At 29.6% G+C, this 66,018-nt stretch overlaps 8 protein-coding genes across 11 annotated transcripts; 3 read left to right on the top strand and 5 right to left on the bottom strand.

Annotated features, from left to right (window-relative positions):
* Positions 1–5,889: 5,889 nt before the first annotated feature.
* Positions 5,890–7,397, bottom strand: LOC8286009 (adenylate kinase isoenzyme 6 homolog). The gene is made up of 3 exons (XM_015723663.3): positions 7,032–7,397; positions 6,565–6,710; positions 5,890–6,437 (listed from the first exon to the last, which is right to left on the bottom strand). Exons 1-3 carry the CDS (start codon positions 7,230–7,232, stop codon positions 6,251–6,253), a joined length of 534 nt encoding a protein of 177 aa, XP_015579149.1. The 5' UTR covers positions 7,233–7,397; the 3' UTR covers positions 5,890–6,250.
* Positions 7,398–10,213: 2,816 nt separating this feature from the next.
* On the bottom strand, positions 10,214–13,768 carry LOC8286010 (exonuclease V, chloroplastic). The gene is made up of 7 exons (XM_002526306.4): positions 13,067–13,768; positions 12,715–12,819; positions 12,227–12,348; positions 11,695–11,841; positions 11,404–11,557; positions 10,953–11,029; positions 10,214–10,767 (listed from the first exon to the last, which is right to left on the bottom strand). The coding sequence occupies exons 1-7, from the start codon at positions 13,451–13,453 to the stop codon at positions 10,521–10,523; spliced, it is 1,239 nt and encodes a 412-aa protein (XP_002526352.1). The 5' UTR covers positions 13,454–13,768; the 3' UTR covers positions 10,214–10,520.
* Positions 13,769–21,495: 7,727 nt separating this feature from the next.
* LOC8286011 (vicilin-like seed storage protein At2g28490) lies at positions 21,496–24,057 on the top strand. The gene is made up of 5 exons (XM_015723670.2): positions 21,496–21,909; positions 22,387–22,568; positions 22,771–22,851; positions 22,940–23,341; positions 23,449–24,057. Exons 1-5 carry the CDS (start codon positions 21,588–21,590, stop codon positions 23,908–23,910), a joined length of 1,449 nt encoding a protein of 482 aa, XP_015579156.2. The 5' UTR covers positions 21,496–21,587; the 3' UTR covers positions 23,911–24,057.
* Positions 24,058–28,103: 4,046 nt separating this feature from the next.
* On the top strand, positions 28,104–31,211 carry LOC8286012 (protein disulfide-isomerase 5-1). Of its 2 annotated transcripts, XM_015723673.3 has the most exons (5): positions 28,113–28,441; positions 28,913–28,971; positions 29,101–29,276; positions 30,613–30,716; positions 30,951–31,211. In XM_015723673.3, the coding sequence occupies exons 1-4, from the start codon at positions 28,328–28,330 to the stop codon at positions 30,705–30,707; spliced, it is 444 nt and encodes a 147-aa protein (XP_015579159.1). In that variant the 5' UTR covers positions 28,113–28,327; the 3' UTR covers positions 30,708–30,716; positions 30,951–31,211. The 2 variants fall into 2 exon arrangements, with proteins under 2 accessions (XP_048233793.1, XP_015579159.1); XM_048377836.1 differs by lacking the exon at positions 30,951–31,211 and having other exon boundaries at positions 28,104–28,441; positions 30,260–30,691.
* A 138-nt stretch (positions 31,212–31,349) lies between these two features.
* On the top strand, positions 31,350–33,077 carry LOC8286013 (vestitone reductase). Its single transcript, XM_002526309.4, has 4 exons — positions 31,350–31,737; positions 31,817–32,344; positions 32,535–32,730; positions 32,811–33,077. Exons 1-4 carry the CDS (start codon positions 31,623–31,625, stop codon positions 32,950–32,952), a joined length of 981 nt encoding a protein of 326 aa, XP_002526355.1. The 5' UTR covers positions 31,350–31,622; the 3' UTR covers positions 32,953–33,077.
* A 404-nt stretch (positions 33,078–33,481) lies between these two features.
* On the bottom strand, positions 33,482–37,535 carry LOC8286014 (pentatricopeptide repeat-containing protein At2g27800, mitochondrial). 3 transcript variants are annotated; one of them, XR_007216953.1, is made up of 3 exons: positions 35,479–37,535; positions 35,063–35,177; positions 33,482–33,943 (listed from the first exon to the last, which is right to left on the bottom strand). XR_007216953.1 is itself a non-coding variant. In XM_048377835.1 (2 exons), exons 1-2 carry the CDS (start codon positions 36,781–36,783, stop codon positions 35,154–35,156), a joined length of 1,329 nt encoding a protein of 442 aa, XP_048233792.1. In that variant the 5' UTR covers positions 36,784–37,535; the 3' UTR covers positions 33,482–35,153. The 3 variants fall into 3 exon arrangements, 1 of the variants encoding a protein (XP_048233792.1); XR_007216952.1 differs by having other exon boundaries at positions 33,482–33,997; positions 35,479–37,534; XM_048377835.1 differs by having other exon boundaries at positions 33,482–35,177.
* A 2,109-nt stretch (positions 37,536–39,644) lies between these two features.
* On the bottom strand, positions 39,645–40,459 carry LOC8286015. Its single transcript, XM_002526311.4, has 2 exons — positions 40,137–40,459; positions 39,645–40,042 (listed from the first exon to the last, which is right to left on the bottom strand). The coding sequence occupies exons 1-2, from the start codon at positions 40,220–40,222 to the stop codon at positions 39,841–39,843; spliced, it is 288 nt and encodes a 95-aa protein (XP_002526357.1). The 5' UTR covers positions 40,223–40,459; the 3' UTR covers positions 39,645–39,840.
* Positions 40,460–48,014: 7,555 nt separating this feature from the next.
* LOC8286016 (proteasome subunit beta type-4) lies at positions 48,015–51,941 on the bottom strand. The gene is made up of 6 exons (XM_015723672.3): positions 51,657–51,941; positions 51,391–51,467; positions 50,256–50,385; positions 49,914–50,073; positions 49,624–49,809; positions 48,015–48,320 (listed from the first exon to the last, which is right to left on the bottom strand). The coding sequence occupies exons 1-6, from the start codon at positions 51,725–51,727 to the stop codon at positions 48,207–48,209; spliced, it is 738 nt and encodes a 245-aa protein (XP_015579158.2). The 5' UTR covers positions 51,728–51,941; the 3' UTR covers positions 48,015–48,206.
* Positions 51,942–66,018: the final 14,077 nt, after the last annotated feature.

The raw sequence follows: 66,018 nt of genomic DNA, 5'->3' as shown, positions 1-66,018 counted from the left end.
AAAAGGACAAGTAAGTTATTACATTGTTAATTGCTTTTCTAAGAAACTTCTACATTAACGAGATGAGTGTGATATGTGTGGGGTAGGGCATCAATCAATTTTTTATTACTGCACTTTCGGGTTTCTCAAAATGTATTTAAGTTTACTGTGATTTTCGTATTTATTTATTTGAGTTTGTCATGGTCTGTAGGGTCTTATTCATGTAAGTATTGTGTTTGTCTTGTTGAAATATTAACTCATGCACTCTTTCAACAGAATGTCTGACAACTTTTCTGTATGTATAAACTATGGTGGGCGTTTTGCATCTGTTTGTGAGAATGTGGTTTATGTAGGTGGAGATATTTTGCCTAACATGGATTAGACCCAGACAGGATAGGATATTTGGACATACTTGATAAAGTAGAAAAAGTAGGGTATTATGGAGCAAAGATTTCTTATAAGATTCCAGAAATGAGTTTGAATGATGGGTTAAGGGAAATGGTGGATGATAGAGGGTTAATGGATATGATTAAGTATATAGATGAAAGCAATGGAGTATTACAAGTCAAAATTGAAGGAGAGAAAGGTGTACATGGAAAAGATGGTGGTGTTAGCTGTATTAGTGAAAATCCAAAAGGTGTACATGAAACTGAGGAACATAGTGAGCAATTGCAGTAGGAAGTAGAATCAGAAGAGGATCCTGGCTACTTACCAGTTGATGAGAGTGAGAGTGAGACTAATGATTTAGATGAAACTGAGGATGAGAGTGACAATTTAGATGATTTAGATAAAACTATGTTTGATGTCGGTGTTCAACATAGTGAGCAATTGCAACAGCAAGTAGAATCAGAAGAGAATCCTGAGTACTTACTAGTTGATGAGAGTGACACAGATGATGGACTAAATGATAATGAACTGTCAGATGATGATGAGTATGTGGAAGCAAGGAAAAGGACAGCAAAGTATAAGAATTATGTGCCTGTTGATGAGCTTGCTGACAGATTACATGGCAACACTGGTTTGCAGTTCAAAAGAGCATCTACTGATGGCACTACTGGGGCAGAAAATGTTGGACATGAAGCATTTGGCTTTGTAAGTGAATACAAAGACTCTGATGGGATGTGAATTCAGACAGTACTGATGAGGATGGCATCGAAGAAGCTTCAAGAAAGAGGAGAAGGAGGATTGTATATGATCTCATATGTGATTACAAATATTTACAACTGGTTCTTGGAATACGATTTGAAGATGCACATCAGTGCAAAGCTACAGTTTGTAAATGAGCAATTATTAATGATATACAATGTACAGATGATGAGAAGCAGCAAGTACCAACTTCAAATGAGATATGACAAGGAATGCCCATGGAGACTGTGTGGAAGCATGATTAAAAGAGAGCATACTTTTACTATTAAGACATATGTTGGTGAGCATAGGTGCTCTAGGGAGATGAAAAATAGGCAAGCTGCATCTGAATGGATAACTAAGGAATATATACATAGATTCAGAAGAAATGGCAATTGGAGTGTGAAGGACTTGGAGGATGACTTACTTGATAAGTTTTGTGTTCAAGTGTCAAGAACAAAGTGCTATAGGACAAAATGGAAAGCACTTAATATGCTAAGAAGGTATTACAAGAATATTATGCTAAGTTAAGAGGCTACAAAGCTGAATTGCTTAGGGTGGATAAGAAAGGCAGATTTGATTTCCTCTTTAATGAAGACTGCACTTTTAAAGGGTTCTTCATAGGCTTTAGTTTCTTGAGGAAAGGGTTTTTGAAGGGTTGCAGGCCCATTATTAGATTGGATGGGTGTTTTTTGAAAACTTTTTTAGGAATGGCACTATTATATGCAGTAGGTAAAGATGGGAACAATCAAATGTTCTCCATCTTTTGGGCTGTAGTTGAATGTGAAAATGAATACTTTTGGACTTGGTTTTTAACCATTATTTTAAAGGAGCTGCAAATTACAGATGGTTTAGGGTGGACCTTTATATCATACCAACAAAATGTGATTTTTCTTGACTATTTTAATTATTGTTTACTTTATATTTGTATTTGCTTAATAATTATATTTGCTTTATTGCACAGGATCTTACTAATGCTATAAAGAACCTAGCACCTTTTGCTGAACATAGGAATTGTGCTAGGCATGTTTATTGTAATTAGAAGAAGGAGTTTAAGGGGCAAGTTTTAAAAAATATGTTTTGGAGTGCAGCTAGAAGTACTTATGAAGCTGCTTATAAGGAAGCCATTGATCAAATTAAAGTAGAGAATGAACCTGCCTATAACAATTTTTTACAGAGGGATCCATCCAAATTTTGTAAGTCATTTATTTCTGAGCTTCCTAAGTGTGATATGATTGCTAACAATGTCAGTGAAACCTTCAATGGTTACATTGTGAAATTTAGGAGTATGACCATTATAGACATGCTAGAAGAGATTAAATGTGCATTAATAGAGAGAATGCACAATAAGTTGATGCATGCTGGTGGTTTAACTGACTCCATCACACCTAGAATTAGAACTAAGCTTGAAGAAATCAAGTACAATAGCAGATTATATTCTTGCAAACCTGCTGTTGGTGGCAAGTTCCAAGTGAACATAGGAGAGGATCAGTTTGTGGTTGATATCAATATACACACTTGTACTTGTAGAGCATGGCAGATAACAGGCATTCCTTGTATCCATGCATGTTCTAGCATTCATTGGATGAACCAGGATAGTGCAACCTTTGTGGATAAGTACTTTAGTGTAGAAACTTATATTGAAACCTACAAAAATGCTCTTGAGTCACTGAATGGCAGAAAAATTCGGCCACAAGCTTATGGACTTCCAATCAAGGCACCCAAATTTAAGAAAATGTTTGGCAGACCTAAGAAGAACAGGAAGAGAGATATCACTGAAGATCCAAAGAATCCTAATAAGCTGTCTAGACAAGGAATTCAAATGACTTGTGCAGTTTGTGGAGAAGTTGGCCACAACAAGAGGAGTTGTAAGATGAAAAATGATCCATCTTTTAAGAGGCCTCCTAAACTGCCAATCAAGCGTGGCATGCCACGAAAAGCAACTTCTACACTTGGATCTACTGCAACTTCCCCAACAACTTAGTCGGATGTCCCTAGTTCAAGTGGACCAAGTCAATTTGCTGGCACACCTTCAAGTGGACCTCAATCTGGACCAACTCAATTTGCTGGCATACCTTCAAGTGGACCTCAAAGGAGGAAAAAAGAAACTACATTAGTAAGTTTTTTGAACACTTGTATTTGGTTTACATTTGAACAGTGGGAAGCAATTTGTATTCATTATGGTTGTACAAACAAGTTAACCAAGGTTATGGAGTTAGAATCTTTAAAGATTCTGGCAATATGTATTTGAGGGTAATTGCAATACAACAATTTATTTCTTATTATTTTATACCTAGTCTAATAGAACAATTGTGTTTGGTTTTTAGATGCTTGAATCAAGGAGAGTGAAATTCATTTCTAGTACAAAGGCAGCAGCAAAGGCAATATCAGCAAAGGCAGCAGCAAGTAAGGGCAAATCAGTTCCCTTTTATGCCAGACCAACAATTGCAAGTTCAACAAACAATAGACCTGGCAGAGGTCGTGGCAGATGAGCTAAAAATGGTGGGAGAGGTGTTGCACCTGTTGGAACCCAAGTCAAGCAAATTGAGTAGTACAATGCAATTGTGATTAAATGTAGAGCATGACATTTACTTTTTTAGGCAAATATTGTGTTTGTTATCTTGTTTGCAGACTTGTGCCTTTCTTTGTAGCAGCCTTTACACTAATTTTTTGTAGGCAAATACTGCATTTGTACCTACACATATTAACAGAATGTTTTGAAGGCAGATAATGCCTTTTATTTTCATCAATTCATACTCTTCTTAAACACTTGTATTCTCCATTTATGATTTATACTAGTACCATATATGCAAAAGGCATCCAACTTCAAGTTATATGACCTATGTCAAAATGCTCAATAATCATAAATTAACATTGTCATTTATTCAATATTTCTGTTCAAATTACAAAACAAACATTTATCCAATAGTTAAGCTAAACTCATAGGCATTACGATACCAATACCAATGAGTAGTACCATATAAAACTTTCTCAAACCACATCAGGACACTCTCTTTGTAGTGTTTTCTTCTTAGAATTAAGTTTTCTGCAGCCATCAAGCTTTCTGCAGTCATCAAGTTTTCTGCAATAGTTGACTCCATTACCATCTTCACTTTCATTACCTCTTCCAGTGCGTCCTTTCAGCCTTCAAATGAGTCATCACCTCTTTCGTATAATGAAGGTATTCATATGTCAGGGTGAAGCCATCGAACTACTGATCCAGCTCACAATTGAAGCATTACAGGATCAAAAGTTCCAAATTAATCTTTCAATCAACCTAATACAACACCATTACCTCTTCATGCGCGACCTTAAAACTAGCAGACAAATGTCAATTTGGGGGCATATGAACCACGAGAATAAGAAAAACTAGGGTTCTAGATTGCAAATGAATTTAGGAATTAGGGATTTGGGACATATGAAGCACGATGCATTTAGAGCATATTAAGACTATAAAAACGCACCGTTTCTATAGGGCAAAACGCAGCATTTCTACTTTTGCTTTAAAACGTACTGTTTCTACGTGTTTGAGTTACAAGAGCGCCGGCAGCCACGTGGAATAAACTTCACCGAAAATTTCATTTATGTATCAATTTGACAAAATTTATAATATCGCGCATGACATTATTACAATTAAAAACACGTGATTAAATGGAGAAAAACGTCAAAGGTCGAGGATTTTTTGTAATTAAGCCTTAAAAGAAAGTTGAAAAGAAAGAAATTGCTAAATCCTTGACAAATAACTAACTTTTAATTTCTTTTATGGTTATTGGTTAGTTCTTAGTTATGAATGTTGAAGGTCATTTCAATTGGTGCGAGATTCTTAACCAATGACAATTTGAGCCGTTAAGATCATGGATATTAAGTAGTTAGTTAATTCAATCAGTTACTTAGCTCAAGTAGTTAGTTAAGCAAGCTAAGAAAGAAGTAGTTTAGTAGTTAATTAAGTTTCAAAAAGAAGTTATCTTTCTGTTACAAGTCTCTTTTATATGTCAACAGCAGTGAATGTAATCATTTGAAACAACAGACAAGAAGCTCATCTATTCTTATCTTTTTCTTCTCTACTTTCCTTTTCTAATTCCTTAATTCCTAAATACAAATAGGATCTGTATAGCTCAGGTAACAACAATTGGTACCAATGCAGTGAGAATCCTAGCGGTTTCTTGTCTCTATATCTTTCCCCATCCTCTCTCTCAACAAACACCTTTGCATGGAATTCATGGCCGTGGAGAACCGTCTTCAAAGATTAAAGCAACAATTTCAAAGAACAATAGGTGAAGATTCAAGGAAATAACAATAAAAAAATCAATTGATTTGTAACAAAAATTACAATATCTGAAAAATGGGAGTAACATGCTAGAGCTAGCAGATCAAGAAATTACTAATCAATCTTCGTAGATAGAATCCCGCCCGCCCCACGGCTAAGAGAACTAGAAGGGATTTTTGATCCTTGGGAAGACAGATCAAGGCATTCGAGAGGAATTAAGAGGCCCAATTCACATGGTAACTATTTGCCTGAAAACGCACCTATTATAAACATAGTTCTGATGTTGAGGAGAAATTTCAAATGTTTCTTATCTGTACAAAGACTTAATCTGGGGTGGCAGCTGTAAAGATATGAAATGCATTTACTTTGAACTGCTTTTATGGAGGCTTCAACAGTAACTAAAACCTCAGGCAATACCAAAATGTCCTTGGCCTTGCAGACCACATTAAGGCACAAGAAATAGCAACAATTCTGCGCAGTTCTAAATTTCTCATAATATTACTGTCTTGGACAAACCATTTAACTCTAAAGAACAAGAAAATGAACTGTGAGATAAATTCATCTTCAACGTCAAAACCAACATCACAGGAAAAGCTGCTTTAATCATACAGCATGGGGGTTTTGCAATAGCAAAACCAATGGTGAAAGCATATTCTAATTTGGCTATACGAGTGAGCAGATATTCAAGAAAATCAGTAATCAAATTGCACATTGTGATTTTCATATCCAATCCAGAACTTGATTCACTTCCCAACAGCAAAAGAAATCATGAAGTGACAAATAAAAAAACCTTCTCAAGGCGAACTAACAATATCAGCAGCTACTTTCACCTGGCAGGGGAACAGGGATAAGCAGAATCTGTTTTTGGTACTGGTCAGATTATGATACAGGTTGCCAACTCCTCACCCAATCTGTTAAAGTAGCAACATTTCTAGTAATGTCCTCAACAGAATCACTCCTTAACGCCATTACAATATCTTCGGCGTAATTTTCTTTTGCCTCCTCTAACAAAACTTGGAAGATTTCACATTCAATATTGTTCGTTATCTTGTTCTGGGAGTATCCTCTACAACACACAAACAATATCTTCCCATAAGATAACAAATCAAACAAGAAACTAACACATGCTTGGTGAAACATAATGAAATAAATGTAATAATACAATGATGCATAAAGTAGAGAATATCAATTACCGCTTGCTTAAGCGATCAAACAAGATAGAATTCTCAGTTTGAAGCACTACCACACGGTCAAACCATCGTTCTGGAAAAAAATCACAGCCATGATAGTCAACTATGTTTCCACCTTCTTCCATTATATCTTCAAGCTCATCACAAACCTATGCAAAATCCAATCATTTTCAACACCACCAAACTTCAAAACAGAATCCCCAAATAATATCTATTGGTTCAAAAATTAGGGTTTTAAATTGAATTGAAGTAATAATTCCTTTAAAATCCATCTGTTTTACACTTTCACTATATTAAATATATCACCCAATTCAAAATAGCTCTACTTCTATGGAAAAGAAGAAAAGCCCTCATAAGTAAGATAGAAATCTATTGGTTTATTAAATTAGGGTTTAAGCTAAAAAAAGAAATTAAATCACTAATCATAACAAAATTAAAAATGGGAATTATGATAAGAAATTGACGGGTACCAGGTCTTCGTTGATGATGTGGCAATCGAATTGATCGTCCCAACCGTCGTGCAAGTTCTTTTCTTTGACCAAATCTCCGATATTTATATGGCGAAATTGGGTCGCCTCTGCCAGAGCAGAAGACGTCGTCGTTTTGCCTGTTCCAGGGGTTCCTGTTATTAGTAAATTTGGCTTCCTTCTCTTGTTGTTATCTTGCGCCATGGTCACCGTTGTAGAACCCTAAAGTTAGTAGCTTTCAGTTAATTTAATTGCTTATTGCTAGGGTTTTAGATTTGGGAAATTTTGCGAGTTTATGTTAGAGCTGAGAGGATATATTCCCTGCAGTGAAGTGTACATGCTACATAAAAATTTTCCAGTTATAAATTGCCATGTTAGACTTTAATTGCTTGGCTTTTATTCTCGTTGCTATAACATAATTGGAATAAGGGCCAGTTTAGCACCTGAACTTTGTGTGAAAGGTCAATTTGGCCCTCTTGAACTCTTAGTCCAAAGTAGCCCCCGACTTTACACAAATGGGTCTATTTAGTCCTTCTTTGAGTAGCTCCTCAAGAGTGGCATATATATTTAAGCTCAAGTGGGTGGAGTCCTTTTTGTAAAATAAAAATAAGAATATATCTTATTATTTGTACTTTAGAAACATAACTATCCAAAATTATCAACAAATTTCTATTTCTATTTCTGATTTTATTTTTATTTCTTAATAAGACCTTGAACGCATCATTTTAAATGCAGAGATAACTCCTTATTCTTCATTCTATCAATAACTTCCTTTATAACCTCACCTCTTTTAAACTACGGTATCATCTCGAGCACTATTCATCACTTCTTCCTTTACCAATAAAACCTTAAAGCGTCTAACTTAGAAAATAACATACCATCTTTTGCTATAATTTGAGGGAGAGAGATTTTTTTTTTTGTAATTATTGAAAATCTGTTATAAAATAAGTTGCATAGGCAGAATGAAACTTTAGGGCTTTATTGCATCCATAGGAAGTAGGATGTTTGTTTGCAAATGACCATTGGTTTCGAGGGAGGTAAAAAGATGTTAGTTTGTTGGTGATTCATGATGGTCGTTATTTTGGTTGTGGTGATAATAAGAGAAATAGTAGAGGAAGATGAAAATTGAGTGGAGAAGGAAGAGAGAGTATGATCTTGAAGAACTTTAAATGAGTTCTATTCATGGTGTGTTTTCTAACTCTCTTTTTTCTAAAATATTTTGTTTTTTTTTTTAGAAACTCCAAAAATTAAAATTAGATGGAAGAGTTTTAAGTTAAATTAAAATTGTAATTTTTATATTTAAAGCCGAATCAAAAGATCTTAAATCTTAAGAATTAAGGTCTTCTAAAATAAATTTAAAAATTTTATTATAGACTTCAAAAATAAATAAAATATAAACAATAGTGATTATAATAAAATATTAATTTTTCTTAGTGTATGTCAATTGAGGAGCTGCCCAAAAAGCTGAATAAACTCATTTATCTAAGGTCAAGGGCTAATTTTAAATATGAAAAAATCAGAAAGGCCAAATTGGCATTTCACACATATTCAAGGGCTAACATGGTCTTTATTCCAACGAAATTTATAGGAATATTTTTATTGGATTGTCAAAGTGCTAAAGTTTTTAATTGCTAGAGTTTATCTCATGAAGTTGCAAGCCTTGTTCAATTTATCCCAAATTGAAAGTCATGGTCAAATTACTCAATACATTTGATAATTTAGGCAATTCACCACTTACTCAAACCTTAACAACGCGTGTGTAATCCTCGCGCTCATAAAAAATTTAAATAAACAATTTTACAATAATGAAAAGAAATATCAATTATTTTTCCTATCTCTATTTCTCTCTCCACTGTCTTATTCTTCCCCAAGGTCTTTCAAAAACTTAAACTGCAAATTCTCTCACTAAATTTCATTCTTCTTCATAGAATATTCAAGAAATTTATCTGAGAATGCTCCTTTCTTGCTTTTGAGCTGCTTATAGCCTTCATGTAATCCGACAACCTACCACTTATTCAGCATAAGTTGCTTTTGTGGACTTGTTATAGTGGTTGAGGTAATAAAAGGCGGCGACTTTCCATGCTCAAATATGCTCTAAATATCTCAAAGTTTGATTGATTTTGACCATTTTATTTTCTTTTCATATCTGGTCCTTTGTTCTTGCCATCCTATAATGTCGCCATCATTGTTGCCATTACGCAGTAGTCGTTGCCGTCGCCATCTCAGCTCAACATCCATAGCTATCGAACAGTGAGAATAAGAACGACGAGAGGGTATTGCAGCAACAATTTTTTCATGATGAAATCCATTTTTCTAACATTCTTTTTATTCATTATGGCAACATTTTTTTATTAAAGAATAAAAAAAAGTAAAATCAAAATTATATTTCTTCTATTTTTTTAATAAAATTCACTTTGCTAGAAATGTGTGTGAAATGCACTTGCTTAAACTTGGAGTAAAATGACCATTTTATGAAATGTGTGGGGTAATTGGACCATGATTTTCAATTTGAAGTTAATTGGACCTAGTTAATAAGTTGAAGGAGCAATTTGCCACTTTAGCCATTTATCTTTTTAATAGTCACCTAAATTATTGAATTTATTGAAGTATATAATATTATATATAATAATTTATTTTATATTAAAAACAATTATTGAATTCTAAAATAATAGAAGTTTTTCTAAGATTAGACAAAATTAACGACTTGTTTGTTTTAAATTATTATAATTTTTTACATAGAAATTTAAAACATTAAAAAATCATTAAATATTTTTAAATTATTATTTATAATCCAAATAATAATATTTCACTTTAATTGGGTACCTTCCGCTCTTATTAATATTAAAACCGTTTTTTCTTCAGATGGAGAAAAAATGTATAATACTAATCACATATTAATATATATGATGATTTGATTTACTAGTTGGAGAATTTCTTGTAGTAATTCATACATTTCCATTCCTTAATATATGAAACCTTAATTTATAATTAGCTAATGATCAAGTTCAATGCTAGCATAAACATACATATAACTGTTAAATATGTTAAACTACTAATGAATTAATCAAGATTTTGTCCATATATAATATTTCATCCCTTCATTATATGAACTTTAATTCATTTGGCATATTCATCACCACCATTTATCTGAGTAGTTATTTAAAAGTAGAACTAAAAGAGAAAAAAAAGACAATGTTAAACAAATAGTGTTATTAATTAGCAATTCAATTTACAGTTTGTTAATTAATGAGCAACTCAATTTTACAACAATGAATCATGAACTATTACAACAAATATTCTTACATGAATAGGACATAATCCTGGAAAATCTTGGAATAAATATACTCTAACCGGCTGCCACATGCTACAAAGAAGCTTGTGTAAAAATATGAAGCTTCTTTGCAAGGACTTGCATATCTAGGTGTAACAAACAATTATTATTGAGGGAGGCTGAGTCGAACAACCTGAAAGAATGAAGTTTAAGATTTTCTTCTAGCTTGGACTACTATTAGCGCTGCTGCTCTTTACAGGGTTTGATGTGCCAGAAATGGTGTTTGTAGGGCACATTGAAGCAAACTGACAAAACCGGCATTTCCATCGCTCTTCCTCTGGAGTGAAACTGGCTTCTCGTTCACCAAACCAGAATTCAAGACAATCATGAATTTGACTCTCGAGCCAATCAGGATCATATGCAAATTGATCTTCGCCAAGCACAGAGTTGTCTTTTTGTAATTCATATCTGTTCAAAAGCATCCAGATTGATGATGTGATACAGCTAGTGAATATATGGTTTCCAAGCTACTTTTTCTTTTTCTTTAGTGCCATACACCATGTCCATTCACATCAAGGGAATATAAATCTTTCGCCATAAACGAAATGCAGGAGAAAACAATATGAGGAAAATAGAAGCTGCAAAGTGTTCACCTTAGTATCATCTCATTGTCTGCAGGGAGGAGCATTTTGCATGTATTTCTGTAGTATCCAACTATCTCATCAAGGGTCTGCACAGCAAGATGAAGGTTTAAACAACTAGAACAGAAAGGTTTACAAGTTACTAATTATTAAAATTATTTAAAAGACCTTCCACTTGTATTGTCAAATGTCAACCCCCTACAATCTCCATTAGTTTATGCCATGTAGTTCATTTGACAACTCTTGAAATGAATTATTATAAATCAACCAAAACTAATACAGAGTAATAATATGCTCTGATTTTCAAGAGAAAATGCCTAGATTGCAAGAAATGGCTTGTTATCTTTCATTAAGATGGAACTCAGATTCATGTGAAAATGTTGAGGGGGAACATACAGTATAAAACCCTGATTTTGCAGATTGAATATGACAACCAATTCAATCAAAAAGAACAAATATTTACCTTTGCTGAGATACCTGCTTTAGCTGTATTCTCTCTGATTTCTTTAGACAAGATATAATGTGGGTTCAAGGAAAAGAAATCAAAAAACTCTTTAGAGGGAAATTTATCAGCAACTAAATTATCCCACAAATGCTTATAACACATCAATTGTAGCCTGCCAAAATCAATATACCCATCATTATTCTTCAGTAACGCTTCTTATTATTGTATGTAACCAGAACATGAGTACATGAAGCTCGAAACTAGTTAAAGCACCAACTGAAAAAGTAAAAGAAACCACAATATGGATACCTTCCATTTCTCCTTTGTGGTTCGGCAGGAAGGGTGTCTCGAGCACGAGTTTTTGTGTCCACTAGTATTGGGTTTCCATTTTTCCCCTCAAGCATTCGGATCTCATCAACTATCCCCACCACCCATACTCCTTCTAAAAAGCCCACACTGAAGTCAAAAGCGAAAGCAATTTATTAGCATCATAAACAATAACCAACTGCTCCAAAATGAATAAGAGAGAAAACAGTTGATGCTGAACCAAAACTGATATATTTGGTTCCTATTAGCGACTGTACATATTAAAGTTTAATATCATGAACCACATGGACACTTCGCTTCAACATTTGATTTATAGGATATTTACAAGTTCATCAAGATCCCCATTTCCAATAATACATTATCAGCAAAACACACAGTTTTAAAGAAAATTACCCAATCAAAGGACACTAAGAGGATCCTATGTGTCAATATGAGACACAAGGAATCAGAAATGATTTACTGAAAAACAATTCATTTATCAAATTAGTTCCTGGTCACTGAAAAGAAAACTTACAGTGGAAGCTCACGTGTTAGCCCTTCAAACAATAATTGATTTGCACCAGTGATGAAATTTAAAAACTTCAAAGCCCATGCATCTTCAACTGATTCAATACTAACTTTAACTTTTTTCACAACCTGCACACAGGTAAAGCCAGGATCAGATGAACATACGCAGTGCACACTGAAGGTAATCAACTAAAAACAAAGTGATCGATTTGTTGGCTAGCAGCCCCAAATATAAAACTATGAGGCTACAATAACAGACCCTGTGCCATAAAATGCTTAAGCTTTTGGATAGGTATAAAAGCCTTAATGGTGGAGATTTCCATTTTCCATAACATAAAACAATATCACAAAATATACAATAATGAGTAGATATATACAATAACTAGATTACTTAGACAATGGAAAGATGATCAATTTTTAATAGCCAAAGGAACTATTACATACAGGAGAAATATGCACACAGCCAATTCGCAAGGTAAAATTTTTAAAATATACCTCTTTTTCCAGCTTTACATGGCGATCACGGCCTGCTTTCATAGCTTTGCTCATTTTTCTTTTTCCGAAGAGAAGAACAAACTCCATTTGTTTCTCGCACCATTCCTAAAGTCAACGCAATACAAGAGAATCATTTAGTTCAAGTCCCATCAGTGATCAGATGCAAAAACAACAACCTTAAAATCAAATATCAAGACAAAACATCAAAATTCAAAACATCCCAGGAAACCTTAAAAGACTAAACCAAAGCATTAACCCACAACAAAGTTTCAATATAAGAACCCATAAATTTTCAAAAACAAACCAACCCCATTTCAAGAAAACCCAAAACAAACTAAAAAACACCAATTACCGTAGAAGTGATATCGGTAACAGATAAGCCAGTTCTCTTTCTAAACTTATAAAGAAAGGACTGATCAGCTACTCTATTCTTCTTCAACTGGGTACTCTTGAAATCACCCAAATCTTCAATATCAGATCCAATAAGCCTCTTCTTGGAAAAAGAAGTAATTGTTTGAATTGACCTGACACTATTTTGAAACAAAGAAGAACGAGAAGGAGAGCAAATTGCAGGTATTGAAGAGGAAGAGAAACAGGGACGAGTTGCTGCTAAAGCTGCTTCAATAAAACCCATTTCTTCTTCGCTCACGATCTCAATTGGGATATTCGAGATACTATTACCACTACTCATAGTTGCTGTGGTAACATTGTTGCCGAGTTTTGAGGGGGACTCAGTCATTTTTCTTTTTGAGTGGAGAAGTGACCGTTAAGATCGGAGAGACATGTTCTTGCAAGTTATTTGTAAGCAATTTAGAATTTAAAAGAATGAAGCAAATGGAAATTGTTGGGATTGTTTAGTGTGTTTTGCACTCAGACCCGATCGTTAGGTGTCTTCTTTTTGTCGTTGAATGGTTTCTATTTTGTATTCAGATTTAACAAATTAATAAGGCTAGTTTGGTATTTTTTTGTTTTTTATTTTTTATTTATAAAAACTAAAAGCTTAATGCTTTTTAGTTATTGTTTTTTTATGATAGTTTATTTATTTATTTTTACATTCGAATGTAATAAGAGAAAGAAGAATTAAAAAAAATATAGAGAGAAAAAGATAAAAAAAGAAAAAAGAAAAATATGAAAAAGAAAAATATATTAATATTGTATTGAAAGTTTAAATACTTTCTAAAAAATTTAAAAAATATATTTTATTTTTATATTTAAAAAATAATTAAATAATATAAAACACAACAATAACAAACAACCCCTAAATATATCTTATTTATGATATAATTATATAATTTATCACTCATTTAATAATTAAATGTAATATATATTAAATAAATTAACTTTCTTATGGTTCTATAAATATTCTATAATAGAGAAAAATTTACATAGTCAAGCTCAATAAAAATTATTACGAATTAGTCTCTTTCTTTTCTGTTTAAAATGACCAAAAGTAAATTAATATTTTTTAGTATTTGTGGATTATGAAGAATATTTTTTGGAAGCCCTAAAATTAAATATTATGTCTGGCCGAGCGATTGGATGCCAGAAATTAGCAATTCGATCTCGGCTACTTTTAACCGTTTGGCCAAATATTTTTGAAATGAAATATTCAATTATTAATTTATTCGAATACAATAATAACTTGTTAATATTTTAATATTATCTTTTTAATATAACTATGCTCATTGATTTTTGTAGTTCCTGTATTTAAATTTAAGTAATAAATATTACGCATGTAATTTAAGTATTCTCATATTAGATAAGTAGGTTAGACCGACAAATGTAAAAAGTATTATCAATAAATTATTATATAAATATTTAATTATTTTTCATAATTTTATGAAATTGTAAAAATATAAAACTGTTTTATTTTTTCAAATGTTTAGAGTAATATTTTAAGGTGAAAATAAAAATATTTTAGTGACGTAACCATATGTAAAACTTCTCTATAGTTAAATATTTAGAACTAAATAAAATTTATAATTATGAGGAAATTATAACTTAAAGGAGGTTTGAGTTCTAAATTACTTTTTTTTTATTTAATACTTAATGTTGTTGGTAAAATGATAGAAAGTAAAGATAAAATACGTAAATATCTTGTCATATTATATAAATAAAATTGATGAGATAAAATAATATTACAGTAAGACAAATCATAACATAATATATATTTTTTAAAGTTATATATATAAATATTACTATATAGAAGAATATTTTCTTAAGGTGGGATTTAAAATAATTTATAATTTATTATAATAAATAATTTATTACTTTTATAACTTACCCAAATTAAAACTTAAATTTCTAGATAATGTATAGAGGTTATTTTTATAAAAAGTATCACCATAGATAAGTTTTACCGTATATGTGGCTCTTTTGTTTCCAAGTGTAAAAGAGATTGGTTTCTTCAATGATTAGTGAGCTATCTTTTATCACAATCATGTAATGTGTTTTGGCTTTGTCCACTCATCTTCACAACTAAAGCCTTAGAAAAGTTCTAAAGATTAATGACCGGATAAAAAGGAAAAAAAAAAAAGAAGAAATAAAAGCAAATGCAAATGTGTGAATACAACATCACATAAAAGGTTTTTCTAAAAAATATTATATAAATGAAATGAGATAAATGTATTTACCGTTGTTTTAATTTATTTTCGAATAATCTATTTATTTATATATTATATTTATGCATGTACAAGAATTTTTTATTTTCCTTTATGTTTGAAGGAAGTTGTCCGTAATTTTATATCATATTATACTAAACTAAGAGACATCCATACTATATTTGTATTATATTATTATTTAAGTCTAAGTTTAGAAAAAAAAAAAATTTACCCCATTAGACTTAATTGGATCTAAAAAATCTTATTTTTTTGAATATGAAAAAATAAAGAAATCATGGCAATTGTCGGAAATACACTAAGAGCATAGAAAGAAAAGATGTAGCATTTGCTTCTATATATTACTTGTTGAATTTTAAAAGATTAAATACTTGAATATTTGAGTTTTTAAATTATTTTAATATTTTAATTTTTAATATAATTTAATGATATTCTAATTTATTTTTTATATTATTTAAATATTTATTAACATAACTTTATTTAATATATTTGTATATTTTATATATAAATATTTAAATATATATAAAATTTAAATGTCTGATATATTAAATTGAAAATTAAAAATATTTAATATCGGCTCAAGACATAGACCACTGAGGCCTATGCCTAGGACCCAAAAAATAGGGCCTAAAAATTTTAGGAGTCTCAAGTATTATTCTAACATAAATACATACATATACACACACATATATATATATATATATATATATATATATATATATATAACTATTAATTTTATAGAATTTGATTAAAATTTTAACCAATTTTAATTTATAAAGTAATAATTAGCATTAGTAATTTGTTTGGTAATTTAGATAAGTATCTTAAATCGAAAAAAATAAGTGTTTACTATATTTTGTATCAAAGATTTAATTAATGATTTTCATCTCATAAGGCAAGAAAAATAATTTTTATAATATATTTATATTATAAAAGTTAGAAATTAAATTTTAATAGGACTACAAAAAGTATTGAGCCGACCCTAGAGATATTTAAGAGGTTGATAAAAATAGAATGCACCTATTAAACTAAATTAATAATTAAGATATTAAATTGATTAAATAATTAAAATTTTGAATTTTTAAATATGTATCATAAATTTCTTAAAAATAGTGTTTTATGAGTGTTCAAAATCCAAGATTAAAAAACTCTATTTTTAAAAAATAAGAGTGAAAATAGTTGAAAGACAACTTTGTTGCAGTTTTAATAGTTTGCCTTTTAGTTTATTTAAAGATAGAGATAGGGCATAAATAACCTAACAGAAAATAATGGAGCTTTGAATGAATATTGTTGTTGTTTTTTTCTTTTTATATAGAATCATAAGATTTCAGGGTATTTGGATTAAGAGAATTAAAGATTTAATGAAATTTAAAAGTTATGGTGTATTTAAAAATAATTTAAAAAGACTTTTTATAAGTCATGAGATATTTAATACTGACTTTAATTTTAAGAAATCTATCGAAATTAAGGGGTATATAATTACGGTTTTTGTAAAGTTTATAAAAGTAAGTTACTATTTAAAAAGTCATTGACTTTTATAGATATAGATTTTTATATATTTTGAATGATTTTTTATACATTGTTATAAATAAAAATTTTCAAGAATTCTCCTTTATATCTCCTCAAGATTTCAATAGACTTTTCTTTTTTGAAAACTCATCTTTCTTCTCGAATTTTCATACATGATTGTTTTTATTCCTCTTCACTATATTTTTTGTCTTTAAGAAAAATAAGAATAATATATTCAATTAAGACTTTTGAAGACTTTGATGGTACTTAAAAGTCAAGATGTATTTAATAATAATTTTAAAAGACTATGTATAAGTCATGGGAGTACTCAATATTAACTTTTAAATACTTTTGAAAAGTTTATAAAAATTAAGAAGTATTCAATTACAACTTTTGTAAAGTCTATAAAAGCTTATATTAAAAAAGTTATGAACTTTTATATACTTTTAATGACTTTTTATGCATTATAATGAATACAAACTCTCAAAAGTTCTTTTTCAATTTTCTTTAAGATTTCAATACAATTTTTTTTTAAAAAACTCAATTTTTTTCTTCTCAAATTCTCATTCATTATCTTTTTCATTTTTCTTCACTATATTCTCCAACTTAAAAATATAAGAAATTGGATGAAACTCATGCACTAAATATTATTTACTAATAATATTTTCTTATACTTATAAATACAAAAATAATTAATTAAATTTTTTAATTTAATTCTAAAAGGAGCCCTCGTAAAAATATGAATTTTAATGAAGCATTTAGTGAATCGTTTTAAGTAAACAACTCCACCATATACATACTTCTAGATTTTATTAGGAAGATTATTTGGATAGTTGTTTATATTGGTAAGCTTGATTATTGTCAGTTTAGGTATTTATCAAATAATTGGTGAGCATGTTTTTGTTGGTTTAAATATTTATCACATAGATAATAAAGAAAATATAGCTAGTATGACATGAATTTGGTGGTTTAACTCAAGATAAGCGTGATTTTATTGATTTAAAGATTTATCACATAGATAATAAACAAAATATAGCTAGTATGACATGAATTTGGTGGTTTAACTCAAAATAAATTATGATATGATAATTTCTTTTAAAAAAATTATTATTTTCACAAAAGAGATTGTTCATATTGTAAGGTAAGAAATTTAAAAAGGATATGAATTTGACACAACAGTGAAATGAAGTCTGTTACTTGTGTATGGAGTTGCAAAAAATATTATATGGAATAAAATTGAAGTAAACACACAAAAAAGAAAAAAAATAACAATAAAAGCAAAATAATAAATTTTATTTTTTTAAATAATTGAATAATAGATGAATAATAGTTGTAAAAATCAATAGAAGTCTATTAATATCTATAAAAGTATTTTTAAGTAAAGTCTGTGAAAGTCATTCATAAAATAATGAACTCTTTAGAAGTCATTAAAAATTTATGAACTCTTTAAAAATAATTCAAGTCTTTAAAAATCTTAATTGAACATACCCTCCTAAACTTAAAGACTTTAATGAAATTTAAAATCATTGTGTATTCAATAATAACTTTAGAAAATTGTGTAGATATGAGGTATTCAATACTGAATTTTAAGAATTTAAAAAAAAATAATTAAAATTAGAGGTGTTGAATTACAATTTTTATAAAGTCTATAGAAGTAAGTTAGTATTCAAAAAGTCATTCACTTTTATAGATATGAGTCCTTATATACTTTTAATGACTTTTTATGCATTACTATAATCTCAAGAATTCTCTTTCGGTTCTCCTCAAATTTTCAATAGATTCTTTTTTAAAAAACTTATCTTTATTCTTCTCAAATTCTCTTGTATCATATTTTCATTCATCTTCACTATATTCTCCATCTTAAGAAAAATAAGATATTCAAATAGACTCAAAAGCTAAAAAATATTTACGAATAATATTTTTTGTACTCATAAATATAAAAAAAATATTAAAAGTTTTAAATTTAATTTTAATAGAGCCTTCATAAAAAAAAATATAAATTTTAAATGTAAAATCTAGTGATTTTTGAAGAATTGCTTTGAGCAAATAACCCACCATAGATTTCTAGATTTTATTAGGAAGATCATTTTGATAATTATTTCTATTGGTAAGCGTAATTATTATTCGTTGAGATATTTATCAAACAATTGGTAAATGTGATTGTTGTTGTTTAAATATTTATCAAATAAGTAATGAATAAAATATAACGAGTATAACATGAATTTTTTGGTTTAATTGGAGAAAAATTATGATATGATAATTTTTCAAAAAATTATTTTCTTCACAAAAAATAGTGTTCATTATGTGAGGTAGAAAATTAAAAATGGATATAGATTTAACACAATAACAAAATAAAACCTCTTATAGAGTTGCATATAACATTATGTGGAATAATATTTAAATAAATATAGAAAAGAAAAAAAATAGTAAAACTAGAATAATTAATTTAATTTTTTAAATAATTAAATAATAAATAATAATAGTATGTGAAAATCAATAAGGATCTATCAATGTCTATAAAACTTTTTTAATAAAATCTGTGAAAATTTTCTATAAAATCTGCAAAAGTCATTAAAAATTTATAATTTTTTTAAAAAGGTCTATAAAATTTTTAATTAAACACACCTTTCTTCATTTATTTAAAAATAGAAGTACGCTTAGTTTGATTAAAATAAATAAAATCAACAAATATAAAATAAATTTTTTGTTTGAACAATGAAAATCCAGGCTTCTGTTGTTTAACGGCGTTAATGAAATTCTTTTATTTCGTCAAGTCAACGATTAGTAGGCTCCTTTTTGTTGTTATTTTCAATCATATATTAACTCTTTAGCTCTCCATTAAATCTCACAAATATCTGTACAAGACATTTTAAAATCCATAAAAAATATACTAGCACAAATCTAATTCAAAAAGCAATTTCAAAAAAGAACAAATAAATTAAAAAAATTATTATTTATTAAGTCAAAGTAAACTAATTAAAAAATTAAAATAAAGTTCACTACTAATCTAAAAAATATTGGCATAACTCTTTAAATTTTAAATGTCTCACAAAACATCTATAATTATTTAAATTTAATTATATAAAATTATATATTTTATAAATTAAAAGCTTTTAACTTAATTAATTATATCGTAACATTATATATGTTTAAACCAAATTGATATTATAGTATATTCGTAATATATATCAAACATAAAAAAATTTAATTTTTCAGTTAACAAACCCTATAAATTATTATATCTATTTTTATTACACATTCTCGGATCTAATCCATTCCACGGTTTTTATTTGTTATAAAATTATTAGATAGACTCGATTTATTACATCATTTATATTTATAATTATAAATTAATTGTACAGTAACATATGATATTTTTAATTAGGAGTTGTAATTGCATTAGTTGGTTTTGTATACATATTTACAAATTCAAGATACTCAAAAAAGATTAATCAATCTTTGATTGGTATTGATAAATTTGTTTCATAACGCTTTACCTAGTTTACTGCTGCTTAACATTTATGAGACCTTTTAATTTTTAAAATAAAAAATAAATTAATATATATTCAATATTAAATTTACTAAAAGAATATTTTTAATTAATTTACTACATAAACAATATAAACTCGATAATAATTCAGTCCACATATATTATTAATATAATATGAATCAATTAAGAATGTTACATTTTCAGTGGTCATGTCAATAAAAATAGCATGAGAAAATAGTAAGTATTTTAAACTGAAATAAAAATAAAAATACTGATATAAGGAGAAATACTGGCATCAATTAGATATTAGATATAAAAATTTGGTACTAAAAAGCAATTCACCCAAGAAAAAAAATGTTAGGAGATAGTTTTAAGAAAATTTAAGTTAATTACAATAAAATAGACAATTATGAAAAAAAATTTAAAAGAAAAATGAATAAAAATTGTGTGATGATGCTATTATTTAAAAAATAATATTAATAAAACTAATAGAGTTAATTATAATGTTATTATCACAAGTACTAGTTTCAAGTATGTTGACATATTTTATTTTAATTTAGATTTTATAGAATAATTTTTAGTATATTTTTATTAAGTATATAGTTTATTAAGTTATACTTTCAGATTTTTAGATTTTTTTCTTACCTTTCAGAAATCGAAAACAATTTTTAATTTATAGACTAATATATAGCTTTTATAATTTGGAGAACTTCATTATTTAGAAGTTTTAGACGGTTGGGTTAGTAGTCTATCTCACCGACCTATCCCTTATTAACTTTGAAAATAAATAGGGTTATGGTTTTTATTGGAAAACTAAGAGAATAGTAATTTTTACTATATAAAAAGAAATATTTCCTTTTTAAAATAATTAATCAAAAATAAAAAGAGAAAAAAAGAAAGACTTAATCATGATCAACTTTGAAAGAATTATGTCAAAAGAAAACTTAAAGAAGAGAATTACAAATTGAAAATATATAACATAATAACAAAGTGAAGAAAAGGATAGATGCATGTAGTAATAGACTTTGTCTTAATACTGATCGGATATTTCTCACCAGAACTCTAAAATTTGTGTCCAGCTCGAGATTTGCCACCAAACCCACAAATTCTGCATGATGGACATGTGTCTCCCTTCGTTCTCTCCCCTCTTCCCTTCATAAATCCCATTCATCCCCACCTATCTTCCTACCCGAAAGAAGCAAACCATTTGATCAAAAAACCCATTGAAAAACGAAGCAGGAGAAGGCCAAACCATTATGGGAAATAGAGTTCCATTTCTGCTCTTACTTCTTGTTTTGTGCTATGGAGTCACCATGACAATGGGGCTTTATAGAGATGGTAGGAGTATGGAGGAGAAGGAGGAGGAGGCGACGGAGAGAAGAGAGGGAGAAGATTGGTTCTTGTTGCAGGATTCTAAGCATGTTGTGAAAACTGATGCTGGTGATATGAGAGTGGTGAAGAATTTTGGTGGCAGGATTTTGGAGAGGCCTATGCATATTGGGTTCATTACTATGGAGCCCAAGTCTCTTTTTATACCTCAGTATCTTGATTCCAACTTGATCATTTTCATCAGTAGGGGTACGCTTGTAGTTTTTATATATAATCTCTTTTCTGTTTAATAGTTGCATGTCGGTCATTCTGTCAAAATTGCAGTGATTTTTAGGGACTTCAGGAACAAGGCAGTCTTTCATATTTAAATAGTTAATGGGTGTAAATAGTGTAGGAAGTATGCAAGTTTGAATTATTAGTATCAAATGATCACTTGGAAGACTCAAAAGTTAATATAGGCATTTAGTTTAGTTGTGATTCTTTTAAGCAGTAAACACTAGTGATTGAATAGGCAGATAGGATACCACTAAGACACTATTAACCAAACATAATAAAGACTGTATCTGTGATTTTAGATAAAAGAAACTTGGATAAACTCATGATCCATACTAGTGGAGTCAGAGAAGGTTGGTCATTATGACAGAATATAAGAACTTACATTTTTATGATACTTCCGTCTAATGCTAGAATTATAATGGGTTTGGAACATGATTGATTGGGCTGCAGGAGAAGCAAAGATTGGACTGATATACAAAAGTGAGTTGGCTGAGAGGCGACTGAAGATGGGAGATATATATAGAATCCCAGCTGGTTCAGCCTTCTACTTGGTGAACACAGGTGAAGGACAGAGACTTCATGTGGTTTGCAGCATTGACCCATCTGAGGGCTTGGGATTGGGTGCTGTCCAGGTACCTTAACCTCTTCACTGAAAGGGATTTTGATATTTGTAGCTACTGAATCAGAAACTGCCATTTTTATGCCTGGAGACTCAAAATTTATTCATGGTTCAGTAAAGACCAGATAAGATTATTATATTAATATTGAGACTTGGAATCTTAGAGTCTTCTCTCTATCATAACTGCTGAATTTATTGTTTCTTTGTATTTGCAGTCTTTCTTCATTGGTGGAGGGACGTATCCGACATCTATTCTTGCTGGTTTTGAGCCAGAAACACTTGCAACAGCCTTTAATGTAAGATTCTGAAAAAAGAAAAGACTCAAGTCTTTGTTACTATAAATTTTTAGTTTGTTTCAGCTGACTCACTGATTGTCCGTTTCAGATAACAATGGAAGAAGTAAGGGAGCTCACGAGCAGGCAAAGTGATGGTCCAATCATATATCTAGAGGACTCCCGAGCACCAAGGATATGGACAAAATATTTTCAAATGAAGGAGAAAGAGAGGCTGAAGCATATGAAGAGAATGATGGATTTCCAAAATGAACCCATGGAAGAAGAAGAGAGAACATCATGGGCATGGGGGAGACTATTGAATTATGTATTGGGACAGGAAAATGAGAAGAAAAGGCACGACAGAAAAGGTAAATCCCCTGATTCTTACAACATCTACAAGAAATCCCCAGACTTCAGAAACAATTATGGATCTAGTATTGCCATTGATGAAGCTGAATATGATCCTCTCAAAAACTCTGGCATTGGAGTATATTATGTCAACCTCACCGCGGTACTGTTCTTTCTTTGATTACCATTCATTCATATATTATAAGTATCTGAAGAAGTTCTTGGTGACCTCATTACTCACGTTCTTTCCTCCTGTCGTTATCATTCCAGGGATCGATGATGGCACCGCATATGAACCCAACAGCAACAGAATATGGAATTGTTTTGAGGGGAAGTGGAGTGATAGAGATTGTGTATCCAAACGGAACACAAGCAATGAAAGCTAAAGTAGCAGAAGGTGATGTGTTCTGGGTACCAAGATACTTTCCATTTTGTCAAATCGCATCAAGAACAGGTCCGTTTGAGTTCTTTGGATTCACAACCTCAGCTCGCAAGAACAGGCCACAGTTCTTGGCTGGTGCAAGCTCAGTCCTTACCACATTGAGAGGCCCTGAGCTTGCAGCTGCATTTGGAATGTCCAAGGAAAGGGTTGAAAGCTTCATTAATGCGCAGCGTGAGGCTGTTATATTACCTTCAGCATCCGCAGCTCCACCGGATGAGATGGAGAAGAAGGTTGGCTTGGACAGGGTGCCAAGGGAAATGATGAAAAACTTGTATGATCTTAGGTTTTGATTAGACAATGTGTAGTGTGAAGAAACAATGTGTTAGCAAATTAATTGTTTTTTTTTTTTTTTTTTTTCCTTTCTTTGCTTTTCTTTCGGAGTTTGTTAAATGAGTTTCTCGAGTTGTGAATAAAATCAACTTCGCTTTTTTATTGTATGTTCAATTTCTTTTTGAGTCCCTCTGCTGATTGCACTTGTTGGCATTTTTCATGTCAATCTGAGATGGTCTGTGAATGATTTAACTAGTTGCTGGTTAGATTGAAGAGCAACTGCATAAGCTTGCCTGGAAATGCCTTGTTTCAGTCTCAGTAAGATGCATAATTGCGTTGTTTAATTCCTGAATTTCTTTTCTGAAAGGGGAAGTAGCTACTAGGTTTGAACTCCTGCTCATGTCATTACAAGACAAGACAGGACAATCATATATGAAGACCAGAATCAAAATTCTTATTTATACTTGGTGCAAGTGCAAGTTTGTTAGGGTTAGTTTTGAATAAATTAAAATAAAATCTAGTCCCTTAGTCCTTTCAAATTTCCAAAGTGCTAAGATTCATAATATACAAAAGTCTTTCGTCATGTATTGTTAAATTTCTTTTATTTTATATACTAAAATAAATAAATATAAAAAATATATATACTTATTAATTTTAATTTTTTATTTATTTTATTACACTAATAAGTTCTAATATATTTATACAATATTTATTTTTAATAAATACGATTGTTAGAGTTTTTACTATTTATTTTTTTGATATTACATATATGTAGATTAAATGTTTTTATTTATTATATTAGACTAATAAATTTTTCAACCACAAATTTCTTTTAACTATTTTTAGGATTCAAATGTAAATTCTTATTTTTTTACTATTTTATTAACTTTATATATATATATATATATATAAAAGTACGTGTGGATATAAACATATATATTATTAAAAATAATAAGATTTATATTAATATGGAGTACCTTCACTAATTATTACACTTATTATAATCACATTAAGAATATAATAATCTTATATTTAAATAAATTGAAAATACCATATTCATTATTAGTATTATTTAAATTACACTAATTCATTTATAAATATTTATAAATTAATATTTTTATAAAAATGCCATATGACATCATCTCATGGAAAAATAATATGACATGGCTTCATAAGATTTTGTCACGTAGAAACTCATGGGAAAACTTGACATTTTTATTTATTATAGATTTTTTTAACTCTTATTCTCCTATTTCTAAAGAAAAATAAAAACTCTTAATTCTCATATTTCATTTATTAATTCTTTTGCCATTTATTTTATTTTAATTTTATTTACAAGCTACCGTCATCTTCTTCGGTTAATTTTTTTCATTATTCTTATATTTTTCATAGATTTTTTTTTCTATGAATAGATAAGTTTATCTTTATTTTTTTTTTTACTTTTTCTATACTAGATTAGATAAATTCAAATCAATAGTCTCTCTATATAAAAAAAGTATTGCAACGAAAATTTTCTCTTTTCTAAATGTACTTTTTATTTTTCAAAGTCATTTTATGCATTTTGATATGTTTTTTAAAAAAAATTATAACATATTTTAATATAATTTTTTTCTTATATAACACTTATTATATTGTTTGAGGATATTTGGATATTTTTTAATATACTAATTTTTTTCTTTAATGATTTAATTAAAATCTTAATCAATTTATCCATATTATTATCTCCTTTACTTTTAACAATGCAATTTTCTTGATTTCTTTCAGATATTTATTTTAAAAAAAAATATTATTGAAGCAGGGATTATCAAATACTGAAATTTTTTCAATAATCCATAAAACACTAATTATAATGAAATTTAGTAACTGATAATTTATGATATATAGTTATCTAATATTTTAACATTTTATTATATTTTATTAATATTTATATAAATAAATTATTAAAATTCTTTAATATTATTTTAATAATATTTTAACCCGCCTAGAAGGCGGGCACTCGTCTAGTTATTAAGTAAGACAACAGAATTTAAATTCTTTTCATGTTCTAATAGTGCTTAGCAACAAAACAAGAAGATTTAAGTTATACTTTAATTGTTTTAGGTTAATTGATTTTGCATCAAATCGTTACAAACATTTTTCTTCAAAATAAATTATCTTAAAATATCCATTTTCTTCTCAATTTATTAATTATACCTAATATTTAAAAATTTCATCTATGTTAGCCAACAATTTATCTAGTTATTGTCTATATAACAAATTTGTATATTTGGAATAAGACATCTTTTTCCCAAATATCAAATATTAGTTTAGTAGTAAGCACATTCTCATCACCCAATCATCATGTGTTTCTTTTTTATTTTTAATATGAAATAAATAAATTATATATTTCATATTAAAACTTCACCAACTAAAGTGAAAATAATTTATGAAATAAGAAAATTTCTTTATATCTAATTCGAGTCATTTTTGCTATGAAATTCTTTAAAATTTTAAATATTGCTTTTATAACATCTACAATTGTTTTGGAGACATCTCACATAATCCTACCATGAGCTATAAGAATGGATTAAGTCAAGCTTGAATTCATATTTTGCAAAAAAAAAAAAATTATATCTATTTGATAATTGCGTATAAAACATACTTAGTCTAACTAGCATGTGAAAATCTGATAATACAGAATAATGACAGGTCAACATCCAAGTCATGAGTAGATAAAGATTCCTAACCAAAAGAGAAGTTCCAAACAATACTAGAATACGTGCTGAAGACCAATTGAGGAGTTCCGAACAAGATCAAAAGAGGAGTTTCGAGCAACATGGTCATACTGTTATTTTGGAGATGAAATCCAAACAAGATAAGCAACAGAATCCAACTAAAAGACTTACACTCCACAAGCAAGGGAATAAGTTCTATTCTTAAACGAATAAGGACCAACCTAGCATTATATAAAAAAGGTGTAACCTACGATTAAGGTATCTTACATTCATCTCATAATTTTACACTTTATTACTTACTTCCAACATATGACTTAAGTATTGGAATATAAGGAAAATGTAACCTACGATTGAGATATCTTATATTTATCTCACAATTTTACACTTTACTACTTATTCTCGAAATATCTGATTTAAGCATTAGAGTGGATTTAGAAAATTTATCTCTGGTGTTTCATTGATTTACTTATTTACAGGAATACCTTTTTGAGGATCATCGTGTCAAGTATTCATCAACCCTGCTAGGTGATTTATTACTAATCATACTATAAGCTAAGAAAAGTTAATCAATCAAATACACAAATCTTTCTGTTTAAAAATAATAGTATAAAGACATAAATGGAAGTTTTACCAATACCGAGTGGTCTAATCAATTAAATTTTAAGAGAATATACAAATATACTATTCACTAATGTTATTTAGCTTCCATCAAAAAATCAAATAAAAAAAGCATTTATAAATAAAAAAATTAAAAGTGATGTTTTCAAAATAGAACCTAACCAACCAGTTCAATAAAAAAATTAATGGTCAGTCGAGTCTAATAACTTATAATGATGAGATTTATAGTCAAACCGACAGCATTTAAACTAGTTCAACGAATCAATGTACTTATTATAAAGAAAAAGAATTATATAGAAAAAGAGTGGAAGAGATTATAATACCAAATATTGAATGATGTTTTGTTGATCCATTATAACTTGCATTTTAATGAAGATAATAGCTTTTAGTGCGCTGATCTTCTGTTACTATTAGAATGTTTTAAAAAATAACTGGTTTAGATGTTTCATGGCAAGAACTTGTGGAAAATCTCTGAAGAAAAACTTTCACTCTTGAGGAAGACTTACTACGGTCGTTGTTCACCGGGGCTCTCAATCGTGGATCCCCTATCATCAAATCACCAACTTTCTTGGTCTTCCGCCGTTGAGCACACATGGCTTTTGCATTCTTTTTTTTTTTATATTTTATTTTATTATTTTATATAATGATATATTAACCAAAAATATTCTGATTCTATTTATATGTATATATGATTAAATTTGCTATTTAATTATTTTATATTTTAATATTAAAATTAAAATTTAATAAATTACTATCGATTCATTATATCTACAATTTTATAACATAATAAAATATAATATAATTAATTTTATTAAACTAATTAAATCAACGTTGTAATCAATCTAATCCATTGAACTGATGAATGAGAATTTAACCGATTCACTCGTCCGGTTTTAAAATGATTGATTAAAAGAGGAGTAGAAAAATAATTGAGAAAAAAAAAAAACACAGAAACTATCTTTCCCGTGAAAGGTTATGAGATAAATAAACCGGATAAGGCAGGTGTGTAAACCGGATTCAGATCTTGAGTTCTGAACAGAAGAGAAAGAAAAAGAAACAAAATAACCTGAAAAATTACATACGAAACAAAGCTACGACGAAGAAGATGAATCGCTCATTTTTTCTGTTTTCGATTTTATTTCTCTTCGCTGTGAGCTCAATTATAACGAATATAGAAGCTGAAGTCATAACCCTAACTCCTGACACCTTTTCTGACAAGGTAATTGCATCAACTCATAACCCTAATTTGATTTCAATTATTATTATATGTTGGCAGGACTTTCATTTTCTTTTATTTACAACAAGATTTAGGCTTTATTGTAAATTCTAGATTTGGTGATCTTTATGCTATTACTTACTTGTACACAGTTCAATAATTAATTTTGCTTCTGATTAATGATTGATTGACCAATTTAAATGAAATTTTTGTTGGTTTCTCTAATAAAGATTAGGCCTTTGCTTCTTTGGGGTCTAATGGCTGATTAGATGATTGGGATACCGAAATCAATTTGCATATTGTTGTATTTTCTGTTACCTGCATTTCCTTTCTAATCAAGATTTTTAAGAACTGCTTCTTTTCTACTGTTTTGAAATATTACCTTCTTCTGTAAAATATTACCTTTTATGTTGCTTCGATCATGATGAAGCTGTTAATTGTTCGTGCGCGCTAACATCTTTTTTTCTTTATCAGGTGAAGGAAAAAGACACTGCATGGTTTGTGAAATTTTGTGTTCCTTGGTGTAAGCATTGGTAAGTGATCCCTCTTGCTAAATTTCTTAAATATATGTGTAAGCTAGCTAAACTTGATTGTGATGTATATTAGAGAATTATTGTGGTTCATACTGGTTATTAACTCATGAAATGTAATGTTGTTTTTAGTAAGAACTTGGGCTCACTGTGGGAAGACTTAGGGAAAGCGATGGAAGGGGAAGATGAGATAGAGGTTGGAGAAGTTGATTGTGGTACAAGCAAACCTGTATGCTCAAAGGTTGATATTCACTCATATCCTACGTTTAAGCTCTTCTATGATGGAGAAGAAGTTGCAAAATATCAAGGTAATATCTAACTCTAAGTTTTTTCATGATTAAGTGTAATTTCTGTTTGAATCTAATTAATATTTTGTGGTGTATTATATTATTTTGTTCAGGTTATGAGCGTTGGATTTTACCTCTAAACAATTGCTACACCATATCATGATATGTTCATGTTCTTGTCAATATCTTTTCTAGTGCCATTTTATGTATCTTAAAATGTCATGAAACTGTATAGCAATTTGGAAGAATTCAGAGTCTAGCACTTAATTTTAATGCCTAATTTGGATGAATAATTTGTACAATCCCCCAAAGTAATCAAGTTTTTAAAATAAAACCAAGTATTTCTAGCTTGCTTGCTGGAACCTTTGAAAGGATGGGAGAAACAATGTGGTAGAAAGACACATGCCTAGAAACAACATTAATTTTGCTTCTTTATTGCTGGAATAGTTTAGAAATGTATTTCACAATAAATGCAAGCAGAGTGACATTATTCCAAAGTCAATTAATTTGTAGAGAGGAGCTATTATTGAAAAGCAAACTAAGAGTCCTTTTCTTATCATCAAATACGAGCTTAACTCTAATGTTAGTCCAGTTGGACAGATAAACTGTTTTGGAATTCCCCAGAAAGCCTTAGAGCTTGTATGATTGAATTAGTAAATGACCAAACAATGGGGTTTTACTGTTGACTTAAAGCATTTTATAGAATAAACAATCATAGCTTGCAATAGTACAAATGGCTTGTGCATCAGAGAATAGGAGGCTTGACAGCCATTACTCTAAGTTCATAGCCCACGGCATGACCTGTTTTTAGATATGTATTATGTAGGTGTAATGCAAATATGGAATATTATTTGGGTCCATGACACATAAGTAATTTGACATGTGATGAGGCTAGCAAGTAGAGTCAACTCTTGATTGGACAGATCAGAGTGGTGAATTTAAATTTCTTTGTTTCTTATCATGTGGTACAACTTTTTCACAGAATGCCTCTTCTTCATTTTCAGACCTTAGTATATTGTGGAGTTGGGGGTAAATGGATTGTAACGACACGTTCTCTTAAGAGGAGGGCTAAACTCATGCATAGCACTCAACTAGGAAGGAGATTTCGTTCCATTCTTCATTACTTTTTCTTTTCCTGTTATTACAATAATCAACAAACTCATTTGAAACTGAATTTAGAAAAAGAAAAAAAAAGAAAAAGAAATTCGTTACATTTCTTTTTGAGGATTAGAATTTGATAACCATACTGCTCTCTTGCATTTGAAATTTACTTTGCTCAGTGTATCAACATTTTATAGCAAGCTTACCATCTGAAGGGTTACTGAAGTTTGTCTTGGTGTGGTACCAAAATGAATAGGGCCACGGGATGTCGAATCTTTGAAATCATTTGTATTGGAGGAAGCAGAAAAGGCAGCAGCAAAAGCACAGCTCGACAATGATCAAGAGTTGTGATTTTGTAAGGTAGGCTAAAAGCCTCTCGAACTTACATGTGTAAACCCTGTTTATAGTGGGAGGACAGGCTTGAACTTTCTTTTGAGATTACTGAACATACCAACTAATTTGGTTTTTCTTCCTTTCCTGCAAAAGTCACTATCATGCTAAGACAGACTTTGGAATCCTTGAGAAGTTATGGATTGTATTTCATTTGGTAATTCTTGCTCTCTCTCATTGATTGCCATCTTTGGCACATTGCAGTTGATGAACTTCTGGATGGAAAGGGAAATGCTGGTGAAGGCCTCACAATGGAATCAGTTTGGTTCTTACGAACATCCCAGCCCAGATTACCTTGTGGCATATAGCAGCTTTTATTAATACTGCTATTTGATACCTGCTCCAAAAGAGCACTAATTTTGTATGGGAGGACAATTGATCTGTTACAAACTTGTATCATTCTACACAGATAATTCATTGAAGAGCATGACAATTCAAAGTTATTACATTTTGGGTTTTCCTCCATATGAGTTCAGTTATATTCTATAAAATTTTGATCATGGAAGTTATGGCTGGTTTCGGCTTATAAAAAGAACATGATGTTAAAAGGACTGTTAGACCCAGTACTTAGTTTTTGCAAGGCAAAAACAAAATGGTGGCCACCTGGCTATGATATTTGACAGTGAAAGGAAAAGGAAAGAAGGTGAAATAACTCAGCAGATGATAGGATAATTATTTCTTCAAAATCAACTACAGTACATCCATGAAATAAGAAATGTCTGAATTGGTAGGCAGCTGTCAGCGTTAGTGGGTGAAATTTGTAACCATGTCAAAATCCAAAGATAAGAAAAAATAAAACATTCCTATTATCTTTATGTACCATTATCTCAACGTAGGGACATAGGGAGAGCAAGAGAAATTTAGAGAGATAGAGAGATGGAAGAAAATAAAGTTGCTGTTACTGGTGGTACTGGGTATGTAGCATCATGGTTAATCATGAGGCTTCTTGATCATGGTTACTCTGTTCACACCACCATCAGACCTGATCCAGGTAAGACTTCCTTCCTAGTGATATGAAAATCTATGTAATGCAGCTTGTTAATTCATTCATCTGTAAAACATTTGAGCAGAGCAGAAGAGAGATATCACCTTCCTGACAAGCCTACCAGGAGCATCAGATAAGCTCAAAATCTTCCATGCAGATCTTAGTGATCCAAACAGTTTTGATGATGCTATTAAAGGATGTATTGGTGTCTTTCATGTGGCTACTCCTACCCCTGGCCATTATACTGAAGAACCTGAAGAAGTAGTTACCAGAAAAGCAATAGATGGAACAATAGGGATCTTAAAGGTATGCTTGAACTCAAAAACAGTAAAGCGAGTTGTATACACTTCTAGTACATCAGCAGTCGATTTCAATGACAAGAATGCACAAGTAATGGATGAAAGCTTTTGGAGCGATGTTGATTACATTAAAGCCTTAAATTCCTTTGCAAGCCCTTATTGGGTTTCCAAGACGTTGGCTGAGAAAAAAGCTCTCGAATTTGCAGAAGAACATGGACTGGATCTAGTGACTGTAATCCCTTCTTTTGTTGTTGGTCCCTTCATCTGTCCTAATCTCCCTGCATCAGTGGAGGCGGCATTAGCTATGATTTTTGGTAAGTATTATTATGGATTTTTGAGGGCGAGCCTTAGCACAAAGTTGCTCCTTTGGCTACCTGTTAATGATGGCTTCGAGGCATGGAAATAGCCTCTTAGCGAAAAGTAGGGAGCACTTTGTGCACCGGGTGAAACCCTTATATTGTTTATCTATAAGCAAAGTGCTTGATCCAATTAATATCACTTTAGGTAAGTCGGATCTGTATAATCTGCTGCGAAATACATCAATGGTGCACGTTGATGACCTCGCAAGGGCACATATCTTTCTTTTTGAACATCCCAATGCAAAAGGGAGGCATATTTGTTCTTCAGACAGGATAACTATCGAAGAAATGTCCAAGTTTCTTTCTGCTAAGTATCCACAGTTCCCAATACCAACAGTAGAGTGAGTAAATTCCTTTTATCTTTCTTCATTTCCTTCTTCTAATCAATTTTAAGCAACATGCTAATTCTCTTTCTTGGCAGTTCTTTGAAGGATATTGAAGGATTTCAAGGCCCTGCCCTGTCGTCCAAAAAACTCTTAGATTATGGTTTCAAATTCATGTATGGACTTGATGAAATGTTTGATGGAGCAATTCAGTGCTGCAAAGAGAAGGGTCACATCTAGTTTCTGCCATTGCCTAATAAGCCTAAGCCTATGTAATAGTTTCTTCTGAACATTATTTGAAAAACAATATTATGTAGCTGTGTAATGTTTCCATATTTAAAACTAGAACTGTTGCCATTTGCTTACTCAAGCATCATATTTATGCTTTGAATTAAACGATTATAATTATCTTACAATCAATTATTAGAGGGGAAAATGAGAAACTTAAATCTATCTGTACAATGCGCGAGTCGTATATTAGGTGCTTGCAAATAGACCAATACCAATACATCATGCACGTATACAGCAGGAAGAGCTTCTCCAACAACATTTCTTTCCACAAGATTGTTCTGAGTTTCAATGGCTTTAATAAGAAAGTTTACCATCAGACCCCTTCCAACTTCGGAAAATAAATAACTACGACCTAATAATTATTAGCGAACACTAAATTGGCAGAGAAACTTGTCAAATCTAACCTGAACCAGGAACTGCTGTTTCAAGGAAGCAAGTAGAATAAACGTAATAGTTATACACACAAACGAGATCGGCATCACAAAACAAAATGCAGAATTAACAGCTCAATAATCAACTCCGCTCATATACAAGTTATACCATTGCTGTACGATAAAAAGCGAAAAGTAAAGCATCCACCAGATACCAAGTGCTTGGGGGAGAACAATAAGGGAAGAGTATGAGGTATCCTAGAAATGCCAGTTAAATAAAAAAGAAATCGACAATAATGTAACAGCATAAGACCTAGCTTTCCCAGGTACCGTAGTCAAAAGAAATATACTTTTGATCTCTCTTTGTTGCAGATTGTGACCATGTCACCAGTTGGATCATTAGTCTCAACAATCTTGATGACGCTTAAAAGAACCAAAAGGAGAGTACTCCAACAGTGTCGTCCACACTCATTGGCTTGGTCAGAATCATCTTCAAGAGCCCAGCATCATTAAATCAGTCCTCAACGCCTTCTCAAGCTCCTTGACAGACACCTTTATCTTGGTAAGATCTTGGCAATGTTGGAAAAGTAGCAGTTAAGAATCATGGCATATTGATCTCCAATCTGGCCAAGTTACTCAACTCCAGTAATAAATAATCAAGTACAAGTTTGTAACACAGATCATATAGGTTAGCACTGGATCAATCTATATCAAGAATATAAGTACAAAAATAGAATTCACACTAAGAACTCAAAACAAAATCAGATAACATATGAATTCAATGCTGATTCAAGTAGGAAACTGACAATACAGAGAGGCCTTAAAACTTGATTGCTGTAGAAAAGACAAAACTTGAAATCATTCAAGTATCTAAAGAGAAAGACCTTCACAATAAGTTTACACTGGAAGAATCGCAAATAGTTTTTGGTCTATAATAAAATTTTTCCACCAATTATACTAGAATGTGGCCTGTTTATTGTTGTCCTCTTTTCTGCTCTTCCCACAATAAGTTAGTGATAACATAACCTAATTAACAACTTGCAGGATGGAAAATTAGCTGTGGCAGACTCTATTCAGCAATGACAAAAGGAGCAAGCTAATAATGGTAGATCTTACTTTCTACTTCTTAAAAAATGACATCTAAACAATAGATCCTCAGCAGAAAGTAATAAAGGATCTTTAAGTGAAGAAAAGCAACAGGGTGCTTGAAATCATGAATCAATAATCCTAAACCTGGTTTTGAGATAAGCAACTAGGCGAAAGTGCACTAATCCAGAAGTAGTTGAATCAACAACTATGTACTATAGTCGAGCAACAGACTTAACTATCATTCTCTCCATATATTTATTTTTCTTAAAACAGGGCCACTTCGAAATCTAAGATTTTATGCTTTGATATCACTAAACTTTTCTGTTTCTTTTTTCTAAATAAAAAGGTAGAGTTGCGAAAATCTGGTAAACAGTAACAGACACTATTAGGGTTGGCTACCTATTCCTTCAACCATCAACACTTCTACAAAATTAAACTAGCAGAAATCACTTCAGTTCAAGATTGTTCTCATGTTTTCACAAACACATTAATTCCAGATTGTTCTCGAGTTTTGACAGCAACTCATCTATAAGTATAACCAAGAAAATTTAAAAAATGCTAAATGAATAGAATGTCTCAACAATATATTGAATTAGTACCGCTTTGACAGATGCCGAGCTACACCATCATTGCTTTTTCTGATCAGTTCTTCCACAGTTCACAAATCTCATGATTGTTGATGATTATCGTTTACATAAGCTTCAGGCGATCTAACTGCAACCATCAGAAAATTATATAACACAAACTTTCTTTAAATTAGCAGCAGACAACTACATAATTATTCAATTGAGCTTATCAGATAGCACATAAGGTAGTGGATAGGACTTCCAAATGAAAGGATTTAGAAGAGTTATGTATTAACTGCCAACTCTACACATTTCATTAGTGATCAATTTGATCTCAGATTATGGTGTATAAGGATACCAGTACCATATATGAAAGATGATATCAAAGGTCTACTTCTGATACAACAGAGCTATCAAGTTGCTGAGTAAAGAAGGCCAGATGCCAGTACCTGAACCAGTGTCTTATATTTGGAACTTCCGAAGTCATCTTCAAGCACATCTAGGAGCTTCTTGTATGTGTGCCCATCTACAAGGCCCTTTTGTTCCCACTCCTTCAACAACCTCATAGCCTCTCCAGCCTCTCCACCACTTCCTCGCCTGCAAGTCTCATCCAGGATTGTCCTGTATGTGATAAAGTCAGGTGATTTCTGCTTCCTAGTCATCTCCCAAAAGTAATTTACTGCTTCCTCAATTTCTCCATTGAGAGCCAAAGCATTCACAAGTGAATTATAGGACCTACTACTTAAAACAAATCCTTTTTTCTCCATATCATCATACAACTCCCTCGCATTTTGTGTTCTACCTTGAACACATAACCCATGGATTAGATAATCATAGGAGAACGAATTGGGTGCACAGTTATAAACAGTGCCCATCTGATGGAATATTCTCAAAGCATCATTAACATGATTTGAAAGAATGTAACCTTTTATCATGGAATTCAATGAGTAAATATCAGGCTCTATTCCATCATTCACCATCTGCTTAAATAAACATCTAATTGTCTCCATATACATATAATTTATATAAGAATTCCTTCCCCTACTCAACATCGCTGTGAAAAGACTATTATAGGTACGAATCGAAGGCCTATAATCCAAGTTTCGACTGTTTCTCATATGCTTAAATATATTTACTGCTCTAGTCAACTTCCTAGCTTCAGTGAAAAAATATATAATTGTATTGTATAAAGCCTCATTGCCAATATGAGGAACAGCAAGTACTTGATTGACAACATCATCCATTTCTTGATACATTTTAGCAGCACCAAGCTTCTTTATAGTAATATGATAAGTTAATGTATCATGTTTAAACCTAGGTTGTTGTGATGCCCAATTAAATATCTCAAAACATACCAAAGGATCTTCTTGAAGTGTCAACACATTGCAAAGTTCTTCATTACTGAATCTTGGTGGGAGCTGAGAAATTGATTCTTGAAACTTAGCTTGATCAAGAACTGGCTTCTTGCTAGCTCTCAATCTTTTACTTTGTCTCCTTCTAAATGACCTTGATAGTGGCTTTGTTGAGTAAAGAGAAAGCAAGAAACCACCAAAACAATAACTAAATATTGCGCTTGAATGACAGTTGGAACCTGGGCTGGTTTGGGTTTGAGCCAAAACATTCGTAAACTTCAATGAATTGACAGTAGAATTCAAAAGATGATAACTTCTAGAGTGATAAGAGACAGATGGGTAATTAGGAAAATAGAATTTAGAGTAAATTTGAGTCAAGAAATATCTGCGTATAGAATTCATCTGTAATTATCAACTAACCAAGATTGATCCGGCTGGTAGAATTGAACACTTCCTTTTATCTTCAAGAAGCAGCAGAAGTGCTTCAGAAGGAGGGTAAAAGGAAAAGATAATAGGGAAAGTTTAGGTTTTTACAGTGAGATTGAGCTGAGAGCCTGAGATAGAGAACTTGAAGCTGAAATTGAAAAGGTTTGAATCGAAAGAGAGTGAGAGAATTAAACTGATGCAATGCAACTGCAGTTGCAGAAAGAAAAATGGATATTCTTGATGGGCCAGATTAGACCCGAGTTCTCACGCCCAGACTCCATTAGGTTACTACGGGGGATCTGTCGTTGGACAACGTCTATCTTGTGGGTCTTTGAAATAAGGACGGATCTGGAAAATTACATTAGTTGGAGAAATTTATATGCACATATTATATACAAAATGAATAATATAATTATTTTATATCTTATAATTCTATAATTTAACCAAAACAATTTTTTATAATTAGTTTTAATTTTCTAATTCTTTTTTTTTTCAATTATTTTTGATAACTAAATGTATTATACTTGTAAGATGTCTGAAACAAGAATAAATATTTTTTCTTTCTTATTTTTTTATTAAGTGATCCATTCTTTTTTTTTAATTTATATTAATTAATTTTAAAATATATATTAGTATATCTTTTGAGTAGTTTTATGATTCTCTATTATTGGAATGTTAAATTCTCTTTTTATAGAAATTTTGTATAGTCTTCCGTTATAAGAGTATTGAATTTTCTATGTGAATGATGAAGAAAAAAAAAATTTAAATTGATATTTAAACAATTGGACTCGTCAAAAAATACATTAAAAATTGATATATGGTTGAGTGCTATCGAATAAAATATTATTTCTGCATAACTACAATTTACTTTTCCATCAACATAATTGATAATCATTAAAAATATTTTTTTTACGTATATTTTTTTAATAGTTAATATTTATATTTTATCTTTTATATCGATACGTACTTACTAATCTTTATTAATGAAATAGTTATATTTTTTTAAAAAAATAACACTAAAAGATTTAATTTTAAAATGGGGATTCACATTAAAAAATAGTTTATAACAAAAAAATTAAAAATTAAACATAAAATATATACAAAACTATTACATTTAGTTGATGTGGGGACAAACAAAGAAAATTGTAAGTAACAAAGATTTATTAGTATTTGTTTTTTTTTTTTTTTTCGAGATGAACCAAAGCTCACGTTTTTAACTCCAAATGTGCAAGTTTTCCCCTCCGCCTCTTCATCATTCTTTCTTCTTGATTTATTCAATTTTAGGATTATTATTGACTGAATCACTGACAGTCTGAATTTGTTTATTTAATTTTAATAATAATAAAATAGTAATATTAACAAAAGCAGCCAGAAAATGCCTAATAAGTAAGTGAGACACACGTGGTCATCAGCCTTAGTAGTAAACAACTAGCCAAATATGTAATTAAATATTCATCATATAATTAGAGTCGCCATAATCCAAAAAATGAAGCTTGACGACCGTTACTCGAACTAGGTGGTTCTCTGTTGAAGGTAAATTCTTTCAGAATCTCAAATTCATCAAGAGCGAGGCGATGACTAGAAGGAGATGTGAAAAATCCAACGGTGGGGGCAGTAGCGGTAAAAATGATAGCCGATTTGGCAAAACAGTAATTCTCAAAAGTGAAAAAGTTACCACAGGACATTGAAAGAAGAGATGAGCCGAGCTTTCATTTGTTTCATTAGTCGATTTACCGATTGATTGATATTCAATTTAAGAATATATAAATAGCGTTTTAAAAATCAAAGAAAAATAATCAATTAAGAATATATAAATATAAATAGTGTTTTAACAATTAAAGAAAAATAATCAATCAATTCAATTTTTAGTTTTTTCTAACTAAAACTTAAAATCAAAATCAAACACAAAACTGAAATTTAAGAGAGAGAAAAATTATGACAAATCATCATTTCTTAAAAAGTTTAAATATAATAGTTGTTAAATTTAAAATATTTATAACTCTTTTTTATCTTTATTTAATCTTAAAATGTATATATTACTTATTTAATAATTGGATGTACCCAGAAACTTTCCTTGGTTTAATTAAAATCAAATTCATTAATGGCATTCATGCCTATTGTTGCATGAAACCAAAATTTTAAAAAATTAAATTTGTAGAAGCAAGAAAATGAGTATCAACGAAAGATCTATTTGGAATTGGAAACTGCTATGCTATGCTAATTCATACCAAATTAAAACATTTTGATATGATAAAAAAAAAAAACTCAATTTTTCCAAATTACAGCATTTCTCAAGAAATTAAATAAAAATAAACAAATTATTTACTAGCTATCAACCACTGCAGCTATCAACAGTTAGAACAATAAATTCACTAACCATTTTACCCTAGATAAAGTGTGTACTTTCCTAAAAGGAAGAGATAATATGATAAAAATCTTTTTTAATAGCTATAATAAAAAAATTTAATAAATATTTCACTATTCTTAAAAAAAATTTGTGACACGTTCTAAATTAAATGTAAATATATATATAAAATAACTTTTATTTACTACAAATATATACTCCATTTACATATATATTTACTAATAATTTGTTGCCAGATTGACTGCTAATTAACCTAAGAGATCAATCATCATTAAATCTACGGATTTTATCATCGACATGAAGGCATATCTTGTGTTCATAAATTATATAAGCTTGGGGAAAAGGCCAATTGTCAGTGGTTAATTTAAGGGAACTTCTAGCTGTAAAAAAAAGGAAAAACAATGTGAAGGAAAATAAAAAATGTTCCATGAGAAGACTGACGATCCAGTACAAAAGATGATGAGTCCGAAAGAAAACAAATCATCAAAAGAATATATTACCAGACCAAGCCAAACAGAATTTTTAGTATAGCAAATTACATCAAACAGAATTAGCTAATTAATTTAATTAGGATCGAAAGCATCATATATAAAATCATTTAATTCAAAAAGCATACAGCAATTTGATATTTTTCAAAGAAGGAAAGAAAAAAATAATAAAAGAACTAGCTAAGCAGCTTTTGCTGTATTAAATAATGATAGATCCTGCAAAAAACTTGCTAAATCTTCATCTACCTCACCTTCTTGGATATTTTCAAGAACTGTTTCAAGGTTCCTTGAAATAGCCAATTCCTGATTTGCATGTAAACCCTGTCTAGCTTGTGATCTTTGCTTCTTTATAGCTTCCCTTCTACGATCATGATCTACCATTCTGCACCAAAGGAAATCACATAGAGAAAAAGAAATTACAAGTTTACAACTATGTATATACATGAAAAGACAGGAAAGAGAGAAAAGGGTACTACTCTTTAGAGAGAGTGAGATGATGGGTGATCCCAGAAACAGAAAGAGGTAGGCCATAGCTTCCATGGAGGTTGATCATGGACTGCATTTTTTTCTTTTTCTCCTCAATCGTTTTTCTTTTTCTTTAGAGGGTTATGGATAAAGACAGAGAGAGAGAGAGAGAGAGAGAGAGAGAGAGAGAAGGAAAAGAAGAAAAAAAAAAAGGTGAAGTTATTATTGTAGTAATAATTGATGATGAGTATGAAAAATTAAAAATATAGCTTGCGGAGGAGGTGGGGTTTGGTATGGTGTCTGTCTCTCGAGTATTTACTAAAGCAAGGAAAGGAGAGAGGGTTTTTAGTGGAAATTTGTAGGGCAGAAGGGAGATGTTTTTCTACGTGTAGTTAATGGGGTAAATTGGATCGACGGTTGAGGCTATTATCGGACAGTGTATTCAATTAAAATTTTTAAAGATTTTAATAAAATTTAAAAGTGATGGTAATATTTAATAATAATTTTAAAAAATTCTATATAAATAACAAGGTATTCAATATAAATTTTTAAAAATTTTAAAAAAAGTCTACAGAAATTAAAAATATTTAATTACAACTTTTATAAAATCTTTAAAAATAAACTAGTAGTCAAAAAGTCATTGACTTTTATAGACTTTTAATGACGTTTTATATATTGTTATGAATAAAAATTTTTCTTTCACCTTTCTTCAAAATTTTAATAGATTTTTATTTTTGAAAACTCTTTTTTTTTTCAAATTCTCCTATATTACTATTTTTCCATCTTAATAAATATAAGAAATTGGATGAAACTCATGAGCTGAAAACTATTTACTAATAACATTTTCTTGTATTTTCACAAGTAAAAATTAATTTATTTTTAATTTATTTTAAATTTAATTTTAAAATAGTCCTCATAAAAAATGTGAATTTTAAATAAAGTATTTAGTGAATTGTTTTGAGCAAACAACTCCACCATATATAGACTTTTAGATTTTATTAGAAATACTATTTGGATAAATTTTTATGTTGTTAAACGTAATTGTCAGTATAGGTTTTTATCAAATAATTAACAAGAGTGATTATTGTTAGTTTAAGTATTTATCAAATAAGTCATAGATAAAATATAACGAGTATGACATGAATTTAGTAGTTTAATTGGAGACAAATGGTAATATCATAATTTTTTTTTAGAAAAAAATTATTCTCTTAACAGAAAAATAGTTTCATGTTATAAGGTAGAAAATTTAAAAATGATATGAATTTAACACAATAATAAAATAAAGTTTGTTATTTATGTATGAAGTAGCATATAATATTATGTGGAATAATATTTAAAATAAACACACAAAAAAGATAAAAAAATAATAGATAATAGTAGTATGTGAAAATCAATAATTAGTCTGATAAGTTTAGAGGGACTTCATATGCATCTTATACATATCGTTACAACTTATTTATATGGATCACTTGATAATGATATTTATATAAAAGTTTCTGAAGGACTAAAAATGTCTAAAGTTGTAGTTCAAAACCTCAAGAAATGTATTCAATTAAGCTATAAGAATTCGTGTGTGGATTAAAACAATTTGGACGAATATGGTATAACCGTCTAAGTAAATATCTTTTGAATGAATTATATAGTAGCATTTCAATTTACCCATGTGTTTTCACTAAGAAAATAAATTCTGGTTTTGTTATAATTGCAGTTTATGTTGATGATTTAAACATCATTGGGTCTCCTAAAGAGTTGATAGAAATAATAAATTATTTAAAAAAGTGAATTTGAAATGAAAGATTTAGGACGAACAAAACTTTGTCTCGACCTACAAATTGAATATTTATTTAGAGGAATTTTTATTCATCAGTCAACTTATATTTGAAAGATATTAAAATATTTTAATATGGATAAATATCATCTAATGAGTTCTCCTATGATTGTTAGATACCTGGATATGAAAAAGAACCCTTTTTGTCCTCGGAAAGATGGTGAAGAAATATTTGGTCCATAAGTACCATATTTTAGTACTATTGGAGCAATAATGTATCCTGCTAATTGTACAAGATCTTATATAGCATTTTCTGTGAATATGCTAGCAAGATATAGTTTCTCACAAACTCGAAGATATTGGAATTGTATGAAATAAGTTTTTCGTTATTTATGTGGTACATCAGATATGGGTATTATTTTATTCATAAGACTCGAAGTTAGAATTAATCGGATATGCAGGTGCTGGATATTTATCTGATCCACAAAGAGCTCGATCACAAACGGGTTACTTACTTATATATGGTGGCACTGCTATATCTTGGCGTTATACTAAGCAAACTTTAATTGTCACATCATCTAATCATGTTGAAGTATTGGCAATGCACGAGGCTAGTAGAGAATGCATATAGTTGAAATCTATTATCAAACATATCAAAGAAACATGTGATCTCTCATTTGATAAAGGAAGTCCAACAGTGCTATATGAAGATAATGTTATCTGTATTGCCAAACTTAAAGGAGGATATATTAAAGGAGATAGAACCAAGCACATTTCGCCAAAGATCTTTTTCACTCACGAGTTTCAAAAAGCAAGGTGTTTTAAATGTTCATCAAATTCGATGTATTGATAATTTGGCAGATTTGTTTACAAAAGCACTCTCTATAACAATATTTGAGAAGTTGGTAAATAAAATTGGCATGCGCCGACTAAAAGATCTTTGTTAGAAGTCATATTTTCATAAGGAAGAGATTTTGATGTATTGTACTCTTTTTTCCTTAGCTTATGTTTTTGTTCCATTGGATTTTCCTAGCAAGGTTTTTAACGAGGCAGGTGTTATAGTGCAAACTTCTATATGAATAATGTACTCTTTTTCCTTCACTAAGATTTTCTCCCGCATAATTTTTCTTAGTAAGATTTTAACAAGGCATATTCATTATAATAGACATCCAATGGAGAGTGTTATGATAATATTATAGTATTTGTATTATATTGGATGTCTATCATTATAACTATTGATAGATTTTCTTATGTAAATAGTACTATATTTCTGTAACTCGTTACACCTATAAATAAGTGTTACAATCAATGGAATGACACATATACATACACACATATACACTTATAAAAAATTACTCTCTCTTCTTTCTTTATTTTTTTATTTTTATTTTTTATTTTACAACACTCTTTATTTTACAACAATAATATAATATATGTCTTAATTCTTTTCTAACCTGATGTGATATAAAATATTTTTATTAAATTATTTTATAATATTTTGAAGCAAAATATAATTTTCTGAAAGTATTACATGTTACAACAAATGGACAAGAACAAATAAACGTAGGATATCTAACATTTTTCTATATGGTATCTAGTGTTAAAGAACCAAAAATATTTAACATTTTACGTGAATGTTAGAGATCTCACATCACTAAGGAATAAAAAATATAAATAAGTTATAGTAGTTAAAATCTAACCAATCAAGTGGTTAGTTATAGCCAAATTTAGTATTATTAGATCCAAACACAATTCTATTGGTTGGGTTCTAAAACTATTATTTATTAGTTGTAGTCATTTTGATATTTATTAAATCCAAACACAATTCTCCACTATCTTTTACTTTCATATTTTTGTTGTCATTTTATCCAATTAGTAAGTTTGTAATTAGAGATGTTTGGTTTAGAGGTTTTGTGTAGCTTGTAGTTGTTTCTCATTTGATAACTATATTAAAATTGTTTAGTAAGATTTAAAAATCAACAATTTTGAATTCAACATTGAATTTGTATATTAATAATTATGTATTATAAGATGTCATAAAAGAATAACTCCAATTAATAGTAATATATTAAAGTTTTGGTAATTTTAACTTTAATGTATTTGATAAAATGTGGACGTATAGAGACTTAAGGATAATTTTTAAAATAAAAATACTAAAAAAATAACATTAAAGTATTTTATTATATATATATATATATATATATATATATTGGTTCAGCTCTTCTTAATATTGACTTCTATTCATTTTGATCTTTGCTCCACATGGCTAGCTTTTGTTATTTTAATATACCATTTTATTAATGGGATTATACTTTATAGTTGGTTTTTGAAATGAAGTCTAATTTGGGCACTCACCTTAATGGTTGGGTTCAATTTAATTCTTTTCTAAATTTATGGATAATTTAACATAAATTTTTATATATTTAGCTCAAATTAGCTCTATTTTTTTATAAAAAAAAATAAGACAGTAAGTTACACACTCTTTAGAAAGAGAGTGAATACAATAAAAGAATATTAATTTTAACATTAAATTTAATTATTTAAATTAAAAAATATATATTTATATTTAAACAAAACATAATAAAAAATAAATACTACTTTTCAGTATTCTTCCTGTTTTTCCTCTTGATAACGACGGTGAAAAAGACAATTATGTTGGTAGTAGTGTTGAAAACAATGGAGGAAAGAGTGATTTTAACGAAAATAACAATGGTATAGCTATTTATTACTTAATTATATTAATTATACTAAAATTATAAAATAATTTTTAATAAATTTTTATTTTCAACTTAATCTCTCATTTTTTTTAAAATAGGATTAATTTGAAATTTAAGCTAAAAAATTCATAAATTTTTTTTTTAAAAAATTGAACTCGAATTCCTTGGTTTTTCTGCCATTGTGTCATAAAATCCTATATTTCCCATTCCCCATCATGCACCGGACAATAAGGCATCGCGGCAAAAGAATGACCAAAAGAAGTTAATTTTAGTTTCAAATTTCAGGATAGCGAGGAGATAACCTTATGAGGTCCAAACGAGGTTTTAGGTCTCTATCATATTAAAGTTGCATTCAGCAAATTGATTATAATTAAGCTGACATATTGCAATTTATCTTTGCATTGTACCACCTCTAAAATGGTCTTAACATTAAGGTCCCGGTATAATTTTGAAGAAATTTCATGATGCATTGTTTTTTTTTTTTAAATACACTTTTATGATAAAAATATTTTATGGTTTTTTTTTAAATGTTATATTTATACAGATTTTTTTTTTAATTTCCATCTAAAAAATATTAAAGGATATATGAAATATAATATTTTTAATTTGTATTATTATGACTTCAATTTTTATTTTATATTTTTTTAGAAAAAAATATTAAAAGTATAACTAAAAAAATATCAAAAATTATTTATTTTAATTTATATTATTATAAATCTTTTAGAAAAATTTCATTCAAAAAAAATATTAAAAGTATGTCTATAAGATATCAAAAAGATATTTTAACATGTATTATTGTGAAATCACTAAAATAACATAGATTTATTATTTTTATTTTATATCTTTGTGTTTAGTATATGTGAATTGAATGATATTGCATGTTTTTTTATAGCAACCGGTGTATTTTGATAACATAAAGATGGGTGTTTTAAAAATATACCATAATATATCAAAATATATACTAAATATAATTTAAAATATATGAAGATATAATTAAAATAAAATTAAAAAAGTCATTTAACGATATAAAAATATACTAAAAGAATAGCAACAAAATATCACTGAAATAATTATTGGAAAACTATCGCACAAAAAGTTTTTTTTTTTTAAAGTATTAAAAATAAAAAAAATTACCATAGAAATAAAATTTTCTCTACTTTCCCATACTATAATTTTTCTCTTCATTAAATACATATATTAATTAAATTACGTCAGCAATATTAATAGATGGGGCCAATATCAACTACTACGTGCATATATACTCTGCAAGAAAGTGAGGCAAGGAAAGAAAAAGGGATGGTCTCTAATGAATGCTAACCATGAACTTAAATAATTCTGTATCAAATGTTAAAAAGTCTTGTTTCAATATTTGAGACCACTAGCTATGGTTAACTATTATAAGCTAGTTAGGAAATATACGATGCACTATAATGGTTAATCTTACTATGCAAATACAATATCATAGCTCATGTATAAGTACGGTAAAGAAATTAGAATAATTTTTATTTACATTATATATATACACTATCACCAATAAAAAAATAATAGATTTTTATATTTTGGAATTGGATAATTAAGATAATCTCAATTTTTTAAAATTAATAAATATTACCTATTAATTTAGTATATAATTAAAGACATGGGGCAAAAAATTTGCAAGAAATCAAATGCTACAGAAGGGTTCCTTTTTCATGGAAGTGATGTACCATCAAAACACAGTCTTTTCTTTTGTTTTGCCATGAACCTTGCTTGCACCCGAGGATCATCAAGGATCAGGGTAAGGTGATGGTGCAAAAGCAAGTCGCCTTATAGGGACAAAATCAATGAACAGGAAAGGGAAACGAGTAACATGTATTTTCCAGCTCACTTGTTTAAAAGACATGGACATGCAGTGCCCTTTTCTCTCTATTTTATTTTTTCTTTTGCAAATTTGACTGGCAGTCCCATGAAAATTTTGTGGAGTGGAGGCTACATAATTACACGTGCTTCATGTAAAAATGGGTTTTGAATGAATATACTTCTTCTTCATATAATAACTAGCCAACCAGCACATCATACAAAAAACTTACGTACTACAAGTGACATCATTATAATTCAAAATTGTCTTTAATTATATGTACGCAGCCACAACAGCCTCTCTCTCTGTCTCTCTCTCTCTCTGTGTATATATATATGATGGGAGGAGGATCCAGATAGGATAAGAATATTCAACGGGAAAAGAAATAATGTTCATTCGTCTCCTTTTCTGTCTCTCTCTCTCTCTCTCTCGAGCATGGAATCCAATGGTATTGTATTATTATACCATGAATGAGAAGCACTTAAGAGGTTTGCTACGCAGGAGATATGGCACCGTCGCGTCCAAATAGATGATCCCCTAAGGGAAAGAGGCAGGCCTGCGCCGGTATCATCTCTCCAGCGGAGGAAACCTTGCCAGTGCGCAATACATCAAAGACATAAAGTGAGGATGAAACTTTTGCCAGGTTTCTTTTTTTCCCTTCTTTCCATTCTCAATTTAATTTCTTCCGTACAATTTATTCTTTCAATTCTCAATTTAATTTCTTCCGTATAATTTATTCTGTTCCAGAAATTGTTGAACTTGCTTTTTTAATAGATTCTCTTCAGGAAAATGCCACAATTCTTGAGCCAAATGAGGGCCTGCTTCATATTGCCTGTTCTTCAATTTTAGGCCAAGAAAATCCATTTCAGATTGCCCAATATATGATTTCTTTTCTGAGAGCATTATACCGTATGAATGAACCAAACTGTGAAAATGCTGAAGAAGCTCTTCATGTTCCTTGACAGATTTAGAAAAAAAGGAGAATATCATCGTATGACTTCAGGTAAAATGAGCATAGTACGAGGAAAATCTCCACCACTACTCTTTTGTATTATATCTTCGGAAATCACAGTTCAGAGGTTAATTTCTCTGAAGCATGGGATGGCTAAACAGCGAAGCTGCACATATCACAAACAACTCACCATCACTTGTCTAGATTATCAGACATCACAATTTTGATAGAAGAGAGTGGGAAAGAATTTATGCTTGACAGCAGAAATGCTTTCCTCTAGTGCGGACATTTCTTTTACAGTATCTATTATTGTAGCAATATTTTGTTCCAAAAGAAACACTGTCGAGAAAATCGAAGGTTCATTCCTCTTTCCACTTGGCCAAACAGTACTATTAACAGGAAGGGAAGAGCATGGCTAGTGAATTGCAGTTTTTTAGGCCACAAATAGCAATTGCAACGTAGAGGAAAGGGCTTCTGCTTGCTTCTTTAGGTAGAAGGTGTCGATTTACAACACGGGGTCAGAGCAATAGTACCCTTTTTTTCTTTTTTCTTTTTTTAACTTTGGCAAACCCCCCATTTGAATTGGTCTCTCCACCAATCATTACTAATAAGGTCTAATGATCAAAATATCATCAAGGATTGCACAATCTTTAACCAGTAACAGCAAAATGAAATGTAAGAAAGTTAATACGACATTAAACACAGCAGTACTGAAAGCTCTAAACATTAGGGCAATGCGGCAACAAATTGACACATTCCTCCATATTTTGGAAATTTAGACTAAGGAAGGAGAGCAACAACACTAGTCTACCATGACCCTTCTGCACCAACTGTTGGATTGTGGAATGCAGAGAATCCCCAGAATGTCTTCAGTGAATATGGGGGTGAAATTGTTACACCTTCTTCAGTAATTTTAGCTATCTGCAATTTTTTTTAAATTGTAGAACACGTCAAGTATCAATTTAGGAAGAAAATAGATCATTCAGAAAAAAAAGAAACGCATCAATGTTGATTGACATCATTGAACCCAAATAACAACTTCATTTAGACACAGGAACATGGACTTACTACCACCAATTACAGATGAGAGATGGATCACCAGCCAAAGAACAATTTCATTTGGATCACCAGTCTGAGCCCTTCTAAGAGCTTAGTTTATGCCTAAGCCCATGCCAAAACAAGCTACCCAGAAATGCTAATTTAAATAATCTAAGACTCACAAACGAAGTATCTTCCAATATTAGCCAGAAAGAATCTCTGAATGCGTGTGTGAGGAAACATATTCGGCACATACATACAGACAATGCACATTTAAACTGCATGACAGACCTAGTGTTGCTAACATCTTAAAAACATTGTTAATATTGTTCACTATAGACATGAGAGAGTTTAACATCAGATTTCAGAATCACATATACCCCCTTTGACATCCTTTCTTTTTCTCTACCTAGTTTTCAAAGAAGAGATCATTCGTAGAAAAGAATTGTGACAACTGTATTACATAATAAAAGTGTCTCTCCTGACCTTTCAACGTCACATTTAAGAAATTCTTTTTTTGTTTTTCCTTTCATCTCATGGCTTCCACAGTGCGCAGCGGTACCATGGTATTTTAAGCATTCAACAGTATTTTCTCGCTTGCTTCCATCTATAATCCCATTTCTTAAATAAGCCAATAAGAAGAGAGAGATTTACCAAGACAGAATGCTTATGGAATTAGACATTCTGCTCTACAAGGAAACTATTGGCATGGTACAAAAGCATGCCCCTACTATTTTATCAAAGGAAGTACCATTCTTCTTTTTATTTCTCTGAACTTTCACAGGAACGATACAGACACAGCCCATAATCTAGGGAGATTACAAAAGGCAAGGGATTTCTACTTCCAATATTTGATCAAAGGTCTCTGTGTCCCCTATGCTTTATTCATGACACTAGATGCATCTACTGTACCAACAATTAAGCATCCCACTCAACATCTACATGAATTAGTACTAGCAGTTTGATTCCCTATTGATCATTAACTAACTGTTCCTAGAACATAGCATCAAGGAGGTACAGGCCCAAAAATGCTGTATTGGGCAATGGGGAAAACTGATATCTCAACGAAGCTATGAATCAAATACATAGCGAAGAGCAATCAAACTATGCCAAAATTTACTACTTTCCTGCATATAATCGGAGATGATTTCATAGTTACATTCATATAGATAAAAGAGAAACTAACCTGAAGCTTGTTCACAGCAGACCTATCACGATAAAGCAGGACACGCATGCATTTCTCCAGTAACTTGACACCGTCTTCAAAACTAAGGTTCTCATGCCACTCATCACGAAGTAATGGCCGTGCAAGGTGATTTCCAAATCCAGTGGCTACGTGATTGTCCTCATAATTTACTCCAATCATAGAGACCTGAAAAATGCAGTTCAGCAACATAATGAACTTATTCTTAACCAGCAAGCAGCTTGTTCACTCTATGGCTAAGCATAAAGGCAAAAAACACATCTGAAGCTTACCGTGCCAAGATACTTTTGTCCGTTTTTCACTCCACCAAGAACAACTGAGTTCCACAACGGATTAAATTTGTTGCGCCTATTGTACATCACCCTTTTCAGATAGTTGTGCACCTCTTTGGGACCCAAAGAGTTTCCATCATCCCACATATTGTCATACAGGCTGCAGATTTTCAAACATATTAATTAACAGTACCTTGGGACTACAAGCAATACAAATTAGAACAACCTCCCAGCTTTTTGTTGTCCGCCAAAACATTTAGTTAAGAAAATACAGCATAAGTTTACATATATGTTTACTCTTTTTCCCTTTTGTTTTTCAATTCTACAGCAACCTACACTTACATAAGCTCATCAAGATAGCGAAGAATCTCCTGAAAATCACTAATTTCTCCACTGGCACCAAGAAGAGAATGCTTCCCGATAGGCTTAATTCGCTCCACACTCTTGTACCGCAAGGTGGATCCGTAAGATGCTGGCAATTTCATGATACAATAGAAACTTTTGATCACCATTCAGCCTAGATACATTATAAATGGCAGAAATGCACCAAATACAGATCATCAAAAAAAAGTTAAAAGCAGCTCGGTTCCAGAGAAGAAAGAATACAATTCATTCCATCGGATGGCAAGGAGATAGGGAATGTAAGAAACAAAAAGGAACACGCAAGCCATAAAATACAAAGAGTCTTAACAGTACAGCCCTATACTGTGCAGAAGCAACATGGTTAAGGATGAAATTAAGCGCAAGAGTGCAGCAAAAAAAAAAGGTTAATATCTCTCAAGTATGTTTGCTGAGCACAATCTTCTTATTTAATATGAATAAAAAGAATAAATATAGGACATTCCACAGTGATCAACACTATCGTGCACTATCTAGTATCCAGATGTGACACCTAGGCCAAATATAATTTTCATACATTTCGTGCGATGAGTGAAAACTTTAAAGACATGCACCAAAAAGAAACCAGCCACAAAACCCAGCTCTGATTGCTCAAGTATAACATCTTAAGTAATTTTTGAGCTAAACAAAATGAAAAACCACATAAGTTCTAAATCTTCAACAAGCTATAAAGCTAGCAAGTTGCTAACTCCATTCTGATATGCTAGGATTACAACCTAATGGAGGAACTTTGCGAAATAAACATGACCATGGATGCAGAGATTTTGGTTGCATTGCATGGAAAGAAGACACAAAATCAAGTAAGTGACTCATAGCTAAATGAACAGCAGCATTTTTATGCTTAAAAAGAAATAGCATTAATTACTTGAACACAAACTCAAACTATGATCTTAATCTTTTAATCCTTCCACATAATGATGTCAATAACAAGAAAATACATGGAATGAAAGCAACAAAAGAGCTTTTTATTTTTATTTTCTAAGTGTCAATGTAACCCAAGCAGCAGATAATCAGTCAAGAATCAAAACCTATAAAAATTAAAAAAATAAAATAAAATAAAATAAACATAGAAACTAACCTCCCATGTCAGCAGCCATCAAAATGCCATCTTTATATTTCAAAGCAACAACAGATGTCCCAGTCACGTAAGGATAACTACACCACATTTTTTTTTTTTTAAAGAGCAAGAGATTATATAACATAAATAGATGCAACACTCGCTAGGGTTCCAAAATCACACTCTTTAAATAAAACCTCCTCAACATGCAATAACTAAAAGTTTCAGATTCATGAAGATTAATCATCCTTAAAATCGAAAGATTAAAAGAGGCGAAATTGGCTTACAGGGTTCTCTCAGAAGCTGATTCGGGTCCTGAAAGCTGCGCGGGTTCGGACGTCTCCATTGTCGGAGCCATCGTTGATTATTGGATCAGAAATTAGAGCTATGAGTGAAGAAAGAGAGCAAAACAGAGTCGAATCAATTGTGTGAAAGTCTTGATTTGATTTAATTTTTGTTTTGGTTGTATAGAAAGTTTATTATTATAAGGGGATCTTGATCAGACTTGTTGGCTAAGACAGGGTGCAGAACGATGGTAAATATGGGCCTGGCTTTCGAATGAGATTGGATTTCTTTCTGGGCCTTCGGTACAACAATATTAGCAGCGATTGCCCCGTCAACATAACCAAGCATAGCATGTCAGTCTGTGTTGAGGCTTATCCCCTCTACCCCGGACCGCATTGTCACGTGGTTGTTAGAATTCTGACGTATAGATTAGAATTTTGACGGATGTCTTTTTTCTTAATTTATATTTTATTAAACTGATACTAAATATTTATTGATTTATTAATTTATTAATTTATTAATTTTATTTTACTAAAATAATATTTATGCTATAATATAAATTTTTATAAAATAATTTTACTTTGATTTTTTTATTTATTAACTGTAAAAATAATTTATATTATATATATATATATATGTTTAAATAAATTAATAAATATCTATTAACAAACTAATGAATATTATGCTTATAAATAATTAATACTTATTATTTATCACAAAATTATTTCAATATGTATCACAAGAATAATGAATCTGACTTTTATGAAAAATAACACCATTTTCATCTGAAAATAAATATTTCATGGTAATTTAAGAAATATATATAAATTTATAATTATTGAATTTTCAATAACAAATTAATGAACATGTAGATCATCAATGATGGGTATTGTTCACTAAAATAATGAACATTAAAAAATTGATTGAATGTAAAACAAACATAGTTATAGTAAATAATAAATATTATCTTATGAATGATGAATATTAATGTCCATTATAAAAATGTAAAATCTTTTATTATGAAATTACCAATAATATATTGATGAAATATTTAAATTGTGAAATATGTAAAAATTAGTTTCATTCACCAATAATATAAAATTTTAGTATAAAAGAATTTTTAAAAATTATATTATATTAGCCTTTATAGATAATTTATTTTATCATTTGCATAAAATAAATTGATTTTTAATTATTTAAAGTTTGACTAATTAAAAATAAAAGAATATAATACTAATTATGTTAATTTTTAATTTTATTTATCTATAATATAAATATATAAATAAATAAATATATATATATATATATATTTATATCAAATTTGAGATATAATTTTTTAATGAACGTTACTATATTTTGATACATTTTAATATTTGTACTATTTTTAATATATAAAATTTAAGTTTACCATAAGGAAAATTAAAAAGATATTAAAAATACTTAATTTATTGTTATTCATAAAAAGATTGTAAATAATTATAAAATATTTAAAATTTTATTTAATTTTATTTATAAATTTAATTTACATTATTGTTTAAATTTAAAATCATTATAACCATCGTATAATGTATAAGTAAAAATTAATATTTTATAAAATAAAAAAAATTTCTTAATATGTAATTTTAAATTATATAATATTAATTTTTATAGTTTATTTTACCACAACCTCAAATTTAAGAAAAAATAAATAAGATAACTAAATTGTGAGATTGTGTCTTGCATGCACGTATGTTCCTGCCTCCGGCCCATACTGCAAGGTGGACCGGAATGCAAGGCATAAGTTGTCATTTATGTTGATTCTCTCTCGTCAGAATTTTACATTCTTAGAAATAGTGTTGAATATAGGCTCAGAAACCTAAACCAGACTGAAAAATTAAATTAGAAATATTTAGAATTAAAAGTGTTTGTTGAGTGTTTGACTTTTTTTGAATAGATATATATTAAAATTAGTTTTTAGTGTGATTTTGAATTGCATCAGTTATTTATATCGAAAATTATATTTAATCGTTTCACATTGCTTCAAACTGAAAAATCGAACTAGAATAGCTCTAAAGTTCAGGGTCGATAGAATTTTTATCTTTTCTAAAGTTTTAAATAAGATCATTTAATAATTGTTAAATTAAGATACGTTAATGTTTAAATTATATTAACTATTTAATTGATTTAAAAATTAGATGCTTATATACTGGTTAAGGATTTTAGTCATTCATTTTAAATTAAAATGTTGAAATTTTACAACGTGACATACTTTTTATTAAAATACAAAGGATTATAATTTTATTTATAAATCACTTATAATTTAATAATTTTAATTCTAATATGAGGTTAATTAAAATTTTATTTTTTATTTAATTTCCTAATAATTTAAAATTCTTTATCTTAAACTGTTTGAAGAACAATAAGTTTTATTAAATTTTCATGCCTCACGATTTCAATTTTATTTTCTTATCAAAAAAACTGGAACCTTAGAGAATTTAAGAATAAAAGGATCAATATCCCTCTAAATTTGTGTCATAGGGTCATCTAGACTAAATTTTAACCTTTTTTAGTAAATAAACTTAAAACTTCTATTTTAGCTCATTTATAAATATTGACAAATTTACGAACATATTATGCAATTTTCATGAAAAAATAAAATGTATTAAATAGTTAATGTTAAAATTCAACTTTTCCCTATCCCATCACATATTCTTAGAAGAAGAAAAAAAGAAACATAATAAATAAACCATATTTTTCAATCATTGGCACTATCAAATACCACTATTGACCATCGCCAACAACCAATAACAATAACCTTTACATTAACTAGCCATCCTTATTGTTCGTACAGTGATGATTTAGAGCTATCTGTAATAAAAAAATTTGGGACAATTAACTATGAAAATTATGTTATCTTTTTGTAATTTAAGCCCATTGACTGACTCGTTAACCCAAGTGTGATTTGTCCTAATTTTACATATATGAAGGCACCTGCTTTTTCCTTCTCCTCATTTTTCTTCTTCTTCTTAATACAAAAAAGAAGAACAAAAACACTTAAAATAACATTAGTAGATGGAGAACTAGAGTGCCCAATACTTGTTTGTTAGTTTGTGGGAATTGTCAGATTGTGTTGTTTTGTTGTCTTCTCGCTTGCCGTGTTGCTGTGTTGTTGCTCCATTTGATGAAAGGTGCGTGTAGTGGAATTAGGGCTTGGATCTCTAATTTTGTGCTTAATGGAGCTATCTTGTTGCTATTCTTGAATTTTTATGTCAAGATAGCAAAGAAGAAGAATAAGTAGAAGCAACAATAACTTCGGTTATTAAAGAAGATGAATGAATTAAGTTTTGATTTGGTGGCTTCATGTAAATTTAGGAAGAAAAGAGAGGTACTGAATTTTTTGTTTCTATATGATATCAAATTAATTTATAGCAACTTATAAAGGGTAGACTAGTTTTATGTAGATACCGAAGTAGAGCTGTCATTAATGGATTATATAGTTTGAATATACAACGTTTTGAAAGGGATTTGAGCGTACATAGTTTGAATTCTGTATCTTTATTAGATTGCAAAGAGCTTCATGTCAAGATTTTAAAGTAAGATTTTGATAAAGAAAGTGTTTTGTGTGATAAACTTAATGAATTTTATTTTGCAGCGAGTGATTTGGACAGTGTAGTTAAGGTATTTGATGATATATCGAGTAGAAGTTTGATGAATTGGAATAATATATTATCTAGTTTTGTTGCAAAGAAAACGAGTAACAGAGTGTTGGGTTCTTTTCACGAATGGTACGAGTTTTTAATTATTTTTCTTTCTTAATTAATTTTTCTCATTTTGTAGAGTGGTTGAATTTGGCTACAAAAGCAACCATTTTTCTTCCTTTTCTTTAATGGTATTGTTTTTATGTGTGTAAAGAATGATTGATTTAAGCAATGCAAAATGAAGGAAGGAAAGAGAGAAAAAAAATCACTTTAAGCAAATGGAGAAATTTACATTATTTTATTTTTATTAGCCAAAAGGCTTATATTGCAGAAAAATTTAAAGAATTTAATTAATATTCCAAATTTTAGTTTAGGGGCATATTTGTTCCTCGACCCAAATGGTAAGCTTTTTTTTTTTTTTTATGTCTAAGTGGTATTATTTTGGCTATTTTTTTTTATTCATTGGAAGGCCAACAGCCCATGGACGATAATCATTTCCTTGCATTCGACATAAATGCGAAAACTCATCTAGTGGTGAGGAGAATATTTGAACTTGAAACCTTTCACTCTTAAAAGCAAACGCTCTTGCTACTTTAGTTAGGTATGAATTGTGGCTATTCTTTTTTTTTTTTTTATTCTTGCAATTAGTTTTTATTTATTTATTTTCTTTTTTCTTTACTAGTCTTAATCAAGAATCTACTTGGTTTATGTTATTTATAATAATAACTAATAGCTCATAAATATAAATTGTTTGGTAAGATTAATTAGTTGTGTTGTTAGTTTGTCACATGAACATTAAAAGTGTTAATTTATTTAACATGTTTCATTTTTTTACTAGATAACTTATATTACTAAAAGAAATTGAGCTCATTTGAAAAAGAAGTGTGAAAAGTCTAAATTTTATAAACTTGTTGAATTGAAAACTAATTATTTAAACTAGGAAATTATTTGATCGAAGAAGCACCTGCATGTGCTACTGTGACTGTTTGTAAGGATATCAACTCTATTGCCTTCACTTAGTGAAGTTTGATTTTCCATTAAGAAAAAAACTAATTATCTAATTCTTTTTAATAACTTTTTTAAAAACTTTTCCAGTGTTGTTGATTTTAAGTTTATGTATATAATTTATATTGAATACATTAATTTTATACCAGTTTAAATTTTTATTCTTCATAATAAATTAATATAATATACAAAATATGCAAAACAAAATATAATTAATAAATAATTACTAATTTTATCCTACTCTAATTCTATATATAATTAATTTAATTTTATAATTCTAATAGAATTAATTAGTGATTACTTATTTAATTCTAATAGAATTAATTAAAAATATTAATTTATTTCAGTCTTAATACGATTATAATTTAATATACATTTTTAATAATCTTTTTATATTATATAGTGTAATATATTTAAAAAAGCACAAATTTCTTTAGCTTGGCGTCCTTTTTTTTTTATATATATATAAATAGGAGTTCTAACTTTTTTAGATGATTAATATATTGGCATAAAGAACGTATTTTTATATACTGATCTTTTTTTTCTTTTTTAATCTATCAATAATTTAAAATATATATATATATATATATATATATATATATATGAGATTTAAACTTTTTTGATATGTGTATTTAATTTTTGACACATTAAATCTTTATCTTGACATATATAATTATTTAATATATGAAACTCAAACTTATGTTTAATTTTATTTATTAATTAGATTGCGAAGAGCTTCATGTCAAGATTTTGAAGTAAGGTTTTGATAAAGAAAGTGTTTTGTGTGATAAGCTTATTGAATTTTATTTTGCAGCGAGTGATTTGGACAGAAGGATAAGTTCGTAAAAGTTTTTTAATTTGTACGAACTTTCAGGAATGAAGAATTGTCCAGAGGGAAAAATGTGTTGGAATAATTGTTGGTAATTAGGATTTTCTAAATTTCCATTGAATATTTCGCTTTCAAGAATAGTTACAATTTGGTGTTGAGGTTTTGTGAAATATTTGGGTGGTTCGGTTTTAGAAGAACCTGGTTTTGTAACAGTTTGTAAAAAGTTGGATGGTTTAGGTGGGGTAGAAGGAGTTTTGTCAAGTATTTCAAATCTGTTGGTAGAAATCAACGAAGATTGTCCAGACTTTTTAGCCGCAAAATCGGCTGGAGATAATTTTTTCTTTATGGGAGTGCCCATAAGAATTAGCTTGATTTATTTCCCTGCAAAAATTCTCTTGTCAAAAATCGGGCAAAAAATTTGAAGAACCTTTAATATACTCAATATCAAAATCAAATATTCCTAATAGTGCTTGCCATCCGGCAAAACTTGTTTTGAAATAAAATTTTTAACATCCTTTTCTAAAATATTTTTTGCGACTACAATCAATACGTAGTAAAAATGTTTTCCAACTAAATCATCTTTAAATTTTGTAATACACAAAACAATTGATAAAAGCTCTTTTTAATAGTAGAGTATTTAGATTGGGTTTCATTCCATGCTCCAGAGTGAAATCTAACCAAAGACTCTGCATTTTGATCAGGTAACCTCTGTTTGAGAATACCTCCAAAACCTAAATCAGAGGCATCTGTTTCTACTATGAGAAAGGCATTGGGATGTGGTATGGATAGACAAGGTAAATGCCAATTTTCCTGTTTAATAGTTTGTAAGACTCGAGTGTGTTCATGGGTCCAGGGTTTTGGATTTTTTCTAAGACGATTGAACAAAGGTTTACAGAGGATTCTAATATCCTTAAAGAAATCAGATACATAATTAAGGCATCCCAAAAATCTTTGAAGTTGATTTTTGTCCTTAATTTCATCGAAATTTGGAAGTAAATTCCAAAACTCTTGAAATAGGTGAAACATTATTTTCAAAAATTTCATGTCCAAGAAATCTAATTTTTGTTTGACATAGTTTCATTTTAGGTGCAGAAACTACTAAACCATTTTGTTTAATTATATTGTAAAACTTATGCAAATGAGAAAAATGTTGTGCTAATGAATTTGAAAAGACTAACACATCATCAATGTAAACAATGGTAAATGATTGATGATCATGAAAAATGTCATTCATAATTCTCTGGAATTCGGATGGTGCATTTTTAATCCAAATGGCATGACATTCCATTCATAATGACCGAAAGGAACATTAAAACCAGTTTTATAACGATCCTTTTCATCTATTTGGATTTGCCAAAACCGGATTTCATGTCAAACTTAGAATAAATTTTTGAATCATAAAGTTTTTCAACAAATCTCTTTTGTTAGGTAAAGGGTATCTAATCCATTCTAAAACTTTATTTAAAGGTTTATAATTTATGACAAGTCCTGGGTACACCACGTTCCTTCTCGAATGCATTATAGACATAGAAAGCGAGCGGCTCCAAGGAGAACTAGAATTAACCCCTTTTGTAATAATTCATCTATTTCTTTCTTACAATGATTTTCAAGTTCTGTGTTCATATGTATAGCATGTGATTTTGTTGGTATGTTATTTTCAGAAAAATCTTTAACATAAGGTAAAGATATCACATGTTTTTTTCTATTCCAAAAAGCATTTGGGACAGGTGCACATAAGTCTTTAATAAAGAGATTCTCGATATCTTTTATTTTGGCTTTTGTCACATCAAGGCCTAACTCTTCTTTAATCTTTAAAGATAAGATTTCTTTGTTTAAAAAAGCGATTTGTTTTTTCTTTTGACTAATAAGATCATTAAAAACGCAATTTTTCTTCAAAACATTTATGTCCTTTTCTTGCTCAGAGAAGATGAATTTAAAACAAATTTCTTTTCCTAATAATCTAGTTTTGATACCATGTGTGTCAACTGTGAAAGGATAAAGTAATGCTAAAAACGGAGTTCCAAGAATAACGATGTGAGATAGATTTTTTATTAGAATAAAAGAAGTGTAAAAACACAATCCATCATTACAAATTTTAACTTTAGAAAGTTTATAATTTATTTGCATTCTTGAACCATCGCTAGTATGTAATTTTTCAGTTTGTTTTTCAAAAACTGTAGGTACAATTCCTTCTTGTATACAATTTTGGTCTGCTCCAGAATCAACTAAAGCAATTGTCTCAATTTTAAAATCATTTATAAGAATTCTAACAAAAATAAACCATTTATGAAAATTTACTCTGGTAATATGAGCTAAAAATTCATTAATATGAGAATCATTCGTATTTCGGAGGACTCAAAGTAATATCTTTATTTTTCCTATTTAGTTCCAATTTTAAAATTCTTTCTTTGAAATCTAAATTTTTATTTTTTAAATTATTAATTTCTTGTTTTATATTTTTAATTTCTTCTTGTAAATCTTGAATATTAGGTGTAGAATTTCTAGAAGATTTTGAGTCAAATCTTTGAAAAATTTCTTTTAAGTTATAAGGAATAGGTTCAGATTTTTGAATTTCGTTATGCAAAACAATATATCTTAATTTTAAAAAGTATTTTTCTCTATCGGAAGGGTCATTAATTTTGTCAACTAATTCAAAAGATCGGAAGGGTTTCTTTTGTTAAAACATTTAAAGTTGAATTACAACAAGGACTGTACAAATTCCAGGACCTTCACATGTTTCCAAAATCAGTGATTTGTAGAAGATGAATCACTTAGAATATTTAAATCATTTTCTTCAAAATCACTTAAATCAGAATTTCGGGATCATGTCGGATAGTAAAAGATTAAGCATTTGATCTTTAAGTTTATCGGAGATGTCTAATTTATTAATTTTTTCTTTCATCCTACATTGGGATTTAAAATGACCAACACGACCACATTTGTAACAGACAGGAGGACCTTTCTTTTTATTATTTTTATTTTTATTTTGAGAAATATTTTTGGATGAAGAAGGTTTTGTCAAAAGAAAATAGTAGCCATTTTGTCCATTTTGCCAAAGAGAAGATTCTTTGTCCGCCACTTGTTCATATTTATCATCTTTGTTTTGTCCTTGTCCATTCTTCAAAAGATGCTTGTTTATCTTCTTGTCATCTTGTCCATTTTGTTAAAAAGAGAAGATTCTTTGTCCGCCATTTATTCATTCTTATCTTTGTTTTGTCTTTCTTTGTCTACTTGTCCACTTATGAAAAAGGAAAGATTCCTTGCTTATTTAGTAAAAAAGAATGTCATAATTGTCGAGTCCATAACAATCATCTTCATTTTGAGGAGTAAAGCTAGGTCCACTAGTGCTTCCAGAGTCTTCATTGTCACTATCTCCAGAGACTTGTGAATCATGAATGGAATGTCATGCCATTTGGATTAAAAAATGCACCATCTGAATTCCAGAGAATTATGAATGACATTTTTCATGATCATCAATCATTTACCATTGTTTACATTGATGATGTGTTAGTCTTTTCAAATTCATTAGCACAACATTTTTCTCATTTGCATAAGTTTTACAATATAATTAAACAAAATGGTTTAGTAGTTTCTGCACCTAAAATGAAACTATGTCAAACAAAAATTAGATTTCTTGGACATGAAATTTTTGAAAATAATGTTTCACCTATTTCAAGAGTTTTGGAATTTACTTCCAAATTTCCCCGATGAAATTAAGGACAAAAATCAACTTCAAAGATTTTGGGATGCCTTAATTATGTATCTGATTTCTTTAAGGATATTAGAATCCTCTGTAAACCTTTGTTCAATCGTCTTAGAAAAAATCCAAAACCCTGGACCCATGAACACACTCGAGTCGTACAAACTATTAAACAGAAAATTCGTCATTTACCTTGTCTATCCATACCACATCCCAATGCCTTTCTCATAGTAGAAACAGATGCCTCTGATTTAGGTTTTGGAGGTATTCTCAAACAGAGGTTACCTGATCAAAATGCAGAGTCTTTGGTTAGATTTCACTCTGGAGCATGGAATGAAACCCAATCTAAATACTCTACTATTAAAAAAGAGCTTTTATCAATTGTTTTGTGTATTACAAAATTTAAAGATGATTTAGTTGGAAAACATTTTTTACTACGTATTGATTGTAGTGCTGCAAAAAATATTTTAGAAAAGGATGTTAAAAATTTTATTTCAAAACAAGTTTTTGCCAGATGGCAAGCACTATTAGGAATATTTGATTTTGATATTGAGTATATTAAAGGTTCTTCAAATTTTTTGATTTTTGACAAGAGAATTTTTGCAGGAAATAAATCAAGCTAATTCTTATGGGCACTCCCATAAAGAAAAAATTATCTCCGACCGATTTCGCGGCTAAAAAGTCCTGGACAATCTTCGTTGATTTCTACCAATGATTTGAAATACTTGACAAAACTCCTTCTACCCCACCTAAACCATCCAACTTTTTACAAACTGTTACAAAACCAGGTTCTTCTAAAACCGAACCACCCAAATATTTCACAAAACCTCAACACCAAATTGTAACTATTCTTGAAAGCGAAATATTCAATGCAAATTTAGAAAATCCTAATTACCAATAATTATTCCAACACATTTTTCCCTCTGGACAATTCTTCATTCCTGAAAGTTCGTACAAATTAAAAAACTTTTACGAACTTATCCTTTTGGACACTCACTCAATAGAAATTGAACATTCCTTTGATAAAGACGTTCCTGAAAAGATCTCCTATTCAAAATGCAGAATTTTGAAAGTCCTTACCCTAACACTGGAACCAAATCCTTATATCGCCAAAAATTTTCATTACCTTTACACCTCCTTGTTTCAATTATTTTGATTACAAGAAAGCCTGGTACTATACTTTTTATCTTCGAAATTGGAACTATTCTTGGTTCTTTATGTTTCACAAAACCAACTCAAAAACCTTTCCCAATTGGTTTTCTGATTGGTGGACATATTTTGGACTATGCCCAGAAATTTTACCTACCAAAATTATGGAAGGATTTACTATCTTTAAAGAAAAATTACCTATTCTTAAACATGACAAATTGATTATTTTTTCTGAAACTTTTAACCTACCTTGGATATTTTCTTGGCAATTCAAGGTGAAACTTTATAAACCCTCTCCAAATGTAAATTCTATTGCCTGCTTAGTTCGAGAATATAGTGTCAAATGGTGGACAAACTGCAAAGACATTCAAGCCAATAAAGAAACTGTTTTGAAACATTTTCATGAGAAAAATCCCATGATAGCCGTCACAAGCCAATCTATGGAACAATTTAACTTTTTATCGGATAAAAGTAAAATTTTAGCAAAATTGTCTGGAAATACAACAAAGAAGGAATTCAAAGCAGCCTTGGAACAAGCTTTGTCACAAGTCTCTCGAGATAGTGACAATGAAGACTCTGGAAGCACTAGTGGACCTAGCTTTACTCCTCAAAATGAAGATGATTGTTATGGACTCGACAATTATGACATTCTTTTTGACTAAATAAGCAAGGAATCTTTCCTTTTTCATAAGTGGACAAGTAGACAAAGAAAGACAAAACAAAGATAAGAATGAACAAATGGCGGACAAAGAATCTTCTCTTTTTAACAAAATGGACAAGATGACAAGAAGATAAACAAGCATCTTTTGAAGAATGGACAAGGACAAAACAAAGATGATAAATATGAACAAGTGGCGGACAAAGAATCTTCTCTTTGGCAAAATGGACAAAATGGCTACTATTTTCTTTTGACAAGTTAATTCAATAATGTAACGGACTCAAAAATGTTTGAAGTCCGAATAGTATAGATTTTCTTATTATAAATAGATGTACATTAGAAGGAAGAAATCATCACTTGAATGCTTGAACTATCTTCCCTACTATCTCTTTGTAAAATCTTCTTTACTCAATAAAAGTTTAAATTATTTACTTATTTCTTCTCTTTTACTTCTTCTCTTTTCTCTTCTTTTATTATTGTCACCTTCCGATTATTTCTCTATTATTCGATCCTGCTCCGCATATGGTATCAGAGCCTAGTTATTAAACTCGTAATATTGTTTAAGGTAGCATTGGTCAGCCTGGTTTTCCGTTGGTCAGCCGTCTTCCCAATTACCATCGGTCAAGCGGTCCGGTAGGTGGTCCCACTATCCTAAACATTATTTACTTGTTTATTGTCTTTGATAATGACATCGTTGTTTCGCAGTTTTAGTAGTCGAGAAATAGTTTCTCCTTCTTCTTCTTCTACTCTTTCTGATTTAAATTATGAAGAATTTACTGTTCAAGGGTCTAATATCTCAGAAATAGAAAATCAGTTACATAATTGGTCCATCCCTAAACAAAATGTTAATAGCATTTATCGAATTGGAACTTTTGATTTTGCACAAAATTATTCTATTAAACAAACTGAACAAACTATTGCTTTAAATAAATCTCATGAAAATTTACATTTACTTTCGTCACTTGCATTGCATGAACATATTAAAAAGAAATTTAAATTTTTACATATAGGCATGGTTCAAATTCTTTGTTAAACCTTTATTTAGAATTGGATTGGACATACCTATTTTCCTTTGTTTAAGAGATGCAAGACATTTGAATTTTTCAAATTCACTTTTGGCTATACTGAATCAAATTTAGCCAATTGTCCTGTCTATTTTAATTGTTATCCAAATTTTTCAATTTCATTATTTGATTCAAATATTTTAGACACTTTAATTTTAACTGTTAAAACAAAAAATATGGATTTTGCTGAAAATTCTAGATCTATAGCTGTCATTTATAGGATCTACTATAAAGTAATGACAACAACTATAGATCCTAGAGCAAGACATTCTTTAACAAGAAATGAAACGGTTTTATTTGAAGCTAATCCTTTACATTCTAAAATACAAGTCCGCGAAAAGACTAAAATGGAATGAATTATCGCAGTTTTAACTTGGGATTTACAAGAAATTAATAAGCCTCAATCTATAGAAAATAATTCTAGAGTTTCACAAATTTTAGAGCAATCAAATGGTTCACATTCAAATAAGTTTTTCACCTACTTTTGTACCTTCATCTAGATTGTCTACTTTTGAAAATTCTAGACCTTCCACACACACAACACGTTTTCCAAATTCTAATACAAATTTACAAGGAGTTGATTTTGAAAATAGGATTCCTCAACCTTTTACACTGATTACATTAATATAGAACAAGATAAAAATTCCGATGAACTGTTTTGTCACCTTCTAGATCAACTATGGAAAATTTTTCAACTTTAAATATGATTTTTACACCTTTTGAAATAGATAAACATTTTTTACGATCCGATTATTACCATATAAGAAATCGTGAAAAGTTTTATGGTTTCAAAATCATTTTCAAAAGGGGGAGAGAGAGACTATTCAAGAGAAATTTTATGAATATTTGAATTACATTAAGGTAAATGTTCCGTTTTTTATCCGGTTTGAAATTTATTGTAACAATAATGATATAGAATTTCCTTTTAAAAATATTTTTACAAATGATAGAGTTTCTAAAACTTGGAATACAACCGTAGGAAATAAACAAATTATTTCCCGTTCATCCACCTTTAGAAGAAGTTAAAATAAATGTTCATAATCGGGGAAATAATTGCTTCACCCTTTAAAAGGATAAGCTCTGAGAATGACGACAAACTCCCTTTACTAAAAGATATTAGAAATGTTCAAAATCAAAATAATTATACAAATCAAATTCTTTTTACAATTGCTTCACAACTTGATAGGATAGAGACATCTAGCCTAAATAATCATGCACCTAGGCCAGGTGGTATACCTATGAAACCTATTTTTCAACCCCATGAGATTCCCCGAACAACAATTAATTAAATTAAATGATAAAGATGATATTTTGAACCAAATAAATTTAAAATTAGCTAGTCTGTCCTTAAAAGATAAACCTTCTGTTAGTGTACTTAATTCTGATAATCTTGAACAAAATGAAGTTAAAAATTTAGAGAGTCAATTTATTAACGGTAAAATTGAAATAAATAAAATATACCATAATAAAGGTTTTGACAAACCTAGGACTAGACATTATTATCCTAGACCTACTCCTCCGGATGTCTTGTTTGAGGAAAGAGTTAGCTTTACTCAAGCAAAATATGATGGAGATTCACATTTATGAATGGAACTTAGATGGTCCGTCTGAATATCGGATTTTAAATATGTTACAAGAATGACCATGGCCTGCATCAGCATGATGAGGTAAATCTAAAATACACGATAAAAATAGCTCGATGTTAATATCCTGGCTTCCACTGGTCAATTAAAAGGATGGTGGGATAATTACACCTCCTTGAAGATAAATCAAGGATTTTAAATGCTAGGAAAATAGTTATAAAAACCGAAAATCAAACATCTATTCAAATCAAGAAGAAGATGTCATTGCAACTTTACTTTTGCTATTACAAAATGTTTTGTTGGTGAACCTAATCAATATCAAATTCGATCTTCCCAAATTCTTTCAAATCTAACTTGTCCTAAACTTCAAGATTTTCGTTGGTACAAAGATGTCTTTTAACAAAAGTTTTCTCTAGAACCGATTGTAACCATAGTTTTGGAAAGAAAGATTTATTCTGGTTTACCTAAATTATTCACGAAAAGTTAGAACAAGGATTAGAGATTTTTATGGAAATACTATTCCTTATGATACTTTAACCTATGGAGAAATTATTAATTTTATTAATAATGAAGGGCTTAGCTTTGTATAATCGATTTGAAATTAAAAGCCAAAATTAAAAATGAATTTTCACAATCTAGAAAGGAGTTAGGAGATTTCGCTTTCAATATGGCTATGGACGTATTCAAGCCCCTTCCTCA

This window comes from Ricinus communis, chromosome 8, assembly GCF_019578655.1.
Source record: "Ricinus communis isolate WT05 ecotype wild-type chromosome 8, ASM1957865v1, whole genome shotgun sequence".
Lineage (NCBI taxonomy): Eukaryota > Viridiplantae > Streptophyta > Magnoliopsida > Malpighiales > Euphorbiaceae > Ricinus > Ricinus communis.
This window is presented reverse-complemented; position numbering and strand designations above follow the sequence as displayed.

Excerpts from the sequence above, each read along its gene's own strand:
- LOC8286010 (XM_002526306.4), bottom strand. The coding sequence starts at position 13,453 with ATGACTGAGTCCCCCTCAAAACTCGGCAACAATGTTACCACAGCAACT. Across the intron at positions 12,820-13,066 it reads TTACCGATATCACTTCTACG|GAATGGTGCGAGAAACAAAT; the intron begins GTAATTGGTGTT and ends CGTTGACTTTAG. Across the intron at positions 12,349-12,714 it reads ATGTAAAGCTGGAAAAAGAG|GTTGTGAAAAAAGTTAAAGT; the intron begins GTATATTTTAAA and ends ACCTGTGTGCAG.
- LOC8286009 (XM_015723663.3), bottom strand. The coding sequence starts at position 7,232 with ATGGCGCAAGATAACAACAAGAGAAGGAAGCCAAATTTACTAATAACA. Across the intron at positions 6,711-7,031 it reads ACATCATCAACGAAGACCTG|GTTTGTGATGAGCTTGAAGA; the intron begins GTACCCGTCAAT and ends GATTTTGCATAG. Across the intron at positions 6,438-6,564 it reads TTTGATCGCTTAAGCAAGCG|AGGATACTCCCAGAACAAGA; the intron begins GTAATTGATATT and ends TGTGTGTTGTAG.
- LOC8286011 (XM_015723670.2), top strand. The coding sequence starts at position 21,588 with ATGGGAAATAGAGTTCCATTTCTGCTCTTACTTCTTGTTTTGTGCTAT. Across the intron at positions 22,569-22,770 it reads TGGGATTGGGTGCTGTCCAG|TCTTTCTTCATTGGTGGAGG; the intron begins GTACCTTAACCT and ends TTGTATTTGCAG. Across the intron at positions 22,852-22,939 it reads CACTTGCAACAGCCTTTAAT|ATAACAATGGAAGAAGTAAG; the intron begins GTAAGATTCTGA and ends TGTCCGTTTCAG.
- LOC8286016 (XM_015723672.3), bottom strand. The coding sequence starts at position 51,727 with ATGGCTCCGACAATGGAGACGTCCGAACCCGCGCAGCTTTCAGGACCC. Across the intron at positions 51,468-51,656 it reads TCAGCTTCTGAGAGAACCCT|TTATCCTTACGTGACTGGGA; the intron begins GTAAGCCAATTT and ends AATGTGGTGTAG. Across the intron at positions 50,386-51,390 it reads GATGGCTGCTGACATGGGAG|CATCTTACGGATCCACCTTG; the intron begins GTTAGTTTCTAT and ends TGAAATTGCCAG.
- LOC8286015 (XM_002526311.4), bottom strand. The coding sequence starts at position 40,222 with ATGCAGTCCATGATCAACCTCCATGGAAGCTATGGCCTACCTCTTTCT. Across the intron at positions 40,043-40,136 it reads CATCTCACTCTCTCTAAAGA|AATGGTAGATCATGATCGTA; the intron begins GTAGTACCCTTT and ends CCTTTGGTGCAG.
- LOC8286013 (XM_002526309.4), top strand. The coding sequence starts at position 31,623 with ATGGAAGAAAATAAAGTTGCTGTTACTGGTGGTACTGGGTATGTAGCA. Across the intron at positions 32,345-32,534 it reads GGCATTAGCTATGATTTTTG|GTAAGTCGGATCTGTATAAT; the intron begins GTAAGTATTATT and ends ATATCACTTTAG. Across the intron at positions 32,731-32,810 it reads TTCCCAATACCAACAGTAGA|TTCTTTGAAGGATATTGAAG; the intron begins GTGAGTAAATTC and ends CTTTCTTGGCAG.
- LOC8286012 (XM_015723673.3), top strand. The coding sequence starts at position 28,328 with ATGAATCGCTCATTTTTTCTGTTTTCGATTTTATTTCTCTTCGCTGTG. Across the intron at positions 28,442-28,912 it reads CTGACACCTTTTCTGACAAG|GTGAAGGAAAAAGACACTGC; the intron begins GTAATTGCATCA and ends TTTCTTTATCAG. Across the intron at positions 29,277-30,612 it reads AGAAGTTGCAAAATATCAAG|GGCCACGGGATGTCGAATCT; the intron begins GTAATATCTAAC and ends CAAAATGAATAG.
- LOC8286014 (XM_048377835.1), bottom strand. The coding sequence starts at position 36,783 with ATGAATTCTATACGCAGATATTTCTTGACTCAAATTTACTCTAAATTC. Across the intron at positions 35,178-35,478 it reads AATATAAGACACTGGTTCAG|TTAGATCGCCTGAAGCTTAT; the intron begins GTACTGGCATCT and ends TGATGGTTGCAG.